General features: G+C 41.0%; 2 protein-coding genes across 4 annotated transcripts; both read right to left on the reverse strand.

The window, feature by feature from the left end:
- Positions 1 to 4,071: 4,071 nt before the first annotated feature.
- On the reverse strand, positions 4,072 to 50,167 carry ppp1r37 (protein phosphatase 1, regulatory subunit 37). Of its 3 annotated transcripts, none has more exons than XM_008291674.1 (13): positions 48,399 to 50,167; positions 30,121 to 30,218; positions 24,083 to 24,128; positions 23,800 to 23,900; positions 18,657 to 18,776; positions 14,997 to 15,147; positions 14,624 to 14,779; positions 13,466 to 13,578; positions 9,296 to 9,437; positions 9,032 to 9,198; positions 6,475 to 8,215; positions 6,310 to 6,387; positions 4,072 to 4,638 (listed from the first exon to the last, which is right to left on the reverse strand). In XM_008291674.1, exons 1-12 carry the CDS (start codon positions 49,138 to 49,140, stop codon positions 6,311 to 6,313), a joined length of 3,654 nt encoding a protein of 1,217 aa, XP_008289896.1. In that variant the 5' UTR covers positions 49,141 to 50,167; the 3' UTR covers positions 4,072 to 4,638; position 6,310. The 3 variants fall into 3 exon arrangements, with proteins under 3 accessions (XP_008289896.1, XP_008289894.1, XP_008289895.1); XM_008291672.1 differs by having other exon boundaries at positions 6,302 to 6,387; XM_008291673.1 differs by having other exon boundaries at positions 6,288 to 6,387.
- An 878-nt stretch (positions 50,168 to 51,045) lies between these two features.
- Positions 51,046 to 51,459, reverse strand: LOC103364525 (late histone H2A.2.2-like). Its single transcript, XM_008291675.1, has one exon. The coding sequence runs from the start codon at positions 51,457 to 51,459 to the stop codon at positions 51,046 to 51,048; it is 414 nt and encodes a 137-aa protein (XP_008289897.1).
- Between the last annotated feature and the right edge of the window lie 13,936 nt (positions 51,460 to 65,395).

Here is a 65,395-nt window from a genome sequence, read left to right on the forward strand (position 1 = left end):
GGAAGGCAGCTTACAAATCTGACTCAGTCAGACCAGTTCTGTCAGCAGGAATGGGCCAGAATTCCAGTAAACTATTGTGAGAAGCTTGTTGAAGGAAACCCAAAACATTTGACTCAAGTCATACAGTTTAAAGGCAACGCTACCAAATACTAAGGAAATATGTAAACTTCTGACTTTGAAGAGAGTAATAAAAAATGCTCTCTCATTATCCTGGTGTTAGCAAACAGAAATAATTTGGGTAATCCTAACTGACCTGAAACAGGAAAAGTTTAATCTGATTTCATGTCAGACAGTGAGGAAAAAAAGGTTATGTGTCTTATTATGCAGTGTGTGTAAACTTCTGGTTTCACCTGTATATAAAGTGACTTCCAGCAGATGGTTAGCTTAGAAAAACATGATGCTTTCACACAAAAAAGTTTTTTGTTTTTTTTCCCCCTGTAGAGCAACCAGGTACTGCGTCAGGAGTCTAAAGAAATGCTCAAATGTCTTATACAACAAAGGATAAGGCAGACTGGGTCAACCTTGTCAGTTAGTTTTCATAATTATCAAAAAACAGTTAACTCTTTGTTATTGTGGCAATTCCACATGTGGCTATGGTTAGGAAATTCAACACTAAAGTGACTTCAAAGTTGAGCTGCTACATGTTATTTTCTCAACACTTGACTGAAACGGAAGTTACCTTCCTACCCTAAAGACAAAAATATAGCTACTAAAAACTATCCAGGCAGCAGTTATCTCCCTCCAAAAAATAACCAACAAAACTTGAGGCACATTTAAACTCACTGGAGGCGCCTGTCAGTGTTTCAGGGTAATTAATGCCACATTACAATAACTTCGGACTTTCTCACATCATTGTTCAGGGCAGATTAGCGGCGTCTGGAATTCTTACAGTAACACATACAGAACCGAGCTCCCGCCCTGTACTCCACACCCTCCCCACCCCCGGAGAGACTCCTCACCCCTTGTGATGTGGGAGCGCAGAGGGGTGAGGGGGTTCAGACGATGGGCGAGTCTCAATCCCTGTCATTCTGTCTTGTACTGACCTTGATCGCTGTGTAGTTCAGCCAAACAGCAACTGCTAAAATCAGTTTTCATTTTATTGTTTAAGGCTTAAACACATTGAATTACCGAGATCATAGGAGGGAAACATAAAGGAAGATCAAGAGGAACATCTGGAGCATAAACATGATTTTGGGTCGCAGAAGGGTGTTTTGTTTTGTTCTGCCTTTGTAAAGCTCAGTCTGGGCACACAGGTTGGGAACATCTGGGGACACTTTATGGAAAAAAGATGCTGTTTTTGTGCATTTTTTTAGGCCATGCAGGTGTAACGGCTCAACAGTGGTTAATTTACCACTTTGCTCCAGACTGAAATATCTCAGCAGCTATCAGATTGGCTGCAATAACATTTGATGTGGCTTTGGTGATCTTTGGGCTTTTCCTGTCATGCTAATTGGCAAATGTTAGTGTGGCGTTAAAGGACAGACATGTTACACACCATTAGAAACAATATTTTGATACAAAAAAAAGATAAAAATGAGCCTAAATATTTAGAACACAGTGAGAAACAGATGAACAGTTAACACAGTGATACAGAATTAGAAGTTTTCTGTCTTTAAATCACTGCTGCGCTAATGCCACAATGGAGATATTGTAATTAGAAGTTTATGAATTTTCAACACTATATAACACTGATGTATCAGACATTATGCAGTAATGTGGAAGTACAGAAAAAACAATGTGGAAGCCTCAGACAAAGACCATTGTTTGATGTGAACAAGAGTATAATTATATAGAATTGCACTTAAATGCACAGTATTTTATTCTGTTGTGCAAACATGTTGATGTGTAAAATCATTAAAATGGGAATCTTTCTTTACTTAGCAGCACACCTCTAGACACCTTCTTTGATTTATAATCTTCTAAATGCCTGAAAACACCTAAAATTGTCTAAAATGAACACATAAAAAACAAAGCCAAGAGCAAAGGAAAGACTGAACAATTCAACTTTCGGTGGCAGAATATTTTTCTTCTTCCTTCTTTTATGTCCTGGTATACACTGCTATAAAGAAATATAACAATAATTTACAGGCAGCCGCTGCAAGGTTACCACAAGAAATAACAGAAAAAAAAAAGCTCTGTTTGTCTATTTCTCGGTGAGCAGAATAAAGCCTGAACAATATGTCTCAGCGTTTGAATGCAACTTGAAAGAAGCTTCATCACAGTAAAACACAAAAAATACATGATGAAAGCTCCCAGTCTTCACACAGCGTCATTATCAGTGTTGGGCTTTAGTTGTAGTCCCCGTGAGAAGCTGCCTGGGTGTCATTTTGCACTGACTTGACTTCCTCAGTCAGCATCTATGTGTAAATTAAAGTAGTACCTTTTAGTACTGAATTAATTAACCAGCGCTGTTTTTATACAACCGATTCTTTTCAAATCTAATCTGTGATCACATCAAACATTTTCACCGAAGTATCCAAACTTCACTAAACTTCTTTCCTGTTATTCATGCATTCATGTGTAGTGCTCCGACATTCTGAAGAGTGTTTTCATTGAAACATTCAGTCTTTAGTCATTACATGCATTTATTTGAGAGGAACAAATTTCGCCATACATATCTTTGTGATTACCAGCACATTTCAATTAAGTTAACAAATCATTATTAAAAATCTCTAAAAATTAAAGCATTACAAACAGTGGGGGCAAACTATCTGTTGGGTGGAGAAGAGCAGGAGGGTTGAACGCTGCTGCGCTTAGAAGAAAACACACCTGCATGAATCTGCTTCAGAGAAGGAAAAATAAACCAAAGCAGGGGGAAAGAAAAACAGCTCTCTTCACAGACACACATGAAGCTGACATTTCATGTTAAGTTTGACCTTCTTTTTATGAAATTTCGTGTTGGATTTGTCAACACAGGATGTGGTTCAACACTGTGATCTCCTTCAGGTCTGTGGGAAAACACCAGCGCCCCCTTGTGGCTACAGCTTCACCCAGCAGAGTAGCTTTAAAACAACAACAAGGAGTTTCGACGAGGACTCTTATGTTTGCTGCTTCCTTGCGTTTGCTTTCATTTCTGCACCCCGACTGCTATCAATAGTCAACCATTCAATCATATTTAGCTTTTCCTCCCATTATAGATTACCCGGCCCTTCCCAAGAAACAAAACTAAATATTTGCTCTAGTCTGGATATGAAATATACATCAGAAAAGGGGGTCAGCTTTAAAAGCAACCCCTAAACAAAAAAAGAAGATAAAAGGAGGAGGGGGTGAAGAAGAAATTAGGAAAAATAAATCAGAAAAGGCTCATATAGCTATAAAATAAATACAAAATAAGTGATTTCTCAAAGCAGCAAAACGGAAAAAAAAAATAAAATAAAAAAAAAAGACTGAATGTGAAGAGGTGAGACTGAAGGCAACATGAATGAGGAGCAGAGAGGTGAGACGGCACAAAGTACCGGTGGAAGACGGGGGGACGGGAGGGAGGAGAGGGGAGATGATGGCGGAGACCAGGCTGCTTTTCTTTAACACGACGATGACCAGTCCAACAAAGCGATAATGGAGTCCCGAGCTGTGGAGAATCAAGGGAAAAACAACTTTTTTTTTTACAAACTATAAGTAACTCAACCAAAAGCAGACGTCTTACTTTCCTACATTCGAAGAAGTTCCGGCGTTTTTTTTTTAACGGGGAGAAAATTACTGACTTTCAAAAAGCATTTTTGCTGCAGCGGAGGCAAGTGGGTTGCAGCTCCTCCACGTCAGAGCTGAGGGTTCTGACCAAAAGGGGATTCCTGAGGGGCCAAAGTGAGCAGAGGACGAGAAAACAAAGAGGAGGGAGGTCACTTTGGCAGAGGTCCCTTAAGAGTTTGTTTTATCCAGGGTGGTGGGGAAAGACTGAGGAGGTCCAAAGTGGTGGAGGGGGGGGACACAGACGTAAAATGTTCACATTTAAACAGACACGTTAACATCTTCAGTATCCTGGGATATAAAAGCCTTTTATCAGCGACCTACGCCCACCTCAAGAGTTTAAAGCCAGCAGGTGTGCTCAGCAGGGTCCGCCACCGTTATTTTCTCATCATCACCGTTATGTCTTTGTGTAGGTGTGTTATGAAAAAAAAAAAACAAAAACAACTTTATTTGCTAGATATTTCCCCGACTACAGTGAAAATCTACAGAAGAGAGCACGTAGGGGCTGTGAGAAAGGTCTGTGTTCTGTCTTTGGTTAGTGTTTCATCTGCCCTCCGTCTCTCTTCTCTCTCACAGGCAGTTGTTTGAGTGTAAAGATTGCAGATTGACAAAATGTAGTGACAACAGGGTGATTTTATTTCTCTTATTTCCCTCCCCCTTTTTGCATATCCAATGCGCATATGTGTGTGTGTTTCAGTGGTCGATGTAGTGTGGATGTAGAGGATTCCAGATTTGTCACAGCCGAGCTCCACTGGTCGATTCTGTCCTTCCCGTCTCTTCCATAATTAGCTCGTGTTTTCACGTACAGAGTCTCGACTGTAACACTGGATCTTCTGTCCTTTATGGAAAAGTTGTGTTGGTGGTTGAGTCAAACAAAAACATCGTAGGGCAACCGGTCACGTAGTAGAGCCTGACAAACTATCCGAGTGCTGTTTTCACCTGTCCTCGCAGTTCCTGTGGAAGAAGAGGAGATAAATTAGTCCTGAGTGTCGCAGAGACAACAACTTTTGAAACAAATTTAATATCAGAGCCAACTGTGCATAAATAAATCAGTCCTGTCTAATTTATATCTGAATCGATCTAAAGCAAAAAAAAAAAAACTTTTGATGCACACCTGGCAAAAGGTCCAAAAGTCATAAAAACAATGTTGAAATGTAAATGACAGCACTCTCTAATGACATTCATAAAGCATCTCGGGAAGAAACGGTGTCTCTCTATTAAACTTTAATTCTCCATCTTCTTCAAGTGAAACACTTCTGCTCCATCAGTCTGTGCACATTGTGGTAATTTATGCTTCCTCATTTCCTCTCACGTAAAATTGCAATCATCAAGGATCTTCCGAATCTCTAAACGCACCTCGAGGAGAGAGGAAGCTTCTGTAGCAGTTTATAAATGGAGGAAACACAGGTGTCTTTTGTCACATGTTTGTTGAGATGAGATAAGATACGAGGAAGAATCACAAATCAGAGCTGCAAGATGACACATGAGCATAATGAAAAACACCCAGTGGTGTGTTGAAGGTTGTTACAGCACTTCTGCAGCACGACATGCAACTTTTCCTGCAAATACAAGAGTTGATCTTAAATTTTTAGGACTATGCTTGTACATGGTGTGCATGGATGTGCAAGACGCAGACGTAAAGTGACATCACCAGAAAACACAAAGTGTAAAAGTATACTGATCAGTCTGGATACCTGTTTATCCAGATTTGCTACAATTTTATTTGGATGCAAAACCAAAAGTGAGCTCAGCTGCAGCTCACATATAATTACTCACACATTAAAACAGCGTACGCACAGCTGGGTGGTGTGGTAGGTTAACAATGAACAGGCAGTCAGTCTGTAACCTTTACAACAACAATGACTCACGATCTTTTGTTTTTTCTGCCTGTTTGTTGGACCCAAATTTAGTCATGGCACTGTGTTTTAAGTTCCCAGCAATTACACTGGTGAGTTTAGTGTTACAATAACAGACAATAGTCCAGAAAGCTACAAAAAGCAGTTCTCTGAAAGGGGACACGTCAGGATTTTTGTGACTATCTGGCATTTATGCTCAGTTATATTTGGTCAAAGTTCCAAAATGCATGTAAAAGTGCTCCCTGCAAGTGAAAAGCTGTAAAAATCAGACTGACATCAGATCGTTTGCAGAGGCACGTTCTGTTGCCTTTGTAGCTAACTTTGTTCAGTGGCTTGTTAGCATTCTTTGCTTGCAAATTGGATTCAGGCTTGAACATGTACGGATGTATTTGAGAGGCTGACATGGTTTAGACACAACTGACCTGAAGGGCTGCTTAAAGAACGAGTATAAGACGCTTTTTAAACCGTAAATCGTGCAGAAAGATGCCAGCAGACATCTAGAACAGACCTGGAAAGGTGTGTAATATGTTCTCTTTAAATTAGCCTTTAAATTGTTTACTTGCTTAATAATATGTATTTCCTGATGAGGATGTTCGTGGCCTATAGACCAATGAGATCTTGTTCAAGGAAAGAAAGCAGTTAGTTATAAAATGAAAGAAGTGGTTTGTATTGTTGATACAAGGTTTTATTTGATTTCATTTTATATTCAGACCTCCATGACTGTGACAGTTTACTGTATGAACATACAGATTAATGCTTACTTCACCACCTCATGGTGCGTCTCTCCCCGTCTCCAAACTGGCTTCTAGCAGCATGTCCTCCAACTCCTGTCCACAGCTCACACTCACTACACAAACGACACAAACCACACCTTAATAAACAGGCTGTGTATTTATGTAAAATAAAGCAAACATGGGTGATTACAGGAACTCACCGTGCTCCATCACGCAGCTACCGGGCTTGGGGCTTTCAGTGTCGAGAAGGTGGAGGGAGAACTCAGACTTCAGGCCGTTGGGCAGAGCCGAACCGACCACCTCCCCGTCCAGAGCCTCGGCAAAACACTCGCCGTCGTCTGCAGAACTCTCATCGGCCGATTCCTCCTCCTCAACCGGTGAGTCTGGATTTACTTCAGCAACCACTTCAGGCCCAGTTGAGGCCGGGTCGGGACTCGTTGAGGCCTCTCCTGCTCCAGGGTTTGAATCTTGTGCTCCATCTTGAGTGAAAGATGGTCCAAGCTGATCAGTCTGGACGCAGAGAATGGGCTCTGCTTCCTGCTCATCTGCCTCTGTTTGCTGTTTTGGCCTCGGTTCCTCTTGGCTTGGCTCCTCTTTCTCTGTTAAACTGGGGTTTTCATTTTCTGATAAGCTGACTGGTGCTTCCTGCTTCTCCTGCCATGGCTCCTCTGTTTGGTTTGGTGCCTCCTCTGACGCAGATGCTAAGTCATTCTGGAGCTGTTCAAGTGCAGATGTTAATAGTTGCTGCTGTGTAGGTAAACTAGTCTGGGGTTGATTCAGTTCATCTGAATGTTTACAGTCTGGGGGCATCACCTGTCTACCATTTTCTACATGACCTCCCTCCTCCTGTCCTTCCTTGTTTGCTTCTACTACAGCAGGCTCTGGCTGGGGGCTTTCAGGGACCTCTGTTACCCCCTCAGTGACCTGAAATGCTACAGCCTGCACTGATGAGGAATCTGAAGGCAGGGATGGTGCTTGTAGACTCGGATCTTTCACGTCTGGGTCTAAAGTTCTGGCTGTCACATCCTCTGTGGGTTGAGGTTGAGACTGTGGTTCTAGTTTGTGGGTCTGTGTGGTATTTAGTGAGGACTGTACAGGTGCTACAGGACTCTGCTCTGTCATTTTACAGTCTATTGACAGAGCGGGGGAACTCTCCTTCGCGTCCTCTTTTGTCTGTAGTGTTTCTGTAGGAGTTTGAGATGGAGGCGGGAGCTTTGTCTGCTGTGTCACGGGTGGGTTCACGTCCACAGGCTTCTTTGAGGCCTCTTTAGTCTGGCTGGGAGCTGCAGGTGTACCCATCTGAAGTTGGAACAGCTGCTGCTCAGGTGGACTCTCCACTCGAGTTACCATGAAAATCTTGTGACCCCTACCCGGGCTTGAGACGGATATACAGCGGCCGGGAGATGGAGGGGTGCCGGGAGGAACTGGAGATTCTGTGACAGTGATGCCGGAAATGATGCTTGTTCCTGCAGCAGGTGAGGCAGGCGGGGGTGAGGACGTACATGAGGCACTGAGGGGCGACTGTGCAACACCTGCCTGGGCTTGAGGAGCGGCCTGGTTTGAAAGGGTGGAGGAGTTTGAAGTGGAAGAAGGCTTTGTTACCACTTCTGCTTCCTCCTCATCCTCAGTGTCGGAGTCAGACTCCAGGACTTGAGGAACACTCGTCTCTGAACTCGCTCCCGACTGGCTGCTTGTCCGTCCTTCGTCTCCTGTTGTTTCACCCCCTTCCTCTCCCTCTTTGTCTACTTTCTCCTCTGATGCTGGCTCTTGCTCCTCTTCATCTTCCCTGGTCCCATCCTCTGTGGCGATTTCAGCCATGGAGGCCGACTGTCTCATCTTCTGCTCGGTTTCCTCCTTTTCCTTGGCAAGGATAAAATTTCTCTTGCAGCCATTCTGGATCTCAGCCAGCAGGGCGCGCTGCGTCTCAATGAAGCTCTTCACCTGAGAGACAAACAATAGGCAACATGAACAATATATGACACACACACTACCTTCCTTTTTTTCCCCAAAATTTCTTTTAAAAGCAAAGAGTGGGGGCGTCCTGTTGGCCTCGGGGTAAAGAAGACCTTTGATGTCACCCCCCATCTCTGTCTCCCTTCACTACCTGTCATCCCTCCACTGTCAGCTATCTAATTAAAAAACATCATTAAAACAAGGCTGCAGTTGGGTGTTATTCTGTTGTCAACAAATGAATAAATAGAAGATTGAAAAATACTACAGCCACTACTCTCTGCCTTCTCTACCCAGTATGCAGCTCTTTAGAAACAACATTATGAATATATACTTTCATTTATAAATGCTGTAAAGACTTTCCTGAAACAGCTGGGCACTCTAGTTTTTAGTATATGTTATTTAAAAAGGAGTAAATAAGCTTTTGTTGGGTACTTATTTCAGCTCTAGATTTGGTATTCTAGTGAATATTTACAGATGCACAATGAGGTATGCAGAACTGTCTGGAAACAGTCTAGTACAGTTATTGAGTGCAACAGTGTCACAATCATTTGTTTTGAATAGTTTTTGGACAACAATGAAGGTTTTTGGCACAGTGCAATAAGTCACATCAGGCTTTGACTTGTTGGTATTTTCATTTCCTTGTCAGTTTTGGTATTTTCATGTGATTTGTTGACAATAAGAGAATCTGAATATCTCCAAACACCAGGTCCACCACCAAAAACACTTCTCCTGGTTTGGACTATATATTTAGCATTTTGCCTCTTCTCCTCAATCCCCCTCCCTAAGCCTTGTTCCTTTGCTTACAGTTTCTTTCTTGGGTTCCCGGTCGAGGTCGAGACGCAGCAGAGAGGTGTTGACCTTCAGGGCGAGTGAAAGGGCCATCAGGCCACCTGTCTTGATCTCGTTCTCTCGGAGGTCCAGACGCAGAAGTCTGGGGCTCTCGGCGATAAATTCAGCCACAGCGACAGCTCCTGCAGCAGAAATTGACAGAAAGAAGCAGCAGTCAGAAATGCCAAAATCTGACAGGAAAATTGCAGTGGAGGCAAAGACACGCACACTAATTCTCACCTTCGCAGGACAGCTTGGTGGAAGCAAGACCCAGTCTAAGCACTGAGCGGTTGGCAATCAGTCCGTCTTTCAGCTTGTGGACTCCTTCGTTTCCCACTGAATTATGGCCAAGGTTCAGAGTCTCCAGACTCTGGGTGCATGGCTGAAAGAAATAATATTCAAATCAATATTGAAAGAAATTAGTAGTCATTAAATCACATTGTTTAGTTTGACAGTGGACAAACTCATTACTGACTTTTGATCTGTGGTGTGAGACCCCACTCTTGATCCGTTATCATTTTGAATTTAGTGCGTACTTGTTCTGTTGTAGAGATGCTGTACAATAAACCAGCAAATACTTATTCCCCCATGTTAAAAATGTAATAAAACATTACATGCTCCATTTACTTTTTTTTGCCCAGTACACACTAGCTGTATTATTTCCTGTCCGTGTTGATGGAACTCACAGTTATTCTATATGAGCCACACATTAGTTTATACGTAGATAACATTTCTAATGTTTATGCGTTTATGTAATCGCGTTTGTATTCAAATTATGCACTATATCTTTGTTTCCTGTCTGTTTATTAACTGAATAGTTTTGACATAATAAGATCAGATTGTAACAGATTTTATTTCCTTGCAGGCCACAGTTTGCAACTTAATAAGTTGACTTTGGCCACTGCTAATATGTTGCACACAGCTGCTTCTAAAACATGTCCTTTTATGTAAACGTGTTCTTTACATTGTCATGTATTTCTAGTTCTCTATTAGTTTTGCCACTGTGCAGGCTTTCCCTCCTCATACTGCTTACTGCTACATGTCTGGTGTTACCATGTCATTGCATTTTGAAAATGAGACACTGCACACCGTGGATATTTCCAGGGTTATAAACCAGCAGCCAGGACAGTCCTGGAATCTTCTTTATTATTATTGGTGGTTTTAGGCCATTTTTGTGCCCTGCAACATCTAACAAGCTCCAGGGGAAACACGCACAGACAGACTTTCTTGGAAGAGCTGAAAATAACAGTATTAAATGCTCCAAAAAGGAACCATCACATGTTTTCTAAAAATAAGTGAACTACTGTATTATCATTCTTCACAACTAACAACATGTGAAAGGTTGATGGCTTAGTGGACTGTTACTTTACTCTGACACCTCATGAATATATTCTTATCCATTTCATTGTTAGAAATGCGCTTATTTTATAGCTTGACACACATCCCACCTTCTATGCAAGTTTGTTTGCACTAAGGGTTTGTACAAATGTTCTTTTCTTTCTTGGGCTACTGCTTTTTGCCTGACTGACACATTTGATGAATTATGGAGACACACACGTGTTTCTGTGTCCTAGAGCGATATATTTTATAAACAAAAAGGAACTTTTGTTGACAAATCCTCACTTCATGACACCGTGGTTTTAAATAAATTACAGACATCGCTATAAATAAAAAGCAAATAAAGTGAATTTTGCAGCTAATTTCTGGATTACACGGCAACATTGAAGCTTCAATGGAACACTGTTCCTCCATCCATCCATCCATCTTCTACCGCATATCCGGAGTCGGGTCGTGGAGGCAGCAGCCTGAGCAGAGCTGCCCAGACTTCCCGATCCACACACACCTCCTCCAGCTCTTCCGGGGGGGGGGGACCCCTAGGCGTTCCCAGGCCAGTTGAGAGACATAATCTTCCAACGTGTCCTGGGTCTTTCCCGGGGCCTCCTCCCGGTGGGACGCGCCCGGAACACCTCCCCAGGGAGGCGTCCAGGAGGCATCCAAAGCAGATGCCCAAGCCGCCTCAGCTGGTTCCTTTCGTCGTGGAGGAGCAGCGGCTCGACTCCGAGCTCCTCCCGCGGGACTGAGCTCCTCACCCTATCTCTAAGGGAGCGCCAGCCACCCTGCGGAGGAAACTCATTTCGGCCGCTTGTATCCGCAATCTCGTTCTTTTGGTCATTACCCAGATCACATGACCATAGGTGAGGGTTGGGATGTAGATTGACCGGTAAATCGAGAGCTTTGCTGCCTTGCTCAGCTCTCTCTTCACCACGACGGTTCGGTACAGCGACCTCAATACTGCAGACGCTGCACCGACCGGTCTGTCAATCTCATGCTCCATCCGCTCCTCACTCGTGAACAAGACCCTGAGATACTTGAACTCCTCCACTTGAGGCAGGGACTCTCCACCGACCTGGAGATGGCAAGCCACCTTTTTCCGGTCGAAAACCATGGCCTCGGATTTGGAGGTGCTGATCCTCACCCTGCTCGCACCACACTCGGGTCATGGGCGAGTCCGCCTCTGAGTCCACAGTCTCTGCTTCCTCATGACGGCGGGATTGAGGAGACCCTCGAAGTATTCCTTCCACCGCCCGACGACCTCCCCAGTCGAGGTCAGGAAGTCCCCACCCGCACCAAAGACAGTGTTGGTGGAGAGCTGCTTTCCCCTCCTGAGGCGCCGGACGGTTTGCCAGAATTTCTTCGAGGCCAACCGATAGTCCTCCTCCATGGCCTCCCCGAACTCCTCCCAGACCTGGGTTTTCGCCTCTGCGACCGCACAATCTGCCGCGTGCTTGGCCTGTCGGTACCATCTGCTGCTTCAGGAGTCCCACAAGCCCAAAATGACAGGTAAGACTCCTTCTTCAGCTTGACGGCATCTCTTACTTCCGGCTGCCACCACCGGGTTCGGGGATTGCCGTCGTGACAGGCACCAGAGACCTTAGGACCACAGCTATGAGTGGTCGCAGTGACGATGGAGGAGGAGAACATGGACCACTCAGCCTCCATGTCTAGAGCCTCCCTTGGGATCTGGGAGAAACTCTCCCAGAGGTGGGAGTTGAAGACCCTGCTGACAGAGGGTTCCGCCAGACGTTCCCAACAGACCCTCACGATACGCTTAGGTCTGCCCGGTCTGATCAGCTTCTTCCCCTGCCAGCGAATCCAACTCACCACCAGGTGGTGATCGGTGGACAGCTCTCTTTACCCGAGTGTCCAAGACACGCGGCTGGAGGTCTGATGATACAACTACAAAGTCGATCATCGACCACCGGTAACACTGTTCATGTTGAACAAAAGGGACTCTGAAGCCATCGCAATGAGTCAAAAAAATGAATCAAATCTCATAAACCAGCATCAATAAAGTGGGACGAAAGAGATCGAGGAGTGTTATTGATGCCAACAATGTCATGTATGATGTTTGTAAAACATTCAGTGGTGCTATTAATAAGACTTAACCGCAGAACGACATTTGATCGCTAAAAACAGCAGAAAAAGGTTTATCTTCCTCTGACAAGGCCGAGAATGTAATGACTCAGGAGAGTCTAAATGCAAACACTGGAGCACTAAAACAATAAACTGATGTTCCACAAGGAAAACTGAGTGTAAGAGATAATGACGCTATCACTCAGTGACAGAAATGCGACCAGTGACTTCAGCAGTGGATTATCGACAGCAGACAGCTGTGAAATCAAACAAAGCTAAATTGTGGGAGTTTGGTACATCCAGAACCTGAACTCACATCTGTTCACTCAGCGAGATATGACAGCGCAAAATGTCAGGTAAACTAATGAGGAGCCCACATGGAAACGTCCGCTCAAATCAGACGTCATAGCAGTTATTTACACAGGACACAAATCCCTCACCCACACATCCCTCGCTCCCAGCTTTACACAAAGTAACTGGATAGCTGCGTTCTCTAACAAAATGAGTCATCCATCCGTCTAGGTGACAATAAACACAAAGTTCGCGGTCTTATTTGTTCTTGACAAGATTCTCCAGGCATCAAAGAGGTTGACATGCAGCCAACTTTTATGTTCTAATCAAGCCTTGAGGCGATAGTGTAATCCACACTGGTTGGATGATCACCTGTCATTACTCCAGCAATGGTAACAGTATTTTTCATAGCTAAAATCTATAAATCAGCAAACAAACAAACAAACAAAAAGTTGTACTGAGCCATAGTTACAACGTGGAAATAAGCAGAGGTCGAGCTGCCAAATATGGGGAAGACTGAGATATAACACACAGCAAGCAGTGTTCTATTCTGATCTCTTCTCTGAGAGAGTAATGAGGAGAAAATTGAATTCTGCATCCCTGTGCTGTTAAACACACAGCCAGTGTTTTCCTCTTAAAACCACTGATGAGTGTGTGCGCACAGACTGGTTTTTATTGTCCCTCGGTGTGTGTGCGTTTGTGTACCAGTGCAGCAGCGAGGTAGCCCATGCCGTTGTGTGTGAGCTGGTTGTTCCATAGCACCAAAGTGACGAGGCCTTTCCTCTGCTCTTTTAGTCCTTCACACACGTAGGCCAGACCTGTGACGACACAAAAAGACAAAACAGACAGAGCTATTATTCATGTGGTTATATAAAAATGCCTGTTTTAACAAACATCATGTGGACTAAAATAAAACATCTAATTTTAGGAAGCTTGGTACATTACCAACAGCTACTTTTCAATTGTCCTTTCCTATTTCAAAAAGTGTGGTTTTTATAGTCGTACTCACAAGAGGACCTTGTTTTCTGTTAACTGCAGTGTAAAGTGTTATCTTTCAGGAGGAAATTCAATATGTTTGCATGAACAAGCACATTAAATCCAGCTGCAACGCAAATTTATCCTTTGGAACTACTAAAAAGCTTAATTGGCTAGTTTTACATACAGTTTATGTTTAAGACCAACATCACATTTTTTGATTTGTCCTCAAAGCTCCAGTCTTAATTGTGCTTAAAAAGCCAAAATGAGCTAAGTGTTGCATTAGTGCATCTGTAAGTCAAGTGTCAATTTAAAAATGTATATAGAGAACGTAGCTAGAAAAAGTTTGGCAACATAATAATGTAAAACCCAAACTACTCTCACTGCACTGTATTTAGCTGTGACAAATCTATCAGTGTAATCATATGTCATAACCAATTGGCCACACATCATTACTGTGGGACAGGTTTAAAACCTGTCCAGCAGCTTTTACATGAAGAGGGATGTTGTAAAAGTAACAGACTGAGTCCAGTTGCTTTACTGGTTTCTACCAGGAAGCAAGCCGCAATTCTGTCTTCCCAGTTTTTGCATATGTGCACTGCTTCCATTTTGTTTTTCGGTTTGTTTAGCTGCAAATTTACTTTTTTACTTGTTATACAATTTCTAATTATATGATTAAATGCTGTATTTGGGGCTTGCTTTCACTGAGATTACATAACGTCCCTGCAGGGAGCAGTAAACTCTCTTCTGATTTTGTAAAAAGGTACTGAGGTGTTTGGATAATGAGCGAATCTCTTCAGCAGAATAATTCCACTTCAAGAAAACAAACGCATTAAACAATTATGCTGTCGCAGTACTGTGTTGCTGCTCTCTATCGCTATTGTGTACCAGAGTCTAGGATGTGGTTGTTGCGCAGGTCCAGGATCTGAATATTGTAGTTGAACTTGAGCAAATTGCCAAGTTGAGCTGAGTCTTGCAGGCCATTGAGCTTGTTGTCTGCCAGGTACAACTCCCGTAGGTTCATATTCATCTTCAGAGCCGTAGCTGACGAGACAAATGAAAGACAAAAGCAAAATGAGGTATAAATTGTTGCAGAAGTGATAGAAAACCAAAAGTTAGAAACAGAGGAATATATTCAGGGATTAAGATGCTGTGTTCAAGGTTTCATTGAAGGTGGGGTTTGGAAAGAAAAAACAAGCCTCCTTTTCCCCTTGTACATCCTCTTATGTCACCCCCACCCCGGGCATTTTGCCTGTCTTACCCAGTAACATGAGCGGTCTGCCAGACAGGCCAGCGTTTTCCAGGTGGAGGACTGCCAGGCTGCCACTGATCCTGAGCGCTCGTGCTACAAAAGGAGCTGAGTGGTCCAGTAGAGGAGTGTTACGGGCATCAAGATACTGCAGAGAGCTCGTCTGAGGGGGAAACACCAAGAGAGGTACAAATTATTTGATATGCACAAGTAAAAGCCTAAATCAATCTTAGACTTTTAAATAAGGTAGCTGACACATTCTGCATCCCCTAAGCTTGGAAGCCTTTGGTCTTTATGCCCAATGCAATACCCGTGCATATAGTTGGATCAGAGTCAATACATTAAATATTATCTTATATTACTATTAAGGAGCAGATATGAATATGACGAAGATGACGTGTGCACACTGAAGCCGAGATCACGGCAATGACATACAGTTTTTTTCGTCTGTTTAACCCACTAAGCCCAAAACATGCTGGTGCATTTAGAAAGTATGCTATTTTATTTAAAAACATCAAAATAACACAATTTATCAAATCAAGAAACTCTTATGCAAAAAAGATCATTTTTGCATTTTCCACTTTCTGATAGTTCTCAAACTAATTATGTGTCATTTGTTTTGCTGGTTTGGTTTTGTGTGGAAGGACAACTGACTCTATGTTAAAAATGGCTACATTAAGTCAAAATCACTTTATTCTACATGTCATATTTCAAAATGTGCAAAAAAAAGAAAAAAAAAAAAAAGAAAAAAGATTGCACTAAACAGATTTTGTAAAAACAAAACAAATCTGTGTTCCTTGATGCAACCACAAAGCCATGACTGACTGAGCTGCCACCAACAGTCACGTGTCAAAGATTCATTGACTTTTTGGCTGAACTGCAGCCTGTGTTTACACAGAGCAGAAAGAAAACAAGCATTGAAATAAATTAAAATTGTAAGTAGTAAAACACCTTTAGTATGTAGAGCTGCCACGAGTTTTCTAGTATTGGTAACACCAGAAGGCTTTTGGTAAAATGTTCTAAAAATGTTCTTCAGTTCAAACTGAAAAAGCCTCTTGGACGAACGGTAAAATGTCTTCAAAATCTTAAAGAGAAGTCAAGCTGCTTTTTACTGAAGCTCCTTGAAATATCATGATGTGAATGACTGATAATGTACCCAGATGTTCTACATGTTGACCCCGTGTTTTTGTAAAATGCATAATCAAAGAAAGACCTGTTCTTTTGTCTAAAAAACATAATTTAATACATTATAACGGTGTCATACTGCACATAAAACATTTTAATTTTCTTTCTACTTCTAGCCATAGTGGTGCAGGACTTTCTCTTGCAGTGAAAAATGAAGTCATGGTGAGGAAAAATGGAACAGGAACAAATAAACATCCAGAAACTGCTTGAGGTTAAGAGGGTTAATCCAAGTCCTCATTTCAGGAATTCAAGGACATACACTTGTCAAAGCTGGAGTTAATTAAGATCTATTTGCTTTGCTGCAGTGAGCCTCGACTTTTTATTGACACGCTAAGACACGAGCAATCTCCAAGCTGCAATATATGCATGCTGTCTCCAGGCAGTGCTTCATTAATCACCACACATTCAATGCTTGGGGAATGCCTTTAGGTACAAACACTGATCAGGTGACAAATTAGCTGTTTGCACAGTCAGAGTTATGATTAGAGTAGGACGCATAAAATTTTGCACACAGTCATTGCATCATTACAAACTGTGATTAAGGATGTGTTGTTCTTCCCTTTAGGATGGAAGTAATGACCCAAATCTAAACTAATAAGCAGGCCACAATATTGATGATAAAGACTGCAAAGTAATTTGTGGCTTTGGAAACAGATTAGCGCTGGTCACAGAGGTGCACTGCTGGGACGCCACATTAAACTTCAGCTAAGCCAAATATTGACAAATTTCACAATTTAGTGACCTGATACCCAAGTGAGATAATACATTTTCATTAAAAGTTAATTCACCTACTTTGGTTTAGGATATGCATGTTTTTTATAACGTAGATTTTCACACTCCCCCTTCCTTATACTATTATACAGACAAGAAATAAACAAAACAGCTTGTAGGAAGTCTGTTTTGAGTGACTTTACTGTCCCTGTTCCTCTTCGACGTACAATAAACAGTTCCTTTCACATGGTTTGTTTGATTAAAAAAAAAAGCAACAGCTGTTCATATCCATGTATTCTCCCACATATATTGTATGAAAGGCAATGCATTCATGTGTCTAGCTGGCCACCCATTTGTATTCTTAACAGTAATAAATTATGACTGACGTCAAAGAACGAGCAAGTGAAGGGCGACACTTATGCTTGAGCACTGACAGGAAGCAGCAGTGTTGCATGAAGCCAAAGATAGAAGATAAGAAACAGTGGAAAGATCCTCTGTTTTTTCCCGCTGGGCACAAAGCAACAATTACAAACGGAGAGAAAAGACATGAAGACAAACTGGCCACAGTTTGACCTTGAGGCTAAAGAAGTTTCTCACTAAAGACAACAGCCACACTCAGACCACCACACTGAGTTTTCTGAGGAAAGAAAATCATGTAACAGTGCTGTCATCGAGCTATTGTTGTCATTATTCAACCTGTATTCTACTTGCTTTCATTATTTATACTGGGGTCTCCTTTATCAATTATCAAACTGACAACTCAGCTCTGTTACTGTCAGCAGTTCAGTGTCACATCTTTTTTTTTTTATTATTGCACATATTCTCTCTTTTGAATAAGTCTACCCAACATTAGACTATTCTACTGTTTCACATGTGTTACAACACTTTTATTCACTGTACTTAGTAAGTAGCAGTAAATCATTTCTGTTGTATTTAGGTGTGATTATGTAGTTACCTATTTTATAGTTTACTTTGCAGTGTTGCAGTTTTGTATTCGAGACTTTGTTTAACCCTCTTAACCTCAAAACCCATCAGTGGGTTTGAAAGGTATGATATTATTTTCATTTCCAAGATTACATAATTTATTAAAGCAACAAACCTTAATGAAATGAAAGAACTTTGTCTGAAAAACAACTGAATAAAACACTAAAATCAGGATATTTAATTGAAATCACTTTCTTCTAAATGTGTAGTTTAAAAAAAATGGCTAAAAATAAACAAATTGCAATAAAATTATTTTAAAAAACTTTGAAAAATGTTTCATTTTTTTCCAGATTGTTGCTAAATGAATATTCAAAGAAATTCAACATTCATTTTTTTGTCTTATTAATTATATATAGCATTCTAACTTTGTTATACTGCACAAAAAATAGGATTTTCATTTCTTCTAGCCATTGCTGTGACAGTAACAAATGATGAGACTCAAAATGTTTTAAATGTAATGTGATACAAAATAATTAGGACAATATCCACATGTTAAATTAACTTATTTAAAATAAATAATATGTGCAACAATAAGAACACATGACATTGAACTGCTGACAGTAACAGAGTTAAGTTTTTATCAGGTCAAACTGTGGTCAGTCTGTTCTTATGCCTCTTCTCTACTTCTCTGCTTTTAACACCTCAAAACAAGTGTTATCATTTTAAAGTATCATCCCTTAGATTGCTGTATTTTTGTAGATCCATAAATAAATCCAATCCAATCTTATTCCCACCCTCTCTGTTTTCTCAGGCTGTTGTTGTGAGCCAGTGCATGGGAGGATGATCTCTCACCTTTCTCATCATGTGAGCGGCAGCCTGCCATCCTCGTGTGCCAATGTGCTTGTTGAAGGAGATGTTGAGATGTGTTGCTGACTCATAGTACTCTATCATGTCAAAGAGGGCTGATGCACCCTGAGAAGCACACACAGAGAGAAACAAAAGCCAAATAGATCAGGAGAACGATACATACAATTAAAAGCATTTCAAATTAAAACTCAACAGTTAAAAAAAAAAAAATTCTGTGTCAAAACCCTGATGTTACAAGACACAGCCTGGAGCAGCTGTAGTTGCCGTGGTAACGGTCCCTCAGGACAGGTGAGAACTGCTTAGGTGTTTCCATGAGGGCCTCAGGTGTGAGTAGAGACACTACAGCTGGAAGGACGAGTTCATGTGTTTGTGTCCCTGTTTACTGTTGCAAAAAGAAACTTAAGGTTTGGCAGGATTCAAAATAATAGAGAAAATAATAATAATAGTCAAAATAAATGTGACAATCAGTGCTTAAATCTTTGAGATATGAATTTTAATTAGAACAGTTGGGTTGCAAACAGTGGCTGAAGAAATATTCAGACCTTTTTCTTATTTAGAAGTACCATCCATCCATCCATTATCTATAGACCGCTTAATCCTCACTAGGGTCGTGGGGGGCTGGAGCCTATCCCAGCTGACTTAAAGTGAAGGCAGGGGACACCCTGGACAGGTCACCAGTCTTGGACCTTGTGGGAGGAGGCCGGAGAACCCGGAGAGAACCCACGCTGCATGGGGAGAACATGCAAACTCCATGGAGAAAGATCCCGGCTGTCCTCACCGGGATGCGACCTTCTTGCTGCGAGGCAACGGTGCTAACCACTGAGCCGCCTTGCAGTCCCTTAGAAGTACCAATGTAATGTGCAAAATGTACTGGTTATGCAGTAAATAGCACCTGACTAATTACATTACATAATAGATTATTCATGCAGACTGATCAGTGTGTAAGCAACATGTTATTGTTGTAACCGGTTGAGGTGGAACTAGTTCTCTATTTTATTTTAACCAAGAGTACCTCAGTCCAGTGGTTCCCAACTTAGGAGTCTGAAATCTTTGCTTTTTTTGTGAGAGATTTGGAATATTTCACAGATTTGGTCAGAAAATATTCAATTTAAAAAATATCTAAGCAGTTAACAAAGGAAATATCTCTTCAGTTCAGTGGAAGTGCCAACAAGTCAGACACATCTGAAAAATTGCAAACAACCACAATCAGACACTGCAACTGTTTAAAAATGCTGTAGAGTAAAATATTTCCCTCTGAACCATAATGTAATAGAAATACAGAACTGCTGAAAATACACAAGCAAAGTGCAAGTACTTCAAAAACAAACCTAAAAAATTTAGCAAACCACCACTGGCTGCAAATGAAGGTTACTGTCACTATATATTCAACTGCTTATGAGTTTTCTGCTCTGTAAAATACAAGAAAAACTGAAAAAATTGCCAGTTATGATTGCACAGAACCCAAGGTGGTATCTTACTTCTGTTTTCTAAATATTCAGTTTACAAATTTACAAAGTAGAGAAAAGCAACAAAGATTCACACTTCAGATCCTGGAGCTATGAAATACCCTGACCCTTGCAAAGTACAGTAAAAACACAGAACTAAACAAATAACTCGTTCATTAATTAGTCATTTCAGATAAAGTCTAGAGGTAAAGTGATGACTGATATATTTATTACGGGCTGAAAACTGGCGCAAAATGATCAGTGCTGTTTGAACTGCAGGGCACAAAACAGTGTGAGATGAAGAGCAGATGCAGCACTAAAATGAAATATCAGGTGATGCAGGATAAAGTCAAAGTGCGCTCATGTGATTATACTATTTTAATCTCATTTTGGATTTTGGTGGAGGTGTGGGAGTGCATCCTTTTCATCTACTGCTGATATAATAAAAAGTGTTATTTTGTGGTTCAATTTTTTTATTTTTTTTTTCAATATGTCTTCAAACATAACACGTATCAGCATATCCTGAAAGCAAAGCTACTGGAGATTTGGAGATTCTGTATTTCTTGTTTCTTTCATTCAGCAACAATTAAAAGCAAAAAAAAATCATGGATGGATTTGCTTCTGTGCAGCCAGCTGTAGGATGTGATCCAGATTAAAATATGAGTGCATGAATTTATCCTCCTCTAAGGCTACAGACTGCTGCATAGTGTATCTTAACCTTTCCCCTCTTGGTGTGTGTATACTCGGAGACATTACTGAGTATACACCAGTGTGTTTATCTACAGGGTGGGGGAAGATGAGTCACATTTAGTCCAATAAAATCTAGCTTGTGATAGCCCTCCCCATGCCTGCTCCTCCACACGCCTCTTGAAACATCTCTCCAAAACTATTTTTCTCCTTTCATCTTCCCGTATCATACCCGACGAGATGCCACAACTGCAGATAGGAGTCTCTGCCAAATCAAACCATCCGTCGTACACCTCTCACAACTCCAACTTAAAAAACGAACCCATCCTCCATTTCATTTCATTCGTTTTCCGTCCCACCTTCCTCTAATCTCAGCTCAACCAGCGACACTTCCTCAATATTTTCGTCTTTCAGAGTGTCATTTCATCTGAGCCCAAGGCAAGACACTTGTCTCAGACTGAAATGCTGCTCTCTGGTGACTCAGTCGCTGACTCATTCAGCCACTTCATTCATATTTCCGGGGAAGCGTTCCACGTTGGCTGAAAAAATGTGCACATGTCACTCTGCATTTGTTTGGATTTTGTGATGCTTTCATTTGCTAAAATTACAATCTGTTGTAAGAAGGATATGAAAAGCATAGTTGATTTAATTACATGCATCTTGTTGTGTGTATAAATAAGAAAACCTACATGGCTCGGTTTAGGGTTATAACGTTTTTACACAACAACTCTGACTCTAACAAGTCTGTATCTCCTCTTTTATTTGAGCTCTAGTGTTTTTCAGCATTGTGTGAAAATCACTGGGGATTAAGGCGGCCTTTAAATTCCCTCGCATTAATGGATATGAAGCACTATGATCTTTATCTCCGCTTATTTTTGCTGTCACTTGAAACATAATCCATTGCTGCTGTCAGGTGACACTTCACTTTGATTGATGTTTTAAACTGCATCTGATTGTTTCAGGTCAACTGGAATTACACAATAAAATGTTCCGGCAGGCAACTCTGTAAAATCTGTTCCACTCAAGAGCGGAATTTGTGAGCTGACCTAAATGTGGTGATGTATTTGTCACCGTTGCCAACTCGTGGAGCTGAAACTACTGTATAGCCTTTAGGCAGTATGAGAGAACGCCCTGCGAGGAACGCCATTCAATCTCAGGGCTGACACCTTCGAGACCCATTTACAACTGGTATTAAAACATGATCTGTATCTAAATAAGTTATTCGGAAAATGACATCTGATCCACAAATTTATATCTGGTAATAAGATGTGTTCTTGTCTTCTTGGTTGCGATTGGCTCTTAAAATGCAAATTAGTTACACATGACTGGCAGACTTATCAATGAACATGTTGCATCACAGGAATGGAAGCAAAGCCATGAATGGGTGTCATTAAACTCTGAATTTCAAACAGTTTCTGGATGCCTTTGCTCTTGTTAAAGTTTTACTTGCTGTGGGCTCATTTTCACTGCAATACGAAGTCCTGCACCTCAATGGAAATACCACAACTATTGCTAGAAGTAGAGAGAACTCAAAAAAATCCTGTGTGCAGCATAATAAAGTTGGAATGCCATTAATCACAAAAAATAAAAAAATAAAGTTATCTATCTTTGATTATTTCTTTTCCAAAAACCTGAACCTCAAAGTGCTCACATGTCTTACCAATACTGGGAAAACTGGTATTTTACTCCAAACATTTTAAGCTGATTTTCTTTTATCTGCTCCGTGCAAGCACAGCCTGCAGTTCAGCTAAAAAAGTCCTGAATTTTTTCACAACTGTTTCACAACTGGATCTTGGTTGCAGGAGAAGCGCAGGACTTTTACTTTTTTGTAACATCTGATTACAGAAAGCAATTTATTTTGGGCATTTTTTTTTTTTTAAGGGAGAGATGTAGAATGAAGTGATTTTGAGAGAATATCATGTTTTCAAGCTTAGATTAGGCATTTTTCCCTCAATGGAAATGTACATCACATATGATTAGTTCAAGGACTATTAGAAAGCTTTTTCTTTTTTTTTAACACACCTTTTTAACCTGACAGCAGGTGTTGGTGTTGGAAAGGCATGGTTCATTTGTAAATTGTTGTTTGTTTTTTTTTTCTATGCGAGACAAAACTACTGCTGTGATTTGTGTGTGTGTGTTTTTTTTGGGGGTTTTCTTAAACTAGAGGGAAAAGGCAGAGTTAGAAGAACATTTAAACTTGCTGGCCATATTTTTTTTTCTAAAATACTGATTGCATTTACACTCGCTAAGATCTGATCACAATATGCACCTGGTCTGGCTTATCAAATCATATACATGGCCGTTCTCAATAGCATGTGCATAGTATTCACAGACTGGGGACAGACTTTTAAGGATCTCTATAGCTTTAATTCCTCTTTCTGGTCATTAAAATAAAAATATAAAAAAAATCTAACTGCATATTTAACTGACAGACTGGAAATAAAGTGAAAGCTGCCCAAATACTCTCAAGTCTAGAAGAGTCTCTGGGGACAGGACAGGATGATAATTAAGAAGTCTTTCCAAGTGTGCTGAAAAACAGCAGGAGAGTGGGACCTAAATTAATTCTGCGGTTAGAGTGAAAGGACTGACATGGCATTGCCAGACAGGAATAAAATAATGAGCAGTAATTAAAGTGAAACCTTACATTCCTAGAAAAACTTAGCCTGAGTGACTGTGGCTAAAAGCCGAGCTTCTGTGCGATGCAGCACTGTACAGAATATTTGGAGCTCTGTGTGACAGGAAGTGGTCCGAACCAGTGTCCCTGAGCTCCACACTGCAGCTCTGTCTATCCCTGCATGTCTACAGCCCAAACATCTCTAATGGTGTTTACACAAGTGGACATCTGGGATAATCAGAAAACCCATGACAAACACTCCATATCCTGCCAGTTCAGTAATAGTGGAAAAGATGATCAGAGTGTGACTGAATGTAGAAAGCAACAATGACAGAGGGTCACTAATGAGAAAGAAAGATAGGAGACTGTTAGGGCATCTTACATCTTCATCCAGGTTGGTCTGCTCCAGGTCTATCACTTTAAACTGGACCCTCTTCAGAATCTCCTCCAGAGACTCGCATGCTTTGTAGTCAAGCTTCTCACCTGAAGATGAGCACAAACATTTGGTCGATTAACTGTTTAGCTGCAGTTCGTCATAAGTGGCTGATGAATAAAAGGTGTAAATTTTGTAAAACATATATGACATTCTAGGCTACTACAGATTCCCACAAGATGAATGAATGGTATCGTGTGTGACAGTTGGGTTGTTTTTTTTTGGTGCTTACCTTTTAGATCCAAGCATTCATTTCGCTGCGTCAGGTCTTTCAGTTCCTGCAGAAACAAAAAGAAGGAACGTCAAGAAGAGTTGACCTCTCCAATGAGGTACACTTTGCTTTTCCTCGTGTTGAAATTTTCATATCGCACAAGAGGCATTTCAACAACCAGTGCTGGAGATAAAACACAGATTTTGCACAAACCAAGAAACTTTTTCTGCAAATAAAATGTATCTGCAGCACACTCTAGGCTCAAGGCACCGCTCGAGTATTTTCCCATTAGTGAGCTTCATGAAGCACTGAAGGCGACTGCTGAGTGAGCCCTAATGATGGCAACTTTAATTGGAGAAGTGTGTTACATGAAGGGCTATGCCATTCCTAACGTCAGTTTTTCAGTGTGCGTGGGACACTCATGAAATGCTGAGACACGAGGCTTGATGACATGTTGGAGATGTGCTGGTTTGTATAAACTGCTGTCAAAGCGGTTGTCTACAGCTCTTCCTCTAACACTACACTGTGGCTGTTCCTGCTGTTTTTATTATCACTGATGAAGCTCTGCTAAACCAGTGAAATGTTGCACTCCAGAATAGCTGCTGCATAATAAAAGGCATCCCTTAGATTACTTTGAGAATTATTTTAACGTTCAGCAGAGGCAGAATACAATGTTTGGTCTGTATTAGCAGTAACTTAGCGCAGCTCTGATGTGGTTGAAAATGTTCAGTAGACTGAATAAAGGTTCCGTAATCAGACGTACGAGCAGACACGTAGGGGTGAAGCTAAACTTCAAATCACAGAAATACATTTGGAAACTACAAAAGTCAGCAGAGATGGACTTTTAAAAGGATCAATATTTCTACATTTCAGTGCCAGAAACAGTATGTTTGAGGGCAGGGGGATTATGCTGGGTTGGCTTTGTGTCTGAGAGGTAACGCATATGTTCATGGCTAAGCAGTTCTCAGGACTATTAACCCTCTGAACCCCCAAACCCACCAGCAGGCTTAAAGGACATGTTGTTGTTTTTTAAATCACCAAAGTGACACCATTTACCAGAGCCAGAAACAGTAAAAACAGAAGCTGTATAGGATTTCCAACTTTTTTACTGTCATTAAAGTAACTATGCTTGAATTTTAGTTTTGTTGGGAAAATTAAATAAACCTTAAATTTTGCTTCTTTTTTAAAAAAAAAAAATCAAAATCACATGTTTTCTGTATGTGCTATTTAAACCTTTTTACAGAAGTTAACTGTTTGCACAATTCAGCACTTCTCAGCAGCCACAAAGTTATGTTTGACTCAACTGTGACAAACAGGAGAGTGACAAGAATGATCCAGCTACTTTTTGGCTGAAATGGGCTGAACTGCAGGCTGTGTTTACAGAGTGGATAGGAGACAAGTATCCATCCATCCATCCATTATCTATACACCGCTTAATCCTCTGTAGGGTGGCAGGGGGGCTGGAGCCTATTCCAGCCGGCTTAGGCTTTACCCGGGACAGGTCGCCAGTCTATGGCAGAGCCACATAGAGACAAGTATGAAAACAAAGTAAAATTGTAAAATGAGTTGAGGTAAGATGTGAGTTCTACCTCTAGTCACAGTTGTCCTTTTCCACAGAGGTGCAGGACTTTATATTGCAGTGAAAAATAAGCACACATCCGACAGGTGCATAAAAATGCCCAGAGGCTGCTGGGGTTTAGGGGGTTAAAGGTGCAGCTTAGATGTGCCTTGACTGCTCAAATTGTGAGCCTATTTTATGTACGAGCTAATTCTTTGAAGCTGCTGTTAATGTGTGTGCGTTCACCTTGGGCATAATTTATTCTGTGATGTAGTCCACAGCATCACAGATTGGAAGGTGGAAAACTATTTCACCTCTTGCCCTGATAACACACCCAATCACCCACACAAACAAGAAAACATACAGAGTGGTGCCCTCAAAACTATGTACCAGCAAATCCCTCTCTCTAGTTGACTGCCCAGCCCATTCAGCATGAACTCTATAACCCCTGCCCTCCTGCCTCACTGCCATTACTTATGTGTGTGCAGCTGAATGATGGTGGTGATTCAGTTGAGAGTCCATGGTCAGCTGTATGACTCGACAGGTCCCATAAACGTGATTGTTGAGACAAATGTCACATTGAAAAAACTGTATTGTCATAACACAGACAGTAGGAAACAAAATCACACTAAATAAGGCAGAAAGACATAATTACAACAAATTCTCCATAGGTTTTGGGAAAATATGAATAAATTATGCCAAATAACTGGATGTTATTCAGCATCTAGAAGGTTTTAATGTGTAAACAATTATATACACATTTGGGTCAATTTAACAGCAAGTCAATCTTCACCTACAATTACTATGGGCACCTGTCTGTGACAATAACTTTATCAGTTTAAATTCCTCTCTGGCAGAGCTGCCAGAACCCAAAATAGTGCATGACGCACAGTGTGCCTCTGCACGAGTGGTGGTATGGGTGTGTGTGTTGTGGGTGGGCAACATCAAGCTACGGTTTCATTTTCTGATCTTGTTCATTAAATGCTGTGTTGTTATATGGTTCCTGCATGTTATGTGTTCGCTATGTATTTGTATCGCACATCACAGAGCCATGTAGTCTGAGGACCTTCTGCAAACCCCATTTACTATTACCCCGAAAACAAGGAAGAAATACGACGTGAGTGTTCATATGGGAAAGGACGGATGGTGATGTATGAGAAAACCCTCCCCTGGCTTCCACCTCCTCTCGAAATGGGGCAGTTACAAGGTCCTTGTTAATGTGCAACTGGCTGCATCATGTCACAAAAAAACAAAAAAGCAGTCAAGCGATTGCAGTGAAAATTACTGCTCTTCTAAAACTCTGATGCATGTCTGTTGTATATTGCCTTTTAAAGCTGAAAAACCTGAAGTTTACGACCAGAAAGTGTACAATGCGGACTCGTAACAAACAGTGTTAGCAGTTTTACGATTACTACATCCACAAAACTTCCATTTTTTGTGATAAACACCATATTCAGGTTGCTAATGAGCACAAACATGGGAGTTTATGTATGGCTTCCATTATTTAGATGTTGCAATGGCTATTTTAACGGTCTGCATCAAGTGACCTGTAAATGCATCAAAATCAGAATAGAAACACCCACAAATATCTCATGCACGTAACATTTTGAGACCTTATATCACTTCAGTATGCAGTTAAGTGGTCACAAAGGGATTTATACAATACTGTGAGCAGAGGGGCCGTCTCTTAAATTGGGACGCAGGTGCCTGTATAGCACACGTACAGCGAAAGATTTAGCAGATCATTTACCGAATGTTCCTTGCAAATTGTGACAATCTTATCCCAGATATACATTACCAGACCTCAGGGAGAGCATGTTTCTGCATATTCTGAGAAAGCAAGCATGCTCACAGGCTGCGTGCGACACATTGCATAATAGGGAAACCACTTCTCCCTGGGGGGAATAGCAGCAGCAGAAATGTGACACAAGGCTACCAAGTGTCCAGGTTTTAAGACTCTGGTGGGAGTTACTGTGGAACAGGCATTCAACATGCAGCTGCTAAATAGTGACCCTTATAAACTCGCAGACACACAAACAACTGGCCAGAAATGTACATAACCTGTAGGGCCACTGGCAAGGCGCCACATGTACAATCCAGTTGGACTTAATAAAGAAAGCATTTAGAGTGAACGAGGAAAAAACAGTAAATGGCTGAGCACCTCTTGCTATAACTTGCCTCTCTCACTGGCCAGCCGTTTGGTCTGTTTATGTGGCTGGTTACTGCAAGGATGACTAAGCAGAAATGAGAGGACCAACAGACTACAGTGGTAGGGAGGGCCAGACATTGCAAACATGAGCAATCACAAAAAAGCAGGATGTGACGGATGGACGGAGTGGAGAAGCTGAGGCACCTCTGCAATGACGAGAAATCCCAGTTTAGTCAGCTGCCAGTGGAAATCTACCCAAACCGTAAGACTACATGAAGCTTACGGCAGCAGCTTTGCAGGGTGATGAGCATTTCCACATGTAGCCGAGATGTTAACCCAACCTTGTTCTCTCAGCTGACCAGGCATGTGGGGATTTCGTTGCAGAGTCTCTTAAGTCACAAACGTGCCTCCATGTGGGTCTCACTTCCCTTCAACACCATCACTTGCAAACCTGCAAATCTGCAGGTACAAATGTGCAAAGCGCCTGTGGAGAGGCCCAGTAAAGGGTTTATGGTGTGTGCTCAGCAGCAGTGACATAGCAAACAGGAGAAAGTGCTAATGTGTCCCTGCTGCAAGGTTTAGCGCTGCCAACTCCTTCGTTCTGTCAGTCTGACGAGAGAGAAACTGGTTTGGTGATGGGAGGTTCAAACACAAATACAAGGCAAGAGACAGGCTTCCATATGTTTGCATGTACACAGTTCTATAATAATTTCAACGATGGCTTGGGGCTGCTACCCAGCAAAGGAAAGCTCAATGTCCATATTATAGACAAGACTAAAACTAACAATTACATGGTCAGTTTTACTGTCTAGAGGCAGGACAAACAAACGCCTCAACTCTGAGGCCACAAAAAACAAGAATGTGTCATGAAATCATTGCAGAAAGGTCTCTTTATTCTGACTGCATGCATGTATCATCGTCTGGTATCCTCCTAGTATAATTAACACTGGGTCAGTAATAAGAGGATGCTACTTGTTTTCTCTGCCCATTCATTCATATTTCCTCTACATTCTGCTCTAAGACATCTGACATTAAGTAGAAAAAACTACCACATATGGCAGAATTTGAGCGTTAACTGTACATACACAATTAAGCATGTGCATCAATTCACATACAAAGGCACGAGGTTGGTAGGAATATAAAAACAAACAGCCCTGAGGCTTCCCCCTCTGGATTTGAAGAAGTGCTTATATAGAGGGATTATGGTGCACATGACTGTGCTGGCCAGCCCACAAGAGACGGAAGGGAAAAAAAAAAAAGTCACAAACCACCCGCAGTGAAAAAGGAACAAGGCCCACCTCTACTGGATATCATCACAGCACTGGTCCAGAGTCATGCCATGGTGCATCATGCTATGCCCTCAAACCACATTAACAAGCTTCTGAAGAGCTTTCATGACCAGAAGAAAAGGTTCAGGATGTAATTCTTGGAACTAAATGTTGTTGAGCCTCACGAACAGGAAACTACGCAATTACAAAGGGCTTTTGGGTGGAGCTACAGGGACTTCCTAACAGTTCACAGGCTGCCTGTTCAGCTCCTGGTTGGACAGTGCAGCTTAGTGCTACCATAACTTGACTCATTTCAGTTGTTGTATATGTCCTGTGGGTTTTTTTTGTTGTTGTTGTAAGAAATAACGTAATTTAAAAATTGTCCCAAGTCAACAAACTGACAATGTGCACATTTATTCATTTATTTATTTATTTCACATAAGGGGAAAATGTTAAAAATATCAGAAAAACTTTCAACCTTTGGCTTTATTTTATGTGAAACAAACACAATTTGATTTTGCACTTTTGGATGGGAAGCTATTGTAGGATTTGCTGGGGCATCTGCAGAAATAGCAGCAGGGTTAGCACATATATTTGAGCTCTGTTATGCTCTCCCAATGAAGCTTTTGCCATCAAAAAGCAATTGTTGGCCACTTTATGGAAGCGATGTCAATGTAAGGACTGCAGTCGAGAAAAATTGGACACATCCAATTATAGTGAGAAGGTGGAAAATATCAGGAGTTCAACATGCTGGGGTTGTGATGGCTTTTCACTCTGCTAATAGATTTAAGAAAGGATTATGATGTTCAACTTGAAGTGGCAACTAAAATAATTTCAAGTAGAAATTGGCCTCAACGTTCATAAAACATTCTCAGGTCGGACTCTACTTGAAAATTCTTCCAATTTCTACTTCAAAATAATTTCAAGTACATACTGACCTTGTCATTCAATACCTTTTCTCTGACACTGTATCGCGTTTCAGTATTTTCCTTTCCCAACAAAACATAAATCGAACTACCAAATCCACCAAACTGTGTGTGTGTTGATGTGTCTGGTAGTGTTTTTGTGTTAAGTTGGGCCTTACCTGTATTTGTTTGAGCACTTTGGGTATAGGTTTGCAGTTGAGTTTCTGACACGCTTGTTTGTAGGAAGAGAGGATCTCCTCCACCGTCACATTCTGAGCTGCAAAACATAAATTCAAAATGTCAGGATTGTTTTTATTGGTGTTTCTTTTTGCACATTTGTCACACATGCTCAACCATACAAAACAATCACATTGAGTGAATAATGAAATGAATAAAAAAAAGTGACCATGACCTGCTCATGTTTCTTCTGCATCCTTAGTTAGCAAAAATGTGTTGATAATCTTTATCTGATTTGCTTTTTTTTTTTTCTTTCCACAAAATGCAGCTGCACAGCTCACACTTACTTGTATTAAAGCCAGTAATCCAATTTAACTATGTGTGACAGCTTAAGTCATGCTTAAGCATGACAGATTTCTTTTGATGGTTTCTTATAATTGTATAATATGTCGGGACGGCTGGGACAAGATCAAGGCAGTCTCTCTTCATCTCGAGCAACACTGAAGTTCAAACACACCACTTTAGGAGGCGTGTACAGTTGGAACATGACCTTAAAATACATGCAAAATGCAAAAGTGGCTGCGTTAACATGGCTTGTTGGCATACGCTGTCATGTCATTAGGTTAAGTGATGCCTATTAATTTTGAGAGCTTTGCAGTTCACTCTCAGGTCAGACTCACTTATGAAGCTATGACATTAGTTTAACCAAGTGGTGTGGTGGTTCTGACAGCTAACACTGAAATCAAACAAACAAGGCATCTGGAATAGATTTACATAGCTTTGAAACATGGCTGAATCAGTCCTCATGCTGATCCTACAGATCAACTCAGGATATCCCTTTATGACTCAAAATTACCAACATAATGAAGTCTAGGATTGGGACACTCTTTGAAAGTAGTCTTGTCTTGTGTGACCTGTTTGTGTTTCTGCCTTGGGGAGCACTCTCCTGACAGAGAGGATCAGAAAGTGTAACCCCTTTACAGGCTCCCCTACTTAAGTCAGCAAAAAGGAAGTATTGTTCTTGGTTTGTGTGTGGGTCAGCCGCCGCTGCCATCCCAGACTGTTGCGGGGGCTAACTCCAGTCAGATGACTGGGCAACATTCAAACCCACTGTTCTGGCTGAGAGTCTCAGCTGAGAGATGAAGTGAGGCACTCGAGCAGAGAAAGACAGAGATAAATAATGACAGAAACAAAGATAAATAAAGTGGGAATATATGCAGGAGTTTGCAAAGTTCAGGACATAAACTAGGATGATATGCATTCTTCTTGAGTTAGGCACTTAGCCCGACCTATGTATCCATAGTGTTAAAAGTACTCTTTGTGCGAATCTGACTTTCACTGCAATCAGCATTTTGATTTCTCTCGCCAAGGTGAGAACCTGTCCGCTTCACTGTTCAGCTGCTTCCATTGTCGGTGTCCTTCATCTCCCACAGTGCCCCTCGTGAGTTTAACTCACATTCTCAAGTTCATCACCCACCCCCGATAGCAGTGATAAGGCACAAGGCATTACTAGCAGAACCAGCAGCATGTAAAGTCAAGACTAATGCTGAAACTTACGACCAGTGAACAATGCTATGGTGAGTCTTAAGTAATGTGTGTATGAGACAAAATGAAAGAGTGAGCCAGTACCGCATCAGCACAATGAGAACAGCCACAACACACAATTTCTTTGTTTCCAGGTCCAGACCAAACAGTCCCCACAACAGAAACCTGTCTGGACACTGATCCTGCAGCAAGCCCTGCGTCCATACAATATGTACATGCGTACACAGCGACTAAGTTGACTGGATGAGGATATGCAAATCCATGAAACTGTGTGCACAAAGGCACAACTATGCCTTGGCTCTTCCTTCATCAGATCTGTAACGCTGTTTGTTCGCATCATTTTGTTTTATGATAATGTCAGACATTAAAAAAATTTGAATCTACAAGCACAAGCCGTGTGCAGTTAGCCATAAAAGGTCATACATTCGCCACTGATCAACGGTTTCCATGTGAAAATCTCTTGGCAGCTTTTCTAGTCTTTAGAATATTAAGAAAACAACAGCACAACTCCACTCAATTCCAAGTTATGGTGAATCACTTCTGTCATTATTATAACAAACAAAGTATGAGTAATAATTATAAAAAGAAGTATTTCTTCTATTTTCTGACAGTTCTGTTTGATTTGGGTCTGTTTTTGTGCCACTTAGGAATGTCTGTTCCCTTTTGTGCTGTAGAACACACCACTATTAATTTTGAGCTATTCTATGTAATGCTTCACTAAAATCAGTAACATGTTGGAAATTCATGCTACCTTTCTCTCAGTTTTAGCCTGTGAAGGACAAATATGAATCACTGATGCAGCGACAAAGATAAGAACCTTCATCTGGCTTCAGATCTACGTATGCTGCACCACATGATCAACACACTGATTTCACTACCAGGAATCAAATTCTGGGTCTTTGAGGCGGAGGATAGGAGCATCAGTAATGTTCAACTCATGCATCCGTAACAAATTTCTTCACTCTAATTACTGCTGTGCAATATAGCCAACAACCACATGCTGCGCAAGCCTGCTGTTAAAAACAGAGCAGAGTCCACGTTTGCATGAGGATGGCCTTTCATTACCATCAAGTCCTCACTTCAGACGCCACCAATATTCCATCCAAACCTTCCTGTTCCTGTGAGGCTGTAGGAAAGCTCACATGCACAGCATTAATTGGTCTGTTGCAATGTATTAATTCCTTGCTTTTAAATGAGAAGCGTCTCTATAAATGGTTTTGTGCATATAAATTTATGAATTTTGTCTCAAGATTAAACTGTAAATGATATATCCATTATCTATACACCGCTTAATCCTCATTAGGGTTGCGGGGGGGCTTGTAAATGATATAGTAAAAGCAAATAAGTTAATGTGACACTACCATGACTACCTAAAGTTATATCAATCCAAAACCAGGATTTTTTTTCTGAAACAAGAAAAAACATGCATCAAATCTAATTAAACCAAATAAAAATAATTAATAGTGTAGTCTAAATCATTTAAGGGCTGGGTGTATTCAAACACAAAAGCAGCACAGTAGTCGGCTCATGCAGTTCTGTGTGGAATTTAAAAGTTCTCCCTGTACCTGCACTGGCTTCCACACCACAGTCTAAAGACATGAATTTTAGGTTAATTGGTGATTCTACATTGGTTGTAGGTGAGTTGTCAGTTTCCTTGTGTTGTCCATGGTGCAGCTGGTTTCTCACCCAAAGTCAGCTGGGATAGCTAATGGGTGGATGGATAGATGGTACATTCAAAAAACATATTCACGTTTGGCAGCTCGGTCTTGCATTTTGGACTGCATTTTCACTGTTTAGCTGACAAGAGTATCCATGCAGATACAGAAAGTAGAATTTGGGCTTCTCAAACATAGCCTCAAATGGATGAGAAACAGCGTGAAGTACAGCTATATAGTACGGTATGTCCTCAGCCTTTTCACCCAAGAACTCCCAGAAATATGACCCAGATCAAAAGCAAATACCTTTTTAAACATAAACATATCGTTTTGCAATATAAATCAGACCTAAAGCTAAAAGTCCATCGTATGTTAAAAAACACCTGTGATCCGAATGAAGACAAATGACGACACATGCACCAATGTTTTTTCTACTTGTGTGGAAAAGCAGACATAAGAGTTAGAATGAGGCTTCTACAGAGACCTTTGTCAAGCAAAGACGTGGCACACAAAGTCACACTGTGTGTCAAGGGCACAAATAAGTTTCCTTCTTTTGTCTATTGTGATGCTTTAATTTTAAGTTCACACATCTCCTTTCTCTCTGCATCCATGGAATGTAATAACTTGCTGTGACGGTTTCAAGGTAAAGCTCTCCGTCATCTGTGCCAGCTCCCAGGTTTTTGCAAATGCTGTTCAATTGTATCCTGAAAATCGGTAATAATTAAATGACACTCTTAATGCGTACGCTTTGGCAGGAAGTGCTTTTATTTGACTCAATTAAGCCTGATTTACATTCATGCTTCGCCTACAAAAAAATAACTGGACACAGCTCTGTGGATTTAACCTAAATGCTACTCCTACCAGTGTGTAAGGCAGCAATCTTGTAAATTTGTACAGTACAGTGTGTGCGTTCCAGTGAACACTGTGTCCTTGGACAGTGGAAGTGTTATTGTGCAGAGTCGCTGTGGAGCAAGTGTGTGTGTAAACGTTTCCTGAGGGAAGGTGGGGTTTGGGGGTGGCGAGGGTCCCATGCTTACTACACAGTATTTTCACACACAGCTCATTCATTAGAGAAAGAGAGGAGATGAGCGAGATGGAGAGGAAAACGACAAGGGCCTATTTGTTTTAATGAAAAATAACCTATCGCTAGTGTACACAATAGCAAAGAAAGCTGTGCAAGTAGACTTGGGCTGAACACCTCACAAGAAAACAAATACACTGTGATTATGTGAAAATAAACTGTGAAAACAGAAAGAGAAACAAAGGCAGAGCAAAGAAAAACAAACAAAAAAAACCAGAGCTACTTATGAGTCAAATGCTCGGTGTCAAACTTGGAGATGCAAGCCTCAGCCCTGCAGTATCATTAAGAGCTGAGCTGCAGCTGTTTGCCTGTGTTTCTGCTTGCTCTGTCTTTGTTTTATTGCACTCCCTCCAGTGCTGCTGGTACATGTATGGAGGGAGTGGCGATGAGGAGGTACGCAGAAGGGGGGCAGAGGGAGGGGAAATGACTGTTCCAAACAACATCATTGCAAACCAGGTTAAAGAGCTGATGATATGTAGAATATGGTGGCCCCTGAGGACAAAACACACACAAGAAGCAAATGCACAAACATTACAGGAAGCACGCTCCAAATCTAGAAATGCAACATATATGAACACATATTAATAGGGAAAACACACACTAATAGGGAAAACACACACACACACAAGAAAGTAGAACTCATGGAATTGCTCCAGGATGCGTGAGGAGGGGCAACAGGCTTGATTTAGATAAACAGAAACATTACAGACAGACAAGCTCAAAGCACTGATCATATTTGTCCTTTTTAGATTAAGTTGTTTCCAGAATTTCAAATACGTGGGAATTCACTCGATGACCGAGCGGTTATGTGCTGGGTGACCGGCCCTCTGCTACATGTCATTGTCCTGCTCTTTTGCTCAATGTTTCCTGAAAATCTCCACACTGCTATCTGAATAAAAACGAAAAGGCACCAAAAAAAAAAAAAAAAAGCAAAAGCGTCTATGTTGAAATCTGCTCCGATGCTTTCAGAGATGGGACGATCAATCTCTAGGGTGAGACAAGCCGGCCTTCTCAATAGCTAACATCTCGTCCCCAGAGATGACAGATGAGGGAGGAGATATTTAGCTGCCTTGATATTTCAGGTGTGCAGACGACAGGAGATGGGGAACAATCTCTGCTCTGACTCAGTGAATCTACGAAACGAGACAATCAAGCAACAAACCCTTTCCTCCTCATTATTATTGTTGGCCTTCATCCATAGAGCAACAACAACAACAAACACTAAATTCATGGCTGTTGCTATCGCTGAGCTTGTGGGCAAAAAAAAAAAAAAAAAGCAGGGCGCTGCTACAACAGCACCGAGCTTGCTGACTCAGATCGACAGAGGTAAATGAGGTGCTGTGGACTTCACAGCTAAGACTGATGTTGCACTGTTGACCACTATCCTGCAGATTTACTCTTTAGTAGAGCAAACGTTTTGAACAATATCACCAACTGCAGGCTGGAGTAGAGCACAGTCACTCAAATAACAACATGAAAATGCATGCTATAGAGAAATTGTTCACAGATGGTGTTTACAAGCTGACAAGTGAGTTAAGCTGATCAACAGTATGCAGCAGCTCGAGCTCCCAAATCATTTTCCTCGTTTCTAACCCTCACACGGATACTTACTTTCAGTCATGATTTAGAGACCTAAAGGTAAACAAACGGTAATTAATGCGCATTAGAGCTCTTAAACTTTAAACCTGACACACTTAAACGTCACACTTCACTTCAAGCCCATTTAAGTCTGACACTGTCTGATAACGAGGGATTCTGTGGAAAACATTCAAGTTTTTCACCAAATCAAAGTTAAGGCAGTGTCACTGATTGAATATTTCTTTCCGATAAATTCCAACAGATGAATGTATTTTCTAAAGTTTTATTAACTGTAGCACCAGCAATGTAAAACACACTTGGAGGCAAATGAGGACAAGGCATAAAAAATATATTCATGCATCACCAGGCACGTGCATGGATGTTCCCGTTGTAACAAGTCACGTACAGTTTGCACTACTGCTCGCTTTAGTGGCATTACTAGCACATGACTCAACAGGTTGTGCATATATTGTATTCTGTCAGCTCAGAATATATGCCAGTCACAGAAAATATTACCAGGAAAAGAACTGGTGAAAGGGTTCTTAAAGGACCCATAAAGTAAAAATCTACTTTTATTGTATTTTATGGTTGTTATAAACTTGGAGGTGTAAAGACGCCAAGACGCCACACAACTAGCTGGCCTCCCATCTTTATAACTGGTAAGAATTTGACCCAGTTTCTATGTAACACCTAACTAACCAATAGCCTTTCAGATTAAACTGTCATTTGACAGTGTGATATTTCTAAGAGGTGTGAGGCTTTGGCAAATTTGCTGAAAATAGGCACAAGATGGGACCTTTAAAGTCTAATTAAATGTGAATCTCTAAACATAACCTCGTCCAGAGCAGGATAGTCGTGCAGCATGTGTTACTATAGTGATCTAACCAGGGTAAAAAAAAAGCCACCCCTGCAACATTGAAAACTCTGGCTTTAGGTTCAACTTACCTCACTGACTCATTAATCTTGCTTTACAACCCCCCTCCGATGGTCTCAGTATGACAACAGGTCTGAAGATCAGTTCAGGATTTTCAGATAATGGTGACTGTTGGGATATGCCCCCCTAACAGTCGAGTACTGCATGAAAATGCCAAATGTAAAGGGATACAGATTTCCCTTTATTAAGTTCTTCAACAAACTGCACCTGCTTGAAACTGAACCCATGTGGAAGGACTTTAAAGTGCAAAGAAACTGACAACTGCTTGATGCTAGCACCAAAACAAATCCCAGGATTCAACTGACTAAATAGTTTTTTCAAGTCCTTATGGTTTCAACTGCTTAATTGTGACCAACTAATAAGTGTGCTGGAAGCCATTTAGGAAATTATTGCTCTATTAATAAGATTAAAAGGCTTTGATGTCTGCTGTGTGGCAGCTGATTGACAGCTGTGATTGACAGTTTGCTCGCCCACTGATCCCCCTGGCTCCTGGACTCGTGCTGCCTCGGACTTTGATTTTTCTCCAGACACGTAGTCCCACTGTGTTTGGGAGTAAGGAGTTAGACCAACAAGACCCTGGGTGCATGCCGTCACACAGTATTTTGGTAAGTTTCATGTCTGATTACAATTTGCTAAAGTGGCCAATGCTAGCTCAGTTGCATCCGCGTTGGAGTACACAGCCAGCTGCGTTGGTGTCTTGGGGCGAGGAAAAACCAACACAACAGGGGAGGTACACCTGCCATAAATTATAAATCAATTACTTAACCTGAATGACTGGCAGAGCTGCAACAAGTACAGGCACATATGCTAAGAGGAGAGTGCTGTGCTTAGGAGTAATTCAAAGCTTTCACTGTTCAATCATCAAAACCTGCTACTTCACTTCCACACCTTAACCGTCTTCGAGCTATAAGGTGAGAGCAGACAATTTTCTGAGCAGGTACTTCAAACAATACACGGGAGGTTAAAACCAACACCAGGAATTATTATTTTGCCTCAAGTGGCAAACACCTTTCAGTATAGTGCAATTCAATACAACATCCATTTATTTTTTTCCAGCTGCCTTACCAGTTTCAGGTTCTGGTTTTAGACAGCTGGAGGCTATCCCAGCATGCACTGGATAATGGGCACGGTTCCCTCTAAAAAGGTTACCAACGAAGATGCAAGTTATGTTGACAGAAGTGCTTGGCCAGCTGTGTGGTGAGAAGGGAGCCGCCTCACAGACCCGTTTTTTCATTCTTGACGCGAGTATTTCTCACTTTTCATGTGAACAACTAAGTGCAACACTATGAATGTCCTCCAGGAGTAACTGTCTGTCTTACCCCCATTTTTAAACACAATCACGCCTCACTCATCTCTATGATGGCTGGCTTTTCACTCCGTCTTCCGAGTGTGGCCACTGGGATCAGGTATAAATACTTGTGCCTTGACAACACATTCATCCTCATACAAACTACTTCTTTTTTAAGCATGACTTGCCTCTTACTTCGGTACCCTGTAAACAACACATTTTTTTGTATCTGCACCGCTACAATAACATTTATTTGTATGTTTTTTTTTTCTTGCTGTAATTAATTTTCTATTTTAAATTTAGTGTTAATGCTTTCTTACAACTCCCGATAATCATGTCGAAATATTCAACGTCAAAAAAACTTGTCAATTAACACTGCCTAACGAGCCTTCTAGCATCAAAGGTAACACCTCATCAAAAATGATGCATCATTATTAAATACTGCAGCTAAAAATACCAGACATTTCTTCTCCTTTGTAGCTGCGCAAAATTACAGCATTGCTGCAGTCAAAGCCTCTACCACCGCCCACAAAAGGTCAGAGCGGATCGACCCACAGAGTGCCCACAGTGTGAGCGTGGGCTTCGGTACCAGACTCAGTTTGTGCTAGTCTTACTGGGACCGATACATGAACTGGTGTATGAATGCTCACTAAATCAATAATGACATGCTATTGTATGAAATAAATGATAATAATGTCATTTTAGGATCATTTAGGATCAAGAAAAAACACCCTTTAATAAATTGTAATATTTGCAACATGTGTATAGGGTGTCATTCATTCCTTAACAGGCCATACACCTACACGGTCAATTACAACCTCTATTAACAAAATATGAGAAGTAGAGTTCACCTATTCTCCTGTTCAAAATAGATGCAGTGTGACCAAAAGTAACAGCAAAATGTGCATCAGCATAGTTTACATTTCTTTTTTGTTTATTTGGTTGGGACACTGTGAAAAAACATGTGCTGCAACCAAGTCTTGTAATGGTAGCGGAAACCCTATTGTTTATTTGGGCAATGACAATTGAGATCATGTCTATATAACTGATGATAAGCTGATAACGTAGTTATCAGGAAAGACCTATTTAGAGATACTGCACACACTCTATGATAACTACTTACTTGGCCTATCTGAATTGTTGAGAAGGCAAGTTTGACCCAATTTCCCTACATGTCACAGTTTATATATCCTCCTTATCTTTCTACCTTTGTATCTTTTATCACTCATTCCTGTTCTTCGTCGTACTGATGGGAAACAAAGCGCAAACACAGCGTCTACAGATGCTGTGTTTTTTTCCCTTCACTCCAGTAACAAGGAGGTAACAAGCAAAGACAAGCGTTCGCATGTGTGCAGAGAAAGAGGCGACACTATTTGTAGAGACAGACAGCCGACCGAGAGATCTGGCACAAAGAGAGGATTCCACTCAACATGCATTGACCCACATAATGTCTTGAAATTCATCAGTATGACTTGTCTACACATACTGGGTTCACTAGCAAAGAACGTTACAGCATGCTCTATATGTCGAGGGCTTTAGAAAAACGTTGGCCGCGACTTGGAATGTGGTGAAGACTGTACCAGCCTCAGCCAAACTACTGCAGATAAACAGCTGACCTGCCATCTGTGCACATCTGGAGCTGCATGGGTAGCTGGCTGAGAGTAATGTTAGGTTATGTAAGAATAAACTACAACAGGACTGAGATCAGAAAAGGTTGTTGGTACATTACCGGACTTACAAGGCACTTTTATTTGGACCACTTGTTAGGTAGCGGCTAAAATTACCCTCCAACAACTCATAACTAGGTCTCTTGAGGGGATTAGCATGCTGACAGGAGGGAAAGTGTAAAATCTCTGGAAAGTGGTCGTCACCTTGAGTTGATCATTTAGACGTCATTTAATATTATGAAATGTGATTGAAAGGTAACACCCGAGTAACTAGTGTGGACACTTTACATGCTCCAAGAGGAAATGATTCCCAGCCAGCAATTCAAAAAAAGCTGCACCAATGAAGAAGATTGGTTACAGAGCCCAAAACACATGGAGGCCATGTGTCTAACTAGCAGGGCTTGGAAGAATTCACACTGTTTTAGACGTTTCACTAACATCTTCAGTATTCTTTAGGTGAATTGTTGCCCCATTGACCGAGTCCATTCAAGTCTAAGAGTGGTTTGCATAGCTCAGTTAGGTATAGCACCGCTTGCATGTGACTGCTGGTAGATTAAAATTTAAAGCTAATGTGGATGCAAATCATTGTCCCGCCTTAATTCACTCTGTGTGGATAAACACATACCTGAAAACACTAGTGCAGGTGCATTTTGATTTCACAGTGTTGCTGTTTTCACATCATAAACAGCTTTTTGGGCAGACTTAGCATGGAAGTTGTCTGTGAAACCGTGAACATCTCATACACTTTCAGTTGACAGGTTTTTCACACGGACAACAGAGATGTATGAAGTGACGTGCCAAGCCTGCAGGCAAACTTCAGGAGATGGGTGCAAATGTTGAGCCTGGAACACACAAGCGCTGCCAGCGCCTACTTAACATGCAAGTGCCAGTGTTCAAAATAGCCCCCCTCTCCCTGTCTCCAGTCCCGCTCCCTGCCATTTCACACTGCTGTGCTGTGGATGGTGGCAGCAGCGTCATTCACACATGACAGCTGGCTGCATGGTTTGTCAGAGGTGGGGCAAAAAAGACAAGGCCTGTGGCACTGCTGCTGTGTGCTTGTAAAAGTCTGTGTGACAAGAGGGTGACAGGAGGTAAAATACACAGAGGAGATAAAAGTCTGAATTTTTAGATGGGAGCTGTCTTCAGCTTAAAGGCGAGCCAAAAGGTTTGAAATGTTACCTAAATCATACTGTACCAGCACAGGTCTGCACAAGAGCAGAAGATCACAAGTGAACAAAGTAAATTTGATGGCTTCTAATGGTGCGGCTAACATAGTGGCAAGATTAAGCAGCAGTGTGATTATGCAGAAACCCTGGAATTTATTCCAAGTAACCGTGTGCTGATCAATAATTAACAGAAAGCACTCACAGCAGACAGACAGAATATGAAAGACAATTACAACACCTGTAAAGCATAGGCTTCATACAAAACACAACCATATAAAACACGACGTTGCACACCACAGACCTCCACTGTCTTAAGTCTGTACATTAACATTACTGCATACACAGCATCTACACATGGACACTAAATAAAATCACAACATGTCCATGTGGATTTCATGCTTTGGCAATAAGACATTATGGTTGTCTATCAACAGTGACCTCTTTCTTGATCTTTGTATGTTGCTGGTTAAAAAAAACAGAGCAGCCATTTTAAAATATCTCCCACATGAAATCAAGCCTGTATCTGAGAGAGAGAAAGCTGCCGGACCAGATGGAGAGTGACATTATGAGCGAACAACAGTTGTATGTGCTATTTTTAAATGCTGGAGCATTTTGAGCAAAGTGTAGACAGTGTGTAGGTAATATCTGTCGCCTCCTCATAAGTGAGAAGAGCAGGTATGGGAGGGAAGAGCAAGGAATTCCTGTTTGACGAAGACAGAAATCCTACGCAGACATTTGGACAGGATCAGAAATAGTCAGCAGCCAAAAGATGGTGAATTTCACTGAGAATGATGTCTTTTCTACCATTTACAATGAATCACCAGCTTTCCTCATAAACATGATTGTGGTTTCGGGCTACAGTGCAGACATACACATAATTAAAGAGCATGGTTCAGCACAAAACTAACACAGAAAATGCACAACTTCTTTCTCAAATTTACGAGGCAAACAAAGGTGCACATGTAGCATAGACAGGTAGAAATGCATAATAGATGAATGTACAGCTAGGCCAGAGGGCTGATAATATCAGCAGGTGTTATTGTATCACAGACATATCGGTATCAGTGTACTGTCGGTTGGGAGGGAAAAAGAAAAAACTTTATAACAGTGGCATCATGATAGTTTATTTAGGAGACACCTATGTTTGCAATGCTTAGCAACATTGAAGAAAAGCTGTTTGACAACTAAGCAGATGCCATTCTGCTGATTGACTGAAGTTTACTTTATTTAAACACCAAGTTCTGATTATGAATTGATACTGTAATAGATTACACAGCTGCACTCACAGTTACACACATCAAGGAAATTAAAGTTACTAAACTAAGTGAATTCAGGTATGCTACGATGTTTTTCATCATTCAGTGATTATTATTTATATTGAAGAACTCAGCTTAAGTCATCAACGCTAAATCCCAGGCATGTGATTGCCAGAAGACAAAAAGCAGGAAAATATACAGAGTGCACAGCTCTGTTACCAACAGGATGAAAAAGTATCTTAGCACACAAAGAATGTAAGACAACAGGTACATTAGAGAAAAGAAACAGTAATTATCAAATGTATTATGCTTTGATCAGATGACTTTCTTTGTTTGTCTAGAAAATCCAGTGCTGGTCTGCTGCTCGTGCAAACTGAACTAACATCTAGGTTTTCAGGGCCTTTGTCCATGCTCTACACTGAAAGCTTTGCTTATCAGTTTGTAACTTGGTCCACAGCCACAACAAATAACATTTCATGGGTCACAGAGCCTCTAATAGCCTGGTGCCAAGTGGGCCTTGGGTCTGATGACACGAGACGGAGCTGCACGTAGGCCAAAGAGTTTGGTTGCTTGTAGGATAAACACTTGCTAATTTCAAGGTATTTAGTGTGCAATGCAAGGAGCAGGCTTTAACTTATTTCCCTTTATAGTATTCACTGTAGTAAACTATCTGTCGTCTCTGGTTACTGTGAAAAACTTTGTTGCATTGTAACTTAACAAAAACTCTGCATTACTGCATGTTTGCAGTGATTGATAAGTAGAACAAAATGAATGACTTAGCATATGCTGCGAGTATGATCCTGCACTTTTGTAATTACATGCGTTGCTGACAAAAGACCAGGCTGCACCTACACTGATCTGGCCAGTCAGGTAGGAGGAAAAACAGGGGAGGAGAAGCAGAGGGAGGAGGGGAAGCTATGCAGCCTGTTGGGAAGTTTAGGAATCTCAGGATATGATGTAGTATTTGCCCAGGCCTGAAGGGAAAGAACAACCGTCCCTCGAGTCTTGACTATGAAAGGCAAAAGGAAGGAAAAAAAGGAGTTCTAGGGAATATTATCTAACTATGAAAAAAATGACATTCATGTATTTTATGTCTGAGAGCATGTGTACAAAAGTGTGCTCTTCAGTAAAATATTACATGAGCAGCTCCAAGAACAGCTGCTTGTCGGTATTTTTGGGTTATTTCTAGTCTCATAAATTGCCGACTAGCTGATATCACAGAACTGGACATCAATTTTGGAAAATAAGCATGCCAAGGAAGCAATGGAAATATGAAACCCCAGCTGGTTACTATTGTTCCCCTGGAGACTGTTCCCTCCTGTGCTCCAGGTGTTTATTCTAAATGGCAGAATCCATCACTCCCTTTCTGGCAGCTATTACTTTCTTTGCAAATATTCAATACCAATCTAACATATTCTTTCTTTTGCTCTTACTACAGTAACTGTGTCTGGATGAAGCTCCAGGCTCTCTGAGCTCATTTTGCCGATGTTTCTGACAGATGAAATAAGACAGGCAGCCAGCGAACCTGACACTAGATCTGCAGATAAAGGGTCTGGATGGATTGTGGATCTATTGTGGCACTGTGCTCATCCCTAGCGAAGCCTGAGGAGCTTTGCGTGAGATTCAGACGGCTCTCAAAATGGATGCAAACACAGGACTAACAAAAGATATGCAGGTAAATTTCAAAGCTTTGTGAAGTTTACAGACAAGCAGCTATTTGGACCACAATTTCAAAAATAACAACTATTTATGAAACCTCAAGTATTAATTACTAGGGTTTGATTCCTGTAAAAAAGAATAATGGGAACATCAAGCCTAATCATTGGAAGTGGCATAAGGGCAGGGTGATATGGCCAAAAATATTTATCACAATATAAATGAGAAAATTTGCGATAACGATATAACCGACGATATAATTGACACTAGACAAAATACTTTCAAACTGCACAACTGAATTGTTGCAAATAAAAAAAATAAAAAAACAGTTTCTTTTCCATTTAGCAAGCAGCTGTTTTTGATGTGCATTTAAGCTATATTGTACCAAATCAATAGTGCATAAGTTGTAAACTGCTTGCTGACAATTTGTTCAATCAAAAGGCATTTGAAATGGAAATGGGCTTACAAATCCTGAGCATAACAATGCATAGTATCCACAGAAGTACAATCGAGTTGCTTTGCAACATAAAACTTTGCAGCCAGTTTCTTATTCCAATATTCGGGTCCAGCCCTACTGTGTGTGATGCACTGCATTTGCCCTCCTCCTCAGTCGCCACCATGCTTCTCACTCCATGTGCATTAGACCGGATGAAAACAACGGCACTGCGCATGTGCGTTTCACTCAAATTTTATCCCGATATTCCAATTTCATATCATCCCCTAACATTACACCGGTATTACCATGTACGGTATGATATGGCCCAGCCCTAACTGCCATCATATTGTTCTTTGATTATACTTTTGTGTGCCGCCAGCTTTGTGCCTATTTTCACAACTGATAATTTTAATCTGTGGTAAATGGGCTGCACTTGAAATCTACAATTGGTCCCTGTTATTCATCCATTCACACAAGCACTCGCATGCCAATTCTGGCAGAGCTGGCCTGCAAGCTGCTCGCCTGTCTCTGAGGGCAACTTGTGGTTTGGTGTCTTGCCTCTGACACGCGAACAGGAGGAGCCAGGAATTGAACCGCCAACCCTACAATTAGTGAACAACTCACTTTACCACCTGAGCCGAAGCCAAATGACACAGTAGGTCACCTTAACCATTATCTTCATCTGTTTGATAAAAATCAGATGTTTAAATGATCTGATGGCTTTTCAAACATCACTAGGGGTGGCCCAAATCTGAACAGTCAGAAAATAATGCAACTCATACGTCATTCTAGATCAACATTAGTCACACACCTGCGTTGGTGGGAGTCACTCAGTGAATACATACATGAAAAACAACTGCGATACAGTCAGTGGAGGGAGAGTGAGGTTTTCGACCTCATCAGTATTTGGAGTGACACTTCTGTACAAACAAACCTCCAGGGGTCGCATCACATCCGTCTGTGTTTGAAAGCATATCAAAACAAAATTTGACTTTCTCCTTATCCTCCGTTGGCTTCCACTGCATATCAACTTAGAAATTAAAGTGTAGACACTGACTTCAGTGGCCTCCATGTTTACTTTAGCGTGACCATGTGCTACGTGTGACTAGAGCTGAATGATGAAGGAAAAGCATCTAATTGGAATTTCTCTGACAGATATTGCAATTTCATTTCGATATAAGTTTCAGTTCAGTATTCACTGTGCAATATGATTAAAACTTGATGGAGCATGACCACATGAGATACCATCAAAAGTATGACTGTCCCACCAAGAGGAATGTGTAAAACCATTGACATGACAGTCAGATATGCGGCATAAAGTATAAAATAAATTGCAGACTATGTGACTTGAGTGGCTGAATAAAATTATGACCGCGACAAGCAATTTAAAGGTCTGGCTCAAGTCACAAATATAAAGATGACAAACCAAATTACTTCAATCTAAGGTTGTAACTAAGAAATATTTTAAAACTGTGAGAAATGTCCTGTGTAATTAGTCAAACTGTCAAAATGTATCACAATAACTAAATATCTGTTTTTGTCCAGTCAGCTGGGGAAATATTCAGTATACAATCATGCAGGACAAAGAAAGGCATAGGATTATCTTATTTGAAAAGCTGCAAATCTTTGGCATTTCTTTAGATTATAATGTGATCAATAGTTGCTAATCAAGCACTAAATGTATTAATTTAATCTACTTTTATTAACTGTATTCAAATCACATAAGCATATCAAAGTTGGAGAGTTTGAATTCCTGGAGTCCAAATTATTGTATCAGGTCTAAAAATATGTTTTGATGCATTAAAAACCTGAACATTCTCCATCATGTGATTAACTCCACAGACACCAACTGCCCGTCTGCTGCTCTATCAAAAGCACAATCAGTTGGACCTTTGGAACTTAAATAAACTACACGATAAATACACTTGATAAACAATCTAAACCCACATTACAATCACCTATATACTTTACTGGCCATCGTGTTTCACGAAGGCCCAGAAAACTTGGATAACTTGGTTGGACTTTGCCCTACTGGCTAAAGATATTTCATGTTTAACTTACAGTCGGACTGGATGCCTGGCATGTGTGCTGCAACGGTGCCGTTATCTGATAACAAAACTATTTTGAAAAGCAACCGTCACAGCAATTGATGCAATAAAAAAAGGAAAGTATTTTGACGACTTAGAGGAACGTGTTGCTACCTCGCGTGTTCAGATGAATGACGGAAAACATAATTGTCTTTGTGAGGGACTGTCTGATCATTTGCAACTGGGGTGTTAACAGAACAATGGAAATTAAGCTGAACATGAGACAGTATTGCTCATGCATATTAACCTTGCTGCTTTTGTGCTTCTTTCTACTCCCCATCCCCCATCTGGACATCTCGCATCACTGACCTTTGCCTGAGTCTGTCCTACATTTTTGGTTTTATACACCAGGGAAAAAAAAAAAAAAAGCAGGACTCTCGATGTCTTACCCTTAATGCCACACAGGTCACACCACACTGAGACTGTAAGGCTGGCAGTATACGTAACACAATTTCTCATCTTCTCGGACTCAAGTCAACTGTATAACTATGTCGACTGCTGTCACAGTGCTGTGAGCAAACACCAGCTTTCACAGTAGGACTGTAGGCCGGTTTATTAAATAGTGTGCATTGTCCACACCAGTTGAAGGAGTGTGTGAGTCACGCTCAGATCATGATCACACACTGACTTTTCCAGCTCCTCCAAAAAGAGACAAAAAAACAAACAAACAAAAAATTCACACATGAATTACATGTATTACTGAATACTAAAGCTGAGTAACTATGCATAAAAACTAGGCTCCAAAACCTAAACACAACAACAGTAAAAGCAAATAAGACTTCATAACACTAACTAAAAACTGGCAAAGAATACTTTCATTTTATATAAAAAGTGGATTTCATTGTGTTGGCACTAAATGCAAAAACAGAAAAGCTGACTTTGATCTAAAACATAAGGAAAAAATGTAATCAAAAATAAAAATAGAAGAAAATGAAATATATGAAAGGAAAAAAAATACACACACACACACACACATAAATATAAGTACTAATCAATATCCAAATACAGTAGGTATTTGATCTGGATTGGCAGAAAATGCAATTGCTTTTGTGCATACTTTACATTCAAGCACTATGCCTAAATAAAGAGTACTTCTGCCAAACTGTTTGTATGCATCTGTGTGCAGTTTCCCCATATATCAGTATTCTCCTCATATCCAGCTGTCTGGTTTAATTTTTCATGCTGCTGTTGTGCTAAATTTACCTCTAGGGGATTAACAAAGTTTTATCTTTACTTACATGAATAGCATTTGTTGTAAAACATATTATTTTGAGAACTAAGTGTAAAAGAGCAACTTTTTATTTAATTGTAACCTTATGTCAACACAGTAAAGGCAGTGCTGTATCCTCCATGAGCTTCCCTCAACGTGTCTTCAATGAACAAACAGGAACCTACAGTGGAAAATGGCACACCTCAAGGAGTGCTGGGATTCACTCACAATACTGCACACATCACAGGACTGGGCCTATATATAGATAAACAGTTGTATTTGGGGGGGGGATAAAAAGCCAACAAAGCTTTTATTTCATGTATTTGTCCATTTGATCCCCTGTTTGCAAAAGGGGCGGGGGCACAGGTGCTGCCTGAGGCCTAAACAGCCTGTAGTGTGACCCTGCAAGAGATGACAAGCTCTGTAGAAAGACACAAAAGAACATTCCTTTCAAAGACCTGCACACCGACACACCTCTCGTGGCGTGCACCAATCACGTTTAGACTCCACATGAAATCAGCACGATTACAGGGCACGTTTCAAAACCCAATCTGAATAGAGCAACTGCTTTTTAGATGTGGGGGAATGCAGTTAAAAGCCCTGTGAGAATAAATTCTGGCAAACCATAGCGAACTGACATGTTCATGCATGCACAGCAGACAACTAGAATGAATAGAAAATCATTCGCACATACAGACATGCAAAAACAAACAAGTATTACCATGTCGCCAGGGGTCCTTTGGCTCGACTGCTCCAGAAACGATATCCTCATCTGAGGGAAATGTCACCCTTTTGCCACTTGGTTTGTGTTTATCGTCCTCCTCCTGCACTGAGGGATACAGTCCAGCTTGGTCCGTGACAGAAGCCTCTGTGCTGCACGTCTGGTTTGCATCTGACTGGCTTTCTGTCGTGCTGCCAGCTGGGACATCCTGAGGAGTGGACTCTGAGTCTAAAGTATTATCTGAAAATGATCGAACATTTGCAGATTCAGCCTCCAACACCCCACTTTCATCAAGACTCAGATCCACACCTATGTCCATGTCCCCACCATCTTCCCCTTCTTCCACAAGCGTTGCAGGATCACTGTCCTTCTCTTCCTTCATTTTTTCCTCCCCAGTGTCACCCTTGTGCTGGTCATCGTTAGAAAAGATCAAGTCAGTGGGATTCACTATGGCAGGGGTGTTTTGGGCACTGTTTCCATTGACTTCATCAATTTCCAGTGTGTCTTGTGGCTGGTGGTTGTCCTCCTCGGCAGCCTGGAGGTTGTCAGTGAGCTGAGGCATCAGGTAGGTTTCAGAGGCCTCTGTGGGAACAATGTTTTGTTTTTCTGTGTTACTGTCCGTCATCAGTTCAGAGATCCGGGGGGTGACCCCTTCTGTGTTGTTGGTAGTGTTGCGATCATCGTCCACGTTGCTTTTTGTCTTGACATTGCACAAATCTAGACACTGCTCTTCGATATTCATGTTTTCATTTCCAGTGAAACTCAGTCTTAAACTGTGCCACACAGCTGGGTTAAACAGTGACTAGAGACCAATTCACATGGATAAGCCTGTCTCTGCCCTCTGTCTCTACGATATATGCAAATGAACACCTATCTTGGACCTGTAGTGACCAAATTATATTCAAGTGCAATGAGAAAGTTATATGTTTACTTGTTTCTCGTATTGGGGTTCATATAAATTATAGTTATCAAACCCTAAATTACAGGTGACTTTGGTGCATGAAAAATCAAGTAATTAAAGTGCAATTTCACACAAATATCAATGCAATAAATATGTGATATCTGCATGAAATAGATATTAAGTAATTATTTGAAGACCACACGAAGGAACTTTGTTGAACTATTACCCGGGCAGGTAACCAGCTCTTGATAATTTCTGCAAACCGTGTCCTATTGCTCCCGGTCGTCAGCACATTGCCAGCAGTATTTACGAGGACCAGGACAATCAATTGGAACGAATAAGTCACTCAGGGTGCCTCCATTACGCAAAGCAAAGTGAGCTTACTGTCCGACACCGAACCAATTCATCTGCTTGAATTAAAGCGAGCTAACGCTTGCTAGCTTGCTAAAGTTGTTGTCCAACAACGACGTCCAGGCCCGTGTACGGTCGCATGCCTGCTTCTTTGAGTGAGCCCGTCAGTTTCTCCGCGACAAAGTCCATTCTTCCGTGTCCAGAAAAGATATATTCCGCTCTTGTCTCACCCTCTGTCGTGCTGCAACTCGGCTCGCATCACAAGCCTCGACCAGCGGCGGCGAGAAAAAAATCAGGCGTCACACTCCGAGCAATGAGCATGTTTCGGTGGCTAACGTTCGCGCTAGGGAACCGAGCCGGGACAACCCGTGCCGGTGCTAACAGTGCTAATTATTAGGAGATTTTGTGTAAGGTATTCCGACCGCCCGGGTCTAGCAGACGTGTCTCTCCCCGGGAGAAGTCAGCTGGACCTGTTTTTGTCTAGCGTTGCCCCTCGCTAGCTTGTTGAAGTCCAACAACTGTTTGTTGTTCACACGTCCTACGTCAGCACGTCGTTCCCACGACGGGGTGCGTTCAACACACACAATGTTGTTACAAAAGGCTGCAAAAAGGGCGACATTTTTTAACGTTTCCGTGAATATTCAGCTTTAACATGCATTTGATCTACAACGAGGGTGTTGTGTAATTATTCTTCTCCACAGGGAATACATGAGTTGATATACTGTACAAAGAAAATCAAAAAAAATGATTTTCTATCACTCAGTTGCAATAATTTCTTCAAAGCAGTGAACCAGGTCAAGGTTGTCATGAAGACAATCATTTCTCAATTAACTGACTGTTTGCTTTAGCAGGAACACAAACTTGTCAGATAACTTGGCCACAGTCAACCTCAGGAAGTTCTGTTGAGCAAAAATGTAAACATGTATTTTTTATTCAGTGGACAAACCGAGTTGAGCATTCCAGTCCTGGGCTACATTTATATTTTTATTCAGTCTTTCACAGCCAACAAATACTTGTTGGCTGCAACCAGTAGTGGGATTTGAGTTCTAGAGCTTTGGCAGACGTTCTGAAATTTTGAATAATTAGTCCACGACAAGGTAGATGCCATCTTTCACAGGCCTGCCAAATTTCAGATTTGCATGATCAAGTTAGAACTCCAAATTCCCTTGCAATTAGTTGCCATCTGCAACTATAGAGATGCTGAATCAGTGGTTGGGCCTGTTGGCATGCAATTGTAATTGACATGTGAAGGGAAACTAGGAAGTTAAGCAAATTTTGAGAAACTTGCTCTTCCTTCTAGCAGCTACCAAGACACCCCCAAGTGTCAAGACAAACATACTTAAAAAACAACTCTTTAATAATAAGTTAGAGACTCTGTAACAGGTAACATTCACATTAAAACTCTTGAGACTCGACATCCTTGGAACCGTCATCCTTGGGTCCTTTGGTCTTCTTAGGGAGAAGGGTGGCCTGTATATTTGGGATGACACCACCCTCTGATATCGTGACCCCCGCCAGAAGGTTGTTGAGCTCATCGTCATTTTTCACCGCCAGCAAGATGTGTCGAGGAGCGATGCGCTGCTTCTTGTTGTCACGGGCAGCATTTCCTGCCAGCTCTAGGATTTCAGCGCAGAGGTACTCCAGGACAGCTGCGAGGTAAACTCCAGCACCGGTGCCAACTCGTTCCGCATAGTGGCCTTTCTTGAGCATCCTCTGGATTCGGCCCACTGGGAAGGTGACCCCAGCTCTGGTAGACCGGGACGTTTTAGCTGTTGGTTTAGGCGCAGCTTTCTTCCCTCGGCCAGACATTTTGAGCCTGAGAACAAAGAAATAAAATGCAATCAAGACTGTGATCCTGCTGTTTGAAACAAAGGTCTAATTTGGGGCATTGAGGTTAAATAGCTTCAGCTTCTGGGAGCATTAGAGCCAACACCAACTTATAATGCTCAATTGAACAAATAATAAACTCATTCCCACTCACATCAACCTTAAATAAACAACTAAACACTCACCAGTACTCTGCGCTTCCCTCAGACAGAGAAAGGAGCTACACCCTAAAACCCAGAACACTGCTTTTGTATGAGTCTGGCAGTGATTTAGTGATGAATAACACCTGGATCCTCTGCTGCACCTGTGTGAGCTGAACAGCCTGAAGGTTGTGATGGAGAAAAAACAAAAACCTAACAAAAATTACTCCTCAAGTTTTGTTTTGTGCGTCTAAAATGATTCTCTAGAAGTTCCATCACCAATTAAAGAATCTCTAAAGTCAGAGGACACTTCTTTACACCCTTTTAAGTGGTTATTTAAAATACTAAGATTTTTCTTTCTTTTATTAAAAATTTTTTTTGTAGTTATTTGGTTTGGTGGCAGCTACTAGTATAAAATTAAAGCTGTAATTAATTATTGTTTTTATTATCAATAAATCTACAGAATACCTATTTCAGTTAATCATCAAAAAACAGTGACAAATGACCATCACAATTTCATCACTGCAGAAACACATCTACAGCAGATGGCAGCACAGACCTCAGATTTAGATTTCAGCCCGTGGCAGTCTGTCTTTATCTTTTTTTTTTTCTTTCTGAACTCATGGGGGCCTTTTTAATGATGGAGCGCTTATAAATCTGCACTTAGTGGTGTCATGAGCCTTCACTTTATGATCAGGTGCTTGCTGTGGCTGTCTCCCACAGTGCCTGATGTGCTTACTAACTAGCTGCTTGGGGGAGTGATGACTCATCTCCCACCACTGTGTGTACAGTACGGTATCAAATGTTTCCTTATAACGTTCTCAGAAACAGACAGAGATAAAACAGAGCTTATTGAGGTTTAAAGGTCTCAAAGGCAACTCATGACCAATCTAAGCAGCCTTAAGATGTTTTTAAATCCATATTTGTTGAAGGCACGTGCATAATTGATGCAGTGATATTGCTTTTTAGAGTATGACAAAACTGTAAGGAAGCAAGATCTAAGTTTTTGACCCTCAGTAGCTCTTTATGTTTCACTAGTAGCATGTTTTCATCATACCTATAGTGTGTAATTCCCCTTTTAGCTACTGAACTGCATGTCAAGTCATCCAACCCCATTGAAAGTAAAAAAAATCTTCATCTTCTGACACGACCATGTGATTGTAGACTGTGATTTGTTTTCTTAGACTGCTGATGAAAAAGGATTAATTGACTGGACAGCAGGGTTATTGCCTAAGTATGACATTTCATTTTGGAGAACGTATGTGCATGGATTGTTAATGCATTGTGACTGTGGTAAAGATGAAAGATAAACTGTCTTCTGTCTGATGAAGGCCAAGGTATCAGTTACTTCACCAAATGAGGTTTAAAATTACCAAAGAGAGCTGATCATTTCCACATATTTTGGAATTGCCCAGTAATCCAATCTTACTGGCGAGAAATAACATCAGAAATAAATGCCATACTGGGCTCTGAGATTGAACATAGTTTCTGTACAATATACCTGGGAAATCTACCAACTAAACTAAACACCCCAGACAAATACCTCCTTAAAATATTACTAGTCGCCACCAAGAAAGCAATCACGAGGAAATGGCTAAACAAAGAGCGACCAACAAAAAGAGAGTGGGTAACAATTGTAAAGGAGATGTTTGTTATGGAAAGGCTGACGTTCTCTCTTAGACTTTGTGCTGATACATTTGACACGTATTGGTCCAAATAGGTGATGTACATGAATGCTGTATAAGACCTTTTATGTTAACATAATATGTTACATTTTCTTTCTCCCCTGTAACAATTATTACAACATACTTATTATCATTATTATCTTTTTGTCACCTATGAATACCCTTTCTGTATCAAGAGAAACTCTGTATGTGCTCAAGAGTAATGTGGACTAAGGATGATATGGACTGAACTCAAATCACACTCAAGACCCTGTTGAATCCTCCTTTCACCTTTATTCTCTCTGGAATGTTGTAAATGTAGCCCTGAACTCAAGAAATGACTACAGAAAAGATGCTTTGTATTGTGCCTCCCCTGGTGTCCTGCCTGTTCCTCAGGATGTACATTTATGTTCCTTGTAAAAACAAAATACAAAAATAAAGTATATATAGATTTTTTAAAAATTGCCAAAGAGATGAAAATATGGAGAAAAATATTTTTAATATCGTACTAGGATTGACCTCAGCTGTGTGCTTCCTGTTTCCTTTTGCTTTAATGCAACATCGGGAGGCTCTGTCATTGTCGCTATCCTCACTGCCAAATTTGAAGGCATCCAGCTTCATCCTTTGTACCATTTGCCTTCTACCCCATGTGTTGACAATGAGAGATGGAGGAGCAAAAGAGAGAGAGACATTTTGACTGTTCGGATTCACTTTAAAGTATGGCAAAGGGCCAATCGCGAAGCAGCGGGAAGACAAATTAAGCAGGGACCTTCCCAGCAGGTCGTCCTTGGCCAGATTGGATGTGATTCTGTTTAACCTCTCAACATCCTCCCGATACGAGGAGGACAGGACGGGACTCACAAGCTGTCACAGAGCAGTTCTCAGTACATATCTCTGCAGCCTGACATTCAAGCATGTTTAACGTAAAGCCAACACACACACTGAACTGGTTCCTAACACAATTTATTCGCACGCAGCTGAGACCAGATTGTTGTATAGGACTGTAAGCTGTAGTTTTTCATCATGTGAGTTGTCATCGTTGAGACAAGCCATTTGTTTTTGTGCCGTTCTCCTGGGGATCTCTGTCTGGATAAAGGTTGAAGGCCCTCTGTATTTATTAGCAACAGTAGCTACTAACACTGAAGTTTGCAGTCTGCTGCCGAGTGAAGAGAGGAGATGAAAGAATAAGAGGAGGAAGCCGAGAAACGAGCCAAACATACCATTAAACTCCGAGATTGAAGGCAAAACCAGACACCAAAGGCCCTAACAAGATTCCTTTTGGGTCTGCTAATTTAAAAAACACAGATTATCACTCCCTTGTATGCCATTTTCATAAAGATGATTGCTGACTGTACAGGTATGTCTGTCTTTGCAGCAGGCAGGTGGACAGGTAAACCGCGAAGGCAGCCTGACTCTCTTTAGCGGACACATGGAGGCCTCTTTCTCTTTTCCCTGAGCAGCAATAAATCTGTAGATGTGGCTTTTAGGAGGATTGCGCTGTTACTCTGACTTCTAGTTTTTCCCCTTTCCTCAGCTTTATGGAGATGTCAGCATCAGCCTGCAGGAGTCTGCGCCTGATCTTTGGAAAGCAATTAATCTCCCACAACAAACTCAAAGGGTCAGTGACTTCTTTCATACGTGCAAACGCACTCATACGATTACAGACGTGCTTACACATGGAAAGAGAGGCGTGAATGTTTGAATTACTGCCAATTTGCAAAGGGCAACGACCCTGTAGAAAATGACCAAATCTTTAGAAATTGTTCATTGCGACTGTTCACCTCTTTCAACAGATAATAGCCTATTCATCAACAAGCACTTTTCTCTCATTCATAAATTGCTCGATGACAGCGACAATAGCATCATACCGTGCCTTGACAGCAGAATAAAGGTGCTGAATACGTCTGGCCTCTCTTGTAGTTTGAAGTTAATAAAGAGACAATTAATGTGAGGCGTCCACAGTAACTGGACAGTGAGTCATTCTCTGAGTGGACCCACTTTAATTATGAAACCTTATGGACACACACAGTGCAGCCGGGTGTCCAGAGGTCCCAGGATCCTTCAGCACTTAAAGTCTGTCGCCTTCTGAAAAAAAAAAAGCCTGTGAAGCTGTGATTGTTTTTCCATGACTGCTGCAGCAACAGTCTGGGCTCACTCCCATTAAATAATAGAGAAACCGCTTTGAGAGACAAAGTTATTTCCTGAGTGAAATCTTGCACATTCTGTGTTTAGGTGATTTATATGCGAGTTTTCATTCATATGAACATTAATCTCGTTGATCTGAAGCAGATTTTGGAAAGAAACACTCTTGATGTGAAGATTGATGCTGCTTCTACTAGTTCAGCACGAAGACTGGAAACAGGAGGTAACAGCTAGTCTGGATCAGCTGGCCTGATCGAGGGTACTGGTTGGCGGACTTCGTTACCTTTTGAGAGACTCAGCAGTTGTTTCTTGCTATTCCCAGTTTTTATGCAAGACTAGGTTTATCTTAATCCACAGATATGAGGGAAGTATCACTCACTATCATCTCACCTAGCTCTCAGTGAGAAAACGAATATGCAAAGCTGCAAAACTGCCAGACTATTCCTTTAAGGATAAGAGAAGAAAAAAAGTGCTGAAGGTCATTACTAACTGCTGGTTCCTATTTTGAATTGTTAGTTTTGCATAGTAGCATTATTTTTTTTTCAGCACTGGCACAGCGCTGTGTAGAACGGTCTGACTGCACCTCATTATTCCTCTGCGATTGTGAAAAAAAAAAAGGTGTGCTTGCATTTCTTTAAACCCATTACAACTATCTTAAGTTAAGAACAGGATGCACCAACAGTCTTCATTCAAGACAGTGAAGAAGAAACTTTTACGTGATAATTCATAGAAAGCAAAACTAGTTGGGCTGCTTTATCACAAAGCTAGGAAGGGCAACAAAAAGCCACTACATTGACAATGTGGGCTTATGCCTGCAATCTCACTCCAGTGAGTCAGACTGACACACTGTAAATTGACAACAATCTAATAAAACACGACAAACAGCCTTGTTTTAAGATTTGACAATTTTAAGACATGCCCAGTCCAGCAATTCAAAGATTAAGAATTCCTGTGAAAGCTTAATTTCTCAAATAATCTAGTGGGTTGCTGTAAAGCTTTATAAGCCTAAAACATGGCACTTGTAAACAAACCCAAATGCATTTAGTCGACATATTCTTGGACCTTTAATTTTTGCATCAATGAATGAGCAGATCTATTGTTGCCGTATTCTCTGAGTTCATCAGTTCTGATACACCTACCTTCCTTTCATCCACTTCCAGACTGATCAGCGTGCCTCTGGAATTAAAAACAAAAACTGACAAATCCACATAACACTCATGGTACTGAAGACATTCACTTTACTCAGAGGTGATTCTGTTTAGACTACCTCCTTTGACAAAGTTGGAAACTTTGTGTATTCAACTGGGATTTTTCTTTCTTGCTATGTTTGACTATAATTGGCAACACTTGAGGTGGCCTGCTCACACATGCGTCAACAGCGTGCATCATAATTTATTTATTTTTTGCAAATCAGAAAGAACTGAATAGAGCACAAGGGGAAAAAATCATATCTTGGTAGTTGCATTGTTGTTAATTTAAGAGACAGGCCACAAACATGTAATAGATCACCTTTGTAGTGTTTAATTTAGTTGATAGCGTTTGTCCAGGAAGGACAGTAGAGAGAAGTTACCTGATTGCTGTATGCATGTTTTGATTTGTGGTTGAAATGTCGTCATATCCATGTAGAATAAATGTGCTGCCATCATTGTGACAGCACAGTTTGTCACACTGTTTTACTGGCTGGTAAAAACCTGCAAAGCCTGAAATCCTTCTTCAAGTCGACAAAACACACGAGACTGGACGGGCAAAGTCCCAGGATCCATCTTGACTGACTGACTTTATCCTCCTTGAACCAGGATGAGCTGTTTTAGAGTCTTCTTTACATTCTGATTGGATGCTGAACTCGCTGAACCTCTTTGGCGAGCAGAGGAAGCGAGAGTCACTTCAAATTCTGGTGAGTGCAGATAACTAAAAACCACCGGGGAATGCTTGATGCTCGAGTGTGACGACTCGGTGCAAGTGGGAGAAAGTGGGACCGGAACTGATGCATTTTACTGCATTTACTTGACCGCAGTTAATCTGAAGGTTCAAATTATTAATCCAAAATATGATCAACTAATGTACAACATGAATACATCCAAAGTTAAAATCCCAAAATACAATTTGGAAATTGGTTGGTGTCTATAACCAACATGTTAAAGGAGGTATACTTAATGTTTCTGACTTTTACTTTACACTTTATTAGGTCTGCTTTTGCTGTCTTTGAGTTGCAGCTTTGTTAACACACAGCAAAAAGCACATGTGCTCACAAAAAGAAAAAAAGTTGACTTAATTAGTCAAAATAGCATAAAACAATCACAATTCTGACATAAAACATTTAAATTATAGCAAAAAGATGAAAATGACAACACAAAATGTTACGATTTGACTTGGCCAGTCCAATTTTAGCATAACTGTTTTAAGAACAGAATAGAATTTACTGCCATACAGCACAGGTACACTGGAATTCTTTGTGTGTTTCACAGCTTTGTTTAAAAAAGAATAAAATTGAAAGCAGCAGGAAAAGAAAAGCTATATGCAAATATATCACCAGTCTATCACAGGGCCACACTTAGAGACAGACAACCAAGCACTCTCACATTCACACCTACAGACAACTTAGAATCACCAATTAACCTCAACAACGTTTTTTTTGACTGTGGGAGGAAGCCGGAGAACCCAGAGAGAGCCCACGAGGCACAGGGAGAACATGCAAACTCCACACAGAAAGATCCAAGGCATCCTAACCAGGACATAAACCAGAGATCTTCTAGCTGCAAGGCGACGGTGCTAACCACTGATCCACCGTGCAGCCCCCAAAGTTGACGAATCAAACCAAAATATCAAGAAAAAAGACACAACCAACCGACAAACGAAAACTTGGGACAGGTATTACATTCATGGCTGGTAACAGGAGAAACTGCACTTTGTAAAAATAGTAGGAGATGGAATAAAAAGACCCCATAAACACCTCATATTCTTGTTAGTGTCACCTCAAGGGAGGCCGAACCAAGCTGAAGGAAGTCAAGGAGCAGGAAGGTTTTCCTCTATCATCCTCTCCTCTCCACCTTCTCCTCATTGTCTGTCATCTTTTATCCTCCTCAGGTCCTAAGCCTGCTGTGATGGCTACCATATGTCCATACCACTTCCCCAATAAAAACCATTTCCCTTTTTAAACATTATAAAAACACAGGATGGACCTTGGGAGATATAAAATGGGGGTAGGATTTGATCTGGCATTGAGCACCTGTGTGTGGGGATTGACCAGAAGAGGACAGGCACCGCAAATCCACCGCCACGTCATTAGAAGAAGGGGGAAGAGTGAAGGACAAAGAGATTTTTCCATCCTCCACCCCGCCACCCATCCGTCCATCCCACCTGTGCAAAACTCCCATTCCTCCCTACTTTTAATTCCTCCATCTGTTTTTCTCTCTTTCCTCTCTGCCTCTTTTTCTTTTCAGCCATAACTTGTTTTGGCTCTCTTTCACACTATTCTCAACTGTATAACTTTTTTAATGTAATTCTCTTCCTGTCCTCGCTCTCTCTCTGTCTGTCTATCTGTCTGTCTGTCTGTCGCTCTCCACTTCTTACAACCTTGGTACCTCATCATCCAACACACACACACACACACACACACACACACACACACACACGCGCGCGCGCGCACACACACACAGAGGCAGTCGCACACTTCATTTCTTTAAATATTCATTTCCGTCTGTCTGTGATGTGTTTAGTGCAGTTTCCCGTTCCCAGCCCTCCCGCTTCCCTGAGAACCGCCATGTAGGAAGTGGCGTCCTGGCAATGGTTCCTCCTGCCCCTCTGACTGGTCACATTCCCACCTTATAGGGGCTGGAAAGAGATGGAAAGAGAGCGATGGACTTCTGCCATAGAGGTTACTGTCCATTTAATGGATTCTGTTACCGAAATGGTTCTTGCAATAGCCTTTTCCCAGACAATATCGCCATCTTTACTGGATGACCTGCACATTTGTGTCCGCTAATAAACTCAGCATATTACTCTATTTCACAGCTGGAGGTTTCTCAGAATTTCTCTAATTCTTTTGACAGAAACAATTCCCAGGTTGCCACTCAGGAAGTTATGGCATGTCTTCCCTAACATAAACATGGGAACTTGAATCTGAATAGCTACAATTTGTTTCACACTGGGAACTATCTGCATCTTTTATCTGGCCTGCTAGAGAACACTTACTTGTGATTGTTGGGTCACAGTCTTTACATTTCCAGAGTCTCTGCGGTGGTCTGAAGCAGACAATGTGCTGCTGAGAGGTCAAAGGGGAAACACCATTTCAGTCTGTGGAACTGCTTTGACTGCTTGTTCAGTTTTAACCCTCTGAACCCCAAGTAGTTCCAGAGCGTTTTTTTTTTCTCCTGTCACATTATTACTCACTATGAGCGCTTTAAAAAAAAAATAAAAAATTGGCCTGTATTGGATATTGCAGTGAGAGAGAGACAGGAAAGTAGGGGGGAGGACATGTGGGAAAGGGCCATGAGCGGGATTCAAACTCATGACCTCCACATTGGGACTGTAGCCCTGTACATGCGACGCCAGCTCAACCAGGTGAGCTATAGCAGCGCCCACGATGGGCCCATTTTTAACTGCAATATAAAATACTACACATCTGAGGAATCAGCAAAACCTTGGCTAGAAGTATAGGGAACACAAAAATGCCTTCTTTGAAAAACAACAAAGTTATATTGCCATAAATCACAAAAAAACAAAATAAATGCAGAATTTCTATGATTATTTATTTTTATAAAAAACAGAAGTCAACATGGATAATATTTTCCAAAAGCCAACAGGTGTTACCAACATCACTGGAAAAAATTCTACATGCTATAGATATCTTACGATGTACATTTTGTACATTTACATACATTTACATACAATTTGTGTCTATACTTGTTTCCTTTCTGCTTGGTGTAAATACAGCCTGCAGTTCAGCCAAAAAAGGCCCTGAAATGTAGTCACATTGCTTCTTAGTGGTACAGAGCAGTCCATTTTTATTAGTGTATTTTTTATGGACTGGTTACTGAAAATGGTTTATTTTTGGAAAATGTTTAATTGAGGCATGCAGATTAAAATGATCTAGATGAAATATCATTATTTCAAGCTCAGATGAAGAAACGTTTTCTAATGGAAAACGACGGAACGGCACAGATGAATATTTCAAGGACCAACTAAAAGTTGAAAATTCAAAAAAATGTTCAGTTTTTGCAGTTTCTGGCTGTGACCAATGGTGTCACCTTTCAAATCTGCCAGCATATTTAGCGGTTTAAGTGTTAAATTCATTTGTGTGAGTAGAGTAGCAATCCCATCTGTTTCTTTTGTCGGAGCAGTTTGTGTTAAAAGTGCATGGTGCAGCACAATAAACTATAACAGGATTCTTTATATTGACCTCTAGGCTTATTAGTGATAAATGGCACAAATTTGTGTTGCAACTCTGATTAAGGTTGAAATCAACAGGAAAAATGTTCATGTGTTTTTGGTCGTGTGGACAAATCTACTATTTACATTGATTCCACTGAAACAATTGAAGCAGCTGATGTTGCCATTTTCAGTGCTGTGTGACTGTGCACTTATTTTACTACACTTAAACTCTGAGACTTGGAGGTCATGAGGCTATATTTTGGAATATCTCCTTCATCAGCTCGACCTGTTAGCTCTCTTATGCATTTTTCCTTTCCTTGGTTGTAATTCGGTTCCGTCTTTTCCTGCTTCTTTATCACAGTTTCATCCTTTGCTCCCACTGAACCACATGAATATGGTATAAAGACGCTGCAGTTTTCTGGACGCCCTGCTGACAGCTCAAGGCTGTTCTCAGGCTTGTGTTTGTTTGCTTGCATGTCTGTGTGTTTTTGCATGTTTTTGAGGAAAGAGCAGATGCTCTCAAACTATCCTCAAGCTTGGTTTTCTCATTTCAGCTGCAAGCAGACCTGTGATTTATGTTATTGTGCTGTCGGCAAGACTGGAAGAAGGATGGAGAGACAGAGCCAGGTGTGAGGGCCACAGGACGGAGCAGAGTGTTGATTGCTCAGTTGTGTCTTGGCAGGAACCTGACATGTTCCCTGCTGCTAAGGGCTCGATCACTGCTGGCTCACAATGCCAATGTAAATGCAGTATTACACAATATTTATGCTTATGTTGAAATTAATGGCTCAGTGAAATGTGCTTTCTGAAAGTAAGTGCAATGTGTTTTTTATCTTAAAATAAAATGAGATGTCATTGGAAAAAAAAAAAAAAAACGGCAGAATCACCTCATGTCTTTATCATTATTGCATATATACTTCAGCTTTAGGCCCTCACTGGTATGGGAGCAGGAAGAACTCTCCTTAAAGGACATCTCATTCAAAACAGAAACACAAGCGAGGCACCTGTAGGAACATCCACAAGAGAACAAATGGAAAAACAAAAGTAAACCACTGAAGTGCTGCTACAGTGAGAATGATGGTGATGCATGTTTTCAATCCCAGTTTGTCCATGATTAAATTCAGATTTATTGAGCATATTGATTCAGCTTAGCACTGTGTGCACTGGAACCAGAGGTCTGTACTTAAAAGCAGGATTTAAGTTTATGAAGGTAACTTAACTCTGGTTTTCAGAACTACACTGATGGTTAACTTCTTTCTGGGACACATCAACATGGTAACTTATGCTGCACACCTAACCAACCCTGGAGCAGGTTATGTTTGAGACAACTGATCAGCGGGTGCAAAACCACCACCAATCGACCAATCAGTTCTCATGGAAAATTACATCACTATTTGGTGAAGGTCACATGGAGCTCGGTGCACAGACAGGAGGATCTCTGAGGAGCACAAGAAGTCTGAGAGTCCAGTTAAACCCTTTTCATTCCCTGAGGAACATAAATATGAGAGATCCTCAGTGGAGTCCTCATCACTTTATGTTTTTTTCTGTTAACTGTAAGAAACTTTCGAGCCTTTGTATTGTTCTATAGGCCTTTGTGCAGCAATTTGATCCTAAAACAGGGACTCTTTAAAGCACTAAATCCTTGACTTTACAAAATTTACAGCAAGCTATTTAGCAGTTTGAATTATGTTTTTGTATTTGTTCTTCACTTGACTGAAAACTCTTTGACACTGCCAGAGTTGCAAATGAAAGAATGTCAGACTAAAATTGACTTACAGGCTAAAAGAATATTCAACATCTGAGCAACACATTTAACTCAATATGCATCTGTAATTATAATTAGATCTACTTGTGCTATCATGATGGAGCAGTGATTTTGACAAGCCTATTAAACTTGTGCATTCACATGATCTGCATTTTATTTTTTGCCAGCTTTCCGTCCCGCTCGGCTGCAGCACCTGTGTTATGTTTTGAAATTCCTCTTATTGATTTAGGGTTATAGTTTATAGCTGTGATTGGTTTGTCTGGTGCCAACACTGTCCTTTTAACTTCACAGTTAGATTCAGAAACCTTGGCAAGTCGATAACCAGCTTCGTGTGACTGCGGTTGTGAGGCTAAGTGAAGCCAGATAATGTTAACATGATGTGCTAAACTTGCTTCATAGGACAGGCCCCTGCACCTGAGATGACAAAGCACAAAACAAGAATGCAAAAGAACTCCAGATAAGCATTGATTTTTTTAAATACAATATTCTATGATCCAAACAAGGAAGTACCACTTGTGGCTTGAAAGAGTATACAAACAAACAAACAACAACAGCAACACAACCTACATCTATTTAAAAAATGGCTCCTATTATGGCAAAATGTAATGAGCTAAAAAATGGAATGAAATTGTAAATATCTTTTTTTCAGCCTTTTTTTTTTTAACCATGATCGTATTTGGAGAATTGAACCAGGGACTCACTCCTTGAAGACATTTGCACCGACGTGGTACGGACCTAAACTGCCAGGTCAAGCAGCTGTCAGATATGTTCAGTTTGTTATTTAATTACACTTGAGCGCCACCAGTTGTTGAATTACATGCGAATGGCCAACTTAATTACCAGACTTGATTCATTCTGCTCAACAGCTGTTGCACAAATTATGCCTCTGCGGCTGTTTTAAGTATTTTATTGTCTTTGACTGACATTTAAATAGCCTCACAGTTGACTGACTTTTATTGAACTTAATACAAACAGCAGCATTTTGTAGTTGCACAATGCTTTTAATGCATTTTCTGTGAACGTGACTGGTTTTCTTTAATATTCTTGCTGCTTCACCGCACTGTATATGTGGATCTAATGGATATACTCACACTTCCTCCTGCTGTTCTTACCATTGTTGGTGATTTAATGGAGTCAACCCTCCCAGCCTTCAGTTCCTGAACAGCTTCCTAAATAAATTAATTCAAATGGAGTGTGAAGGATGTTTATAAGACATGGTTTTAGTGTTTCCATGCTGTGAAAAAACCACAATCAGGATGTCGCTCTCTCTCCAAATAAAACACAACACTATTTCATATTAAGAAAGAAAAAAAAATGAAACTATTTTCACTCATTTCTATTGCCAGGCATCTTCAAAACAAGTAGAATATGGACACCTGCTATAGTGCTCATTGTTATTACAACAGGCTTTGTTGATGTCCCGCAAGCGCTCCGATGGAAATGCTCCATGGCCTCTTGGCTGGCTTCTCTTCTCTTCCTTCCTACTAGCTGCTGTCGCAATCTGCCAAATGTGCGGTACATAGCATCCCCATACACTCTCTCTCTCTCTCTCTCTCTCTCTCTCTCTCTCTCTCTCTCTCTCTCTCTCTCTCTCGTGCACACACCTGATCCTGACTCAGACCAAGTTTTGGGAATCTGCAGGACCATGTGGCGGCTTGTTTTTATTTAAAGAGGGTACATGCTTCCAGTAAACCTCTGATCTCAGCTGGACATCTGGTTGATGGTGAAATTGTCTGTAAAAGCTGGATTTTGAATTAAAGTTAAGAAAGGCAGACATTAAAAACAGGGAGGGGAAATACAACTGCTAAAGAAATAAGAGGAGCCGTATAGCAGGCCATGAAGAATATTGTGTTTCAACAAAAACATTATTTTTAGAGCGGCCAGCCACAAACAGCCAGTCGTACCTGGAAACCATGAATGGATTAAGAGGAACTGGATACAAACATGGCTCACTTGAATGAAAATAGCCTGTCTGATGCATGAGCGATAAAATTGTTCGAGCTTCCGATTTTGCTTCCATGTTGTGCGGCTCACTACCACACTAACTGCTGCAGTATTCACCAGTGTGAAACTTTAACGGATTATTATGCACAACATAGAAAATATAAACCAACTGTTTTACAGACTTGGCTGCAAGGGATTCATTGGTTGCAAAACCTTGAGTCAACACTAGGAAAAAGTAGCAGCAGGTCTGGATCCAGATCTCTTTTCAGGTTTTCAAACAGCAAAAATGATTACTGTGCAAATCAGCGGTTTAAAGTCGATACAGAAGTAAGCTCCCTCTAATGTGCTTGAAAACGCCACTCACATATATCAGCCTGCTTGTGCTGGTGAAAAAAAGAGGTTAAAGGTTGGTTGCTTGGTTGTGGAGTTAGGAGCCTGACATATGGGACTCATAAGACTCAGTCAGAAAGTGAAAGTGGATGTCATTGCTTTTTAAAGTCTCACTTTCTTCCCTGAGTTTTCCAAAAAGTTAATTTTCATGACTCTAAATCCGTGTTAGCATGTAGACGAAGGGCCGAAATGTGTAGAAAAATAGGTTTAAAGAATTCGTGGCCACGCGTGGACAAGAATCTCATCTCATTTCAATATTATGAGCTTCCTCATTTCCTTTGTATTCCGTCCTCCTGCCTGTAGCCTGAAAATGAGTCTTTGTATGCCTTTATGATGGTTGCTTAGTTCCCAAAACACATCTTCATCTTTCAACAATTTCCCTGAGGTTCATACCAAAGGGATCAATGAAGTTGTATCTATCTATCTATCTATCTATCTATCTATCTATCTATCTATCTATCTATCTATCTATCTATCTATCTATCTATCTATCTATCTATCTA

Source organism: Stegastes partitus, unplaced genomic scaffold (genome assembly GCF_000690725.1).
Source record: "Stegastes partitus isolate 25-593 unplaced genomic scaffold, Stegastes_partitus-1.0.2 Scaffold754, whole genome shotgun sequence".
NCBI classification, from domain to species: domain Eukaryota; kingdom Metazoa; phylum Chordata; class Actinopteri; family Pomacentridae; genus Stegastes; species Stegastes partitus.

Bases quoted from the DNA above. Each gene is read 5' to 3' on its own strand.
- ppp1r37 (XM_008291674.1), bottom strand. From the start codon at position 49,140: ATGAATATCGAAGAGCAGTGTCTAGATTTGTGCAATGTCAAGACAAAA. The intron at 23,901-24,082 runs GTAAGCACCAAA...GCTCATCTTCAG, and splicing joins TGAATGCTTGGATCTAAAAG to GTGAGAAGCTTGACTACAAA. The intron at 15,148-18,656 runs GTGAGAGATCAT...TTTCCCCCTCAG, and splicing joins CCGCTCACATGATGAGAAAG to ACGAGCTCTCTGCAGTATCT.
- LOC103364525 (XM_008291675.1), bottom strand. From the start codon at position 51,459: ATGTCTGGCCGAGGGAAGAAAGCTGCGCCTAAACCAACAGCTAAAACG.